Genomic DNA, 72,089 nt, shown 5'->3' on the forward strand with positions numbered 1-72,089 from the left:
AAATAATTTTTATCATCTGTTTTAATAACTGCTGAATTCAAACCACAGCAAAAATTACACCTAGACTATGAGACAAATATCACCACAATCATCAGAAAGTTGAGCTGTATGGAAATCAGACAACTAAGGAATTAAGGCAGCCACATTCATCCAGATGGGTAGGAGGGGTAAAGAAGCAGAGATGTGTGGAGAGACATGGAGACAGGGAATGGGCAGTCCCACACCCATGTGTGGTGCATAAAAATCACAAGGGATACCTTGGGAGCGAGGCATCCCAGCCCGACACCAGACCACCTAGCCCAGGGTTCTAGTGCCAGGAAGGTAAGTCCCCATAACTTCTGTCTATAGAAACCAGTGGGGTTGGGGCAGTGGAAGAAACTGCAGGATTCTCAGGAGTCTCCCCTTAAAGGCTTTCAGTGGACTTAGGGCTTTTGTAGACTCACTGTCTCTGGGCTCCAGCACCAGGGAAACAACTGGAAGGTCACCAGTGGAATATGGGGAGAAACTGAAGGATATGGCATCAGGGTTAGTTCCAGGAGACAGCTTCCTCCCAGACAAAGCTGCAGAGGCCAGGCAGCAACATTGGGCCTTCTCTGAGCCCTCCCCCATGCAAAGCCTTGGCAGTTACCCAATGCTCCACCCCATCCAAAATGCCAGTGCACTTTTCTAAAATAGGCCACGCTTCTAAGACAGAGAGTCAAAGCAGTCTACCTAATACACAGAAACAGACTCAGGGAGGCTGTCAAAATGAGGAGACAAAGAAATATGGTCCAAATGAAAGAACAGAACAAAACTCCAAAGAAAGAACTAAATGAAATGAAGATAAGGAACCTATCAGATACAGAGTTCAAAGCATTGGTTATCAGGATGCTCAAGGAACTCACTGGATCCTTCAACAGCATAAAAAAGACCCAGGCAGAAATGAAGGTTACACTAAGTAAAATAAAGAAAAATTTACAGGAGACCAGCAGTGGAGTGGATGAAGCCTAGAATCAAATCAATCATTTGTAAAGTAAGGAAGGAAAAAAAAAAACAAGCAATCAGAACAAGAAGAAAAAAAGAATTAAAAAAAAACCAAACAAAAATAGTGTAAGCAGCCTCTGGGACAACTTCAAGTATTCTGACATTCTAATCATAAGGGTGCAGGAAAAAGTTAATCTTTGGTCTCAAGGAATCATATTGTAAACTGAGCATTTTTTCATCTTATTATTATTTTTCTTTGAAGGATGAAATTCTCATTGAAAAGAAGTGTTTTTCCCAAATGTAAAATAAGTATCTTCTTGATCCCCTGCCCTCTCCACCTGGATTCTATTATTGTTCTTTAGCATCCTTGGCCACAGGCCCGCTGTCTTCAACCTTTCTTTTCCTCATGAAAGGTTGAAAATCGCTGCCATAGGCTGATTGTCAGATAACAACAGATTCGGTCGCTTAGACAGTGCTTAAAAAGAACTTGAACTGGAATAATTTAATAGTTAAGCCAGGAAACAAGCTTTTACTTTTTACAATGATTCTATTTTCACTCTTAATTCTGACCATATTGAACGGTTTGCCATTTTCATGAAGAATAAGGTCTTTAGAAATTCTGTATCTTTGCACTTACTTTTTCTGTCTCTAAAAGTGTTCTTTCCATCTTACAGCAATCTGTTAACTCCCACTCATCATTTAAAGGTAATTTTAAGCATTACTTTTTGCTGGAATTGTTCTGTGATGTCTTCATCTGAACCAGGTGACTCTAATCTCAAATCCCATGGCAACCCTTGTGCATTTCTGTCACGCACTGTATGTAAAGGCATTTATTGTGTATATCTTCCAATAGACCTAAATCATTTGGTTTACTAAATTATTTGAGCTTCTTAATAAGAGATTTTTTTTTGCTTTAAAAATACTAAAAAGAAATTGCATGGCCACTTTTACATTGAACTTCAGCAGTTTCATGAATTCTCCAAAACACATTTGTATACTGCCTTACATTCCATGCACCTTGCTGAGCATTCCAAGTGGGCTGCTTATTGTTACAGGGCACCCTGCAGGCATGCCCTCTAACAAAATGATATATTTAGCTGTGAAAACAGAGAGAGAGAAAGAGAGAGAGAGAGAGGGAGAGAGAGAGAGAGAGGGAGAGAGAGAGAGAGAGAGATGCCTTACAGACATGTAGCTCTGGGTGACATTCAGAGAAATATCCTTTGGATCACAGATACAGTCAACTTCTTTGTGACTTTTCTTTTGCTTTTTATAGACATCTAGCTTTTTTGATACCTAAATAGAACTTGGCATCAGTGAATTATTGCCTCCTAGAGAGAGGAAGTAGAGCCTGCCTGTGGGTCAACTCAGATAATTTTCTAAGTCTCTTGCTAATGTTCTGAAACAAGGACCCCCATGATGGTACAGGGATACCTGCAATAGGCTGTCTTACTACCTGTTTTCATCTTGCCTATAGTCTGGTTCATGGTCGTCTAGTCAAAGCATGTTCTTAGAGAATGTCCAGTGTCTTTGTAGTTCACTCTGCTTATTTCCCTTAAATTGCAAGTTGAAAAGTTTGATCCCTTATTCTTAAAAATTCCTCCATATGTTCTGAAGCTCTATGTCACTCAGTTTGATTTTACATAAAATTTAAATAATATCTAATTATCAAGGTTACTGTACAGTTTAGAAATAAAATATGTGAAGTATATTTACTGAACAGAAAATTGTTATGGTAGTTACTATTGTAATTAGAAGCATTTATTCATTAATCCATTTCATCAGCATTTATATGAGCATCACCTATGCATTGTGCACTGTGTTAGATGGAGATCTCATGTATGGTGACATTTACATGCATAACCATTTCTGGCATGATCATGTAAATCATGACCTTCTTCCCTATAGGTATACTTTGTTAGTGATACAAATGAGATTCTGAAACAACTTAATCATCCCAGGAGGTTCTATGGTTTTAATTTCAAGTCCTATAAAGAGAATGGTTTATATTTCAAATAGGGGAATTTCAGACAAATTATTATTGTACCAACACTGACCCCTTGAGTAGTAGGAGATCCTGTGGCGCTTGGGTATCATTAATAAATAATGGAGCGATGGTTTGTTTTCACTCTCTATTTAATCCCAGTATGTGTCACAGTCTATAGTGTATAAGTGGTGTTGATTAAATATTTTTGATTTAATAAGGAATAAATGAACACATGGCAATATTAATGTTCACATTTGTTACTTAAATTGTGAACATTACTTTAGTAATATGGAAATTTTATGGTCATACAGTCTCAGTATCTAGGTACTAGATCTATGAGAAACCAAAAAGAAAACACAGAAAAAATTAATCTAAAAATTATAATCTAAAATTGAATACTGCCACAGATTTGGCTATCTCTCTTACTACCACCAGAACAAAACATATATATCAATATAAAATATATAGATAATAGATACATAGATGTAGTGTGTGTGTATATATGTATATATATACATATACATATAAACACTAGTATATTTATTCAATTCATGTTGTGCCTGTACAGTTTTCATTCATTAAGTGTCACCCACACATCAAATATCTTTGTAAAAAATGTATTTTCAGTAAATATTTTTACTAGTTCTCTTAAAATGACAATATTTATCAAGGCTTTCCCATGATCCAGGTATTGTTGCACGTGCTCCAACTCAGTTCTTATCTCAGTTTTACAGGTAGACTGTTATTCTCCTCATTTGTCAGAAGATGAAAATGAGTTGGGGGAGGGCGATTCCTGTGCTTTAGTTCTACTGTTCAAGGTGTGGAACCTGGATTTAGACCAGACCCTTTGGGCCCATGTTCTGAAACACTACCCATTCAGCCTTTCTGCGTTCACGTGAGATGAGCTTTGTGTTTAACAATATGCTGGACATTCGTAAGGGTATCTCACATCATACTTACTACTTGCCTTTGAGTCAGTCTCTATGTTTAGTCTTGTTTTACAGAAAACTAAAACTAAAATGGGTTCACTAGTATTTGTAGTCACAGAAATAAAATGTATAGGACTAAATACTAAATATCATGCCTTGTGAACAGTGAATCCATACGCAGACTTTTTGCATTATAGCAGTCATCTGACTAACAAATGTTATGTGGGGGGCACTCACAGGAAGGACCTCATTCTCTACTGCCACAAATTTACAAATTAATATTAAAAAAATGCAGGTGTTGAGGTACTTTTTAGAGGGACACATTTTTTCTACTTATTTTTCATCTTCAGTATGATCCTAGTAATTTAAATCTAGACACTCACTCTTAGCAAATAATGTGATAAAATGAAAGCTACTTTAATTTTAAAGTTTACACTAAGATTTTCAAAAAAGGCACTTTGTTTAGTTGCATGCATTACTGAGAGTTCCCTTTCTATATGCATTATATGGAATTCAAGTCTCAGACTCCACCGGAACGTCTTAAGTGTGCGGCAGCACAGCAGCGTCCCTTATTGTGAAGCTGGAACATTGTTAAACACCTGCCCCAGAAGTTGCCTGGATACGACACTTGTCGCATGTTAAGCATCCATGTTAAGGCACTGTAAGTGGGACTGCTTTTTTTTCCCTCTTAGAATAAAGAACTTTGCACCATGCTTATGGAAGAAGTTTTTGATTGTTTACTCAGATTTTTGCTCTGAGTATTGTTTTGGAATTTTATTTTTGAATTTGTTTATCCAAATGCTGAACCTGATAGAGACTTATAAGCAAGTGTAATTTGCATTCTTGAGATCAGTATTTTATATTGATATTTATCTTTATAGAAGAAAATAATCTGGATATTAAAAACTGAGGAAAATTATTAGAGAAGCTACAAAGGAAGACTCCTGCAAAATGTGCAGAAAACGGTCTCAACTTGTTCTCATTTCACTCAGACATTTAACATTGATCTTCACATATCACTCTTGCTCCTGAATCTTATGCTTTTCACCTTCAAGATGGGGATAATAATTCTTCACTCTGTGCTTCACAAGATTTATTTGTTAGACTCAAAACACATGACATGTTAGAAAGTATTTATAAGTCTTACAAGTGGAAAATATTTTTGTTTATGTAGTGAGAGTCATATATTCATTCATAAAATTAGATGGTTAGGTTTCCTGTAACCATGATCAACTGCTTTGCAAAATGTTGCTCTTCAGTAATAAAATAAAACAAGATGATTGGACACAGATGAATCAGTGTTACCCAATCCTATAAATGGAGGAAATTAAAGTGCTTATTCAGCCACAGAGATTTAGCAGTGTAACTTTTTTGGCATGAGGGGCAACCATATATGGATTCTCCACGCACTGTCTAGCATTAGAAATTTCTCCAAAAATATCAGTTCTTATTGCTATGTGCCAAATGAATCAATAAGAATCAATAAGTGATAGTTTGACCTTTTACTTTGCACTAATTCAATTAATGCCCCAAACAAATGTACATGACTGTTGAGCCATTTTTATAGCTCAAGGAAGTGAGGAGCAGAGTGCAGCAAATTGCACATAAGCACCCACAACTTACTGGCATAAAACAACTGTCATTTTTTTCTCTCTCTTGGTTTTGAAGGTCATGAATATCAGATGGGACCAGATGGTATATCTGATGTTCCATGCTCCATAAACTGAGTGACTGGGTAGTATTTACCTGGTAGCTGGTCTGGCCTGGAGGCGTCGAGATGGTGTCACTTATAGGATTGGTGCCTGGCAGGAACAACTAAAAGACAGAGCTCAGATGGGCTCCCCATCTATCCATGTAGCTTTATATTTTTTCCACATGGTCTTTGCAGCAGAAAGTACAGATCCCAAAAATGGTGGCTTAGAGCTCCAAGAGGGTAGGACAAAGTCACCTAGAGCCTGGATCTGGGGCAGCATCATTGCCACTGTGCTCCGTTGGTCAAAGGGGTCACACAGTCCTTATTTTTTCAATTGTTCTTCAGTTACAATCATCCTGAATTTCCCCCGTTGATCTCCCGTTCAGTTCATCTACCCCGCCTCTCTCTCAGTCAAACCCCACCCTGTTGTCCCTGGGTCCTTTATGCATTTTCAAAGGGTAAAACACTTTCCAACTTTTAAAGAGATGGGGGGGAATCTTACACTTTAATGAAGAATTCACAGCCAAATTTAATCTACTGCAATGTTCAAGTCATTTTGGTAAGTATATTATTTTTCCCGAGCAGATGTTTTATGTATTTAGTGAAAAATCCTTTCATTACTTCATCTGGAGGATTCTATTCCTTGATCCATCAGACTAACAGCTTTTGTTTTTTGTGCCGTTTCAAGCATATGTTCGTGCACTGGCCAAAAAACATACTCTGGTTTTCTCACAAACAAGCCTTCAATAAAAACATGAAGTGATCATTCAGTTTCATCAGCCAAATTTTATTGCCTTAGATTTAATTGGTTGGTAAGACAAAGATTTCTAGGTCAAGTATTCCTTCCTAAGGTCACACATAGATAGGATGGTTTTTCCATGATGCTTAAAATAATATATTAAAAATCTAACCATTTTTTAAACATTAAAATCACTTTACAAGGTTCGTACAATTTTCAAACTGCTCTCAAAGTTTTTGTTTTTATTGTTTGACATTTTATTTTCTTTTTTAAGAATCCGAGAGCATTACCATAGAGGATTTCTAGATAAGTTTTTATTGATTCAATTTTAAAACATAACATTTTGCTTTTAACTAGTCTTTATCCCACAAATAGTTTTTAAAACAAAATTCAGAGCCTCACCACCAGTAGTTAGCTCTGTGTTATGTGCTTCTGTGAAAATGAGGATACTAAAATGTATTCCCTTTTTTACAATATTAAACCTTCAACCATAATGCAACCTGGAATTTCCAAAGTACGAACCTTAAAGACTTTCTAATTTCATTGTTCTTTCATATCTTTCATCACCAGAAAACAATGCAAACTCATATATGACAAATTGTATATAACCCTTTGCTCAGCTTGAGTTGAGCAGTGGAATATAACTTCCAAGTATGGGTTAGCAAGTGTGTAGCTCAATGGAACCTGAGGAACCTTTTCAGAGCGTCACTCTGGAGACACTTTTGTACAACTCCTCCAGGCGCGAGAGATGAATACTGCTTTGAGAATTGCTCCGTGGTCCTTTGGGACTCTGTTTCTGGAGACTGATATTTCTCCCAAACTTATATCTTCCTCAGTAGTTGTATCACCAAGGGGACATTATGCAAAACCATACCCACAGAGTATTTGGAGGTTCCCTTTCCTTCCTGAAATAAACAAGAGCATGTTTATGTACTCAGTAGCTCTGCTGTCCCAGGCGTGATGTCTTTATTTCTGTCTGTGATGATCAAGTACCATGAAAGTTCAGTTGCTCTGAGACTTGTGGCAGGTTACTCTGCTTAGCCAATGTACAATTTTATTTTAGTTTCATTAACCAAGGATGGTAATAATAGTATCCAACTCATAGAGCTGATATAAAATTCAACTAAGGCAGTTCATGTACAATTCTTAGCGCAATACCTGCTATCTTATAAATGTTTACTATATTTTGAATAACATAATTAATATCTTAAAGGTCTTCCTCTTTTTAGTATGTCACATTCCTTATATCAACAAATTCTACCACTATATTATCTCTCACAATTCTCTCTTCCTTTCCTTTCTCATTTATGGAGAATTTATACTAATTATTGCAAAGGCCATCTATTTTCCCTAACTCTTAACTTCCCTCTAATTAAGACTTCATGCTTCGTTCAAGTCTGCTTTCTAAAATGATGATCTGGCACATTTCTCACAAAAATTACAAATGTTTTAATAATGTCCCCTTTCCTTCTGGGTTATATGTATTACTTGCCTAGTGTTGCTGCAAATTTTCACAAGCTGAGCAGCTTGGAACAACACATTTAATTTTTTATAGTTCTGGAATTCAGAAATCTAAAAGCAATCTGGTAACAGATCCCTGTTCCTTTCAGAGACTTCAAGGACAAGTCCATTTCCTTGTCTTACAGATTCTAGAGGCTTCTCACACTTTGGGCTCTTGGTTCCCTCAAAGCATCACTCTGATCTCTTGCTCCTGTAGCCACATTTCCTACTACTGACTCGGATTCTCCTGTTTCCCTCTTAGAAGGACCCTTGTGATCACAGTTATTATAATTGACAATATAAGTTACTATATTAATACTATATATCTTGTTCATATAGGATGATCTTCCTTTCTCAAAGTACTTAATCATATCCACAAAGTTCTTTTTACCACTTGAGGTAGCATAGATTTTGGAAATTAGGGTGCAGGTATCTTTGTGTGGCCATTATACAACCTACCATGGCATACATTCAAATCCTTAGCATATTGCTAAGGTCCTTCATCATCTGGTCTCAAACTGCCTTTCACTGCTCTCCTGCCGTCCTGAATATTCTAACTGTATCCTGTGACTTTTACATACATGGCTACGCATTGGACTGTCAGTACAACATTCACTTTCAGTCTATGTGCATTTTCTCGTGTTCTTCTCTCCTCATAAAATGCCTTTTCTATGTATTTTGTACAAAACCCAGATAGAATTTTTGAGGTCTTCTGTGTTTCCACAATGAACTCATATTTGCATTATCATAGAACATATCATGCTGTACCTTAATGAATTATATATTTGTCTACTTTGTAGACTGTGAACAACTTGAAAACTGGATACTTTTTAAAATTTTTTACTCTTATTTTCACAGTAAACACACAAACTGGTAAAAAATGTTTATATTAACAAACCCACCTGCCATACCTTGTTTAAAAATTTAGATAAGTGATGACAGTTCCATAGGCCACAGTTAATTGATTCATTACTTTTTATATGAGATAGGGCTCTTTGTTACCCAAAAAGTAGAAAGCTCCTATAACTGGTTTGTCAAGACAATCAATATAATAAAGAATGTTAGGAAGCTCACAGAATCTCCCAAAAGATAGAGAAATAGGCCTGAGGGCCATCCAGGCAGGAATAATGGCCAAATCATACCATTAGATGGCTCCTGTGGGGCCCAGTGAGACACCGTCGCTGCAAGACACCAGAAATCATGCACTGAAATGTTACCACCAGGACCGTGGCCTTTAAAACACAGACTCTTCCTGTCCCCTTTGTTAGGAAGGTGCTGGAGGGGCTGGTTCCTCCAATGTGCACGTCTGACAAGCATGGCGAACCTTGGACACAACACGCCTGTATGCCAGCCCCACAGAGGTTGGAAGAGCTCTTTCTGACTATATTTCTAGATAAATAAATTCTTTAGGTGAGAAACACCTCCAACTTGAAAATATTCAAAGGTGTTAAGTAATTAAAGAGTTTGGTCATTTTAACTATGCCTTTTACAGAAATAATATAGAACTAGTTAAGTCTTTTTTATAAATTTGCTTTAGGGACAAAAATTGGAAAATAAAACTATAACTTATGAAATAATTACATTTTTCATTTGAAGGGGCAACAGATATCCAAAGAAACATTTATATTCTTTGTTTGGTGAAAATAAAATATTCACTTTTATGTAGTATCCAGTCAGCTGGGTAATGCTATGAGATACTCAGTAAAAATATTGAACAGTGACTCATTTGCACTAAAAGGTAAAAGTTGTTTAGTGTAATAATGTATAGTTCATTAGATTAGTAATAGAATTGTGACCCATTCTCCCTTAGATTGCCAATCAAAATCCATCACTATGCTTTAGAGATGAAAGCAACTCTCTTTTTGACCAGGTTCACTATTTAGTCCTGTCTGAACAGAAATAACTTCCTTTTTAAATGGTTAAAAGTCAGTGGTGGCATAGGATTAAAACATTGGCATTGGAGTCTAATTTTGTATGCTGTGAGCTACTGACTAGTTAAAAAAAAATCAAAATTATCTTGCCTCTATATATGTTGCCATAGATAGAATTCAAGGCTTAGGTTAAATCTCTCATGCCTCTGGTAGATTTAATACTCTGTAAGTAATTAGAAAGATAAATTTCCAAGCATATATATATAATATATATATAATATATATATATATATTATAGTATATATACTATAATATATATATAGTATATATACTATAATATATATATAGTATATATCACATCTGATTTACTGTGAATGAAATGTAAATTTTACATGAGATATTTCCTATTTCTGGCATCGGTAAACTGTTCCCTTTGTGTTTCTAGAATATGCAGTTATAGGGTACAAACAAAGGTTTGGTTCTTTATCACAATTTTTTTGACTTTATGTAAGAAACTGATTTCTCCACTGCTGAGTGCCCTCTTTTGTGAAGTGGACATAATTGTGTTGCTTTCTTTATAGCACAAGTTTCTGGTGAAAATCAAATAAATAATACAAAAAGGAGTTATTTAGAACTTAAAATTCTCTATTCTTACAAGGATCTTTTCTGTGCATATTACCCACATAGCTCAGCTAATGCAGAACCTCAAAGTCAAACATGCCCTTGATAATTTAAGAACCTGTCCTGCAAAAGCCAAAAGATGAGGGTACCTGTTACAGATATTCCCCAAACACTTTTGGCTGACAGAGGTGTGAGAAAAAGGAATGTGGGAAAAACTGTTAGTGGAATTTGTGGGTTTTTTTTTTTTTTTTCAATTTGACCTTTTACAATATATACATGTAGTGATATAGCAAGACACAAAATTTTAAAAAAACTTATAATTAACACATACAGATATGTATGAGTATGTATATACATATACAGAGTGGGGAAAAAGTAGGTTTACAATGGTGAGTATGCAAAAACTCTGTTTTTAAATATTTTATTGCTTATGCTATTACAGTTGTCCCAATTTTTCTCCCCCCCCCATCAAGCCTGCCCCCACTCCCATAGTCCTCACACCACTATCCATGTCCATGGGTCCTTCATATATGTTCTTTGACAAATCCCTTCCTTCAATTAGTCCCCGCTTCCCTCCTCCACTCTTACAGCTGTCAGTCTGTTCCATGATTCCACGCCTCTGGTTCTATTTTGCTCGTTAGTTTATTTTGTTCATTAGGATCCTCTTATAAGTGAGATCATATGGTATTTGTCTTTCAAATACACTAGATCAAGTTGATTTAATTGACATCTACAGAACATTTCACCCCAAAGAAGCAAAATATGCATTCTTCTCAAGTGCACATGGATCATTCTCAAAGGCAGACCACATAGTAGGACACAAAATAAGCCTTAAAATTCAAGATCATAGCAAGCATTTTTTCAAATCACAGTGGATTGAAACTAGAAATCAACCTAAAGAAAAAAAAAAAAACATTCCAATACATGGAGACTAAATAATGTGTTGTTACATAATGAATGGGTGAAAAATGAAATCAAGGAGGACATCAAAAAGTACCTGTAAACAAATGACAGTGAACACACAACAACCTAAAACTTATGGGACACAGCCAATGCAGTCCTGAGAGGGAAGTTTGTGGCAGTACAGTCCTATTTAAAGAAGACAGAAATATCGCAAATAAACAACCTAACCTTAAACCTAAAAGAACTATAAAAACAAAATGAATGAAGCCCAGAGCAAGTAGAAGGAAGGAAATAATCAAGATAAGAGCAGAAATAAATGACACAGAGACTGAAAAAAAAATTCAAAGAATAAATGAATCCAGGAGCTGGTTCTTTGTAGATATAAACAAAATTGATGAATCTTTAACTAGATTTATCAAGAAAAAGGGAGAGAGGGCCCAAATAAATGAAATCAGAACAAAAGAGAAGATGTAACAATCGATACCACAGAAATACAAAGGATTGTAAGAAATTGCTATGAACAAAGATATGCCAAAAAAACTGGACAACCTGGATGAAATGGGTAAATTTCTAGAAACATATGATCTTCCAAAACTGAATCAGGAAGAAGCAGAAAACCTGAATAGGCTGATACAAATAGTGGAATTGCAGCAGTAATCAGAAAACCCCAGGCTCACAAAAGTGCTGGACCATAGATATCACAGATGAGTTTACCAGTCACTGAAAGAACTAACCCCTGTCCTTCTCAAACTATTCCAAAAAATTCAAGAAGAGGAAAGACTTCCAAACTCTTTTTATGAGGCTGGTATTATCCTAATTCCAAAACCAGGTAAAGACACAACAAAGAAAGAAAATGACAGGCCAATATCTCTGATGAGCATAGATGTTAAAACCTCAGAAAACCGGATCCAGCAGTAGATCAAAAAGAACATACACCATGACAAACTGGGATTTATTCTAGGGATGCAAGAGTGGTATGATATTTGAAAATCAATAAATGTGATGCACCACATAAACAAAATGAAAGACAAAAACCACATGATCACATCAATACATGCAGAAAAAACATTTGATAAAATCCAGTGCCCTTTTTGATAAAAACACTCAGCAAGCATACATCGACATAATAACCATATATGAAAAAATTACTGCCAACATCATAGTCAATGGGCAAAAGCTGAAAGCATTTCCTTTAAGGTCAGGAACAAGGCAGGGGTGTCTGCTTTTACCACTCTTATACAAAATAGTACTGGAAGTCCTAACCACAGTGATCAGACAAGAAGAAATAAAAAGCACCTGAATACAATCCATCATCTGTATATTGTATTGTGTGTTCACCACCCCAAGTCCCTTTTCATCACCATTATAGAATTGTACACCTGAAACCTATATAATTTTATTAACCCATATCACCCCATACATTCAATAAAAAAGATACCTAAAAATATTTTGAACTGAATCAGTCGATTGTATTTGTGTGGGGATGTGGCAAAAGGAAGTTATTCTAATATGACTTCTAAACCTTGTGGGTTTGCTTCTTGGGTGTTTTTATTTATTTTTTGTTAGTGAGAAAGAAAGATGTGGAAAGAAACTGTCAAAGAAACAGTGTTTTTATTATTTTCATTTTTTAAATATGTATAGATTTTTAAGTGTGGTCAAGGTGTTCTATCCAAGACTATGAGTCTCCATTCCAGGTTGGAGACATAAATGTGGTCAATGATTGATAGATGAGTGGTACAGATAATTTTTGTGATAGTGCTACAAAAAATAAGAAGACAGGTTACTGGACTCAGGGTTCAGCTCCTAAGACTCTCTGGAAGCTCTGAGTGAGTTAGGTTCCTCATTCTGTGCATGGAGTGTAGGGCTGACTTCCACATGCCGGCATCAAAATGTTGCCTTCCAACATTAGCTCAAGTTTTTGCATTCCTTCTAAAAAAAAAAACCCTATCTTAGATTTCGCTTAATATTCTTTCCAGATTAGCAGTTAAGTGAATACAAGCAAATCTACCTTTTTCCAGAATGTAGAGTTCAGCTTCAAGTAGTAAATTCATTTATATTTAAAATTAGGTTAGCTCTCTAGCTGACTGCCATATTTTGTAAATGTTTTAAATTTTTTACTAAGTAAAAAACTCTTCTGATTTTTTTAATTCTCCTACAGAGAAAAAGGATGAATAATTATTAAATGTGAGATAGATGATCACACTTCATGTGCAAATAGTTTCTGATATGAAATACTATTTTATTCAGGATATTTATAATTTTTATGACATTGAAATGAAATTATAATTTATAATATTTATGAAATTAAATAAAATATGACCAGTTTATTACAGTGGGATTTAAAGATCTTACTTTGGAAATGTGAAAACCCATGCTAAAATTCCAATTTTGCTATTTGCTTCTTATGTGATCCTTTGGGTAATATTCCTAATTACTTCAAAACTCATTTTTTCTCACTAAAAATGGTGACATTGAGGGGATACTGTATATATTAAATGAGGTAATGTGATTGACACACTTAAAACTGCTTACCAAAGTCTTAATAAATAGTAAACTTTATTATTGTTGTGTTTTCCTAAGAGGCTTATTTCATATATTATGGGCATCTAAAATTAATTTAATTTTAGGCATATGAGTAAGGACTATTAGACTGATACCACTGTGGCAATACAAGAATCTTCATCTATTTCATTCATTGTTGTAACTTAGTACCTAGTAACATTCAATACAATTATTTCTTAATTAATGTTGAATGGATAAAGTTAATTTCTACTTGGCCATTCATTTAATTATGCTATAAATGCTACTTTCTATGATAAAGATGTCTTGAAAAAGGTATATAATTTCAATAGCCAAAATATTTGGAGGAGTCCATTTCCCAACAGGAAGTATCCATATTAAATTTTAATTTTAAGTTAAGCTCAAACATAAAAAAAATCAGAATAATAATGCATACTTTTTGGTTTCCAGAAACACTTTTGTTCCCAGTCCTCAAATTGATGTTTAGGTATAACACAGAAATGACTGAGTATTCCCAACAAAATGAAAGCTTTAATAATATCATGGAATAATTTTTAGTTTTTTAGATTTTGTCCTACAATAAAAGACTCAACAGAAAATCTTGATAGTTTTAAGTGTGACTCCAATAAAATTAATGTCTTTCTTCTCTGAACTGTTATTTTTCTTTAATTAGATTATTTCCCTAAGCATTTTATGTGCCATAAACTCTAGCTTTATGTTTATTTAGGCACATAACATGTTTCCTGAGAAACTTAAAATTTCCCTACCATGGGGATTCCAGTAAAGGAGTCTTGTTTATGAAAGAATACAGACACTCGCCCTGGCTGGTGTGGTGCAGTGGGTTGGGGTGCCAGCCTCCGCTGGAACCAAAGGGTCATGGGTTCTATTCCCCTTCGACACATGCCTGACTGTAAGGGGTGAGTGAGAGGCAACTACACATTGATGTTTCCTTCTCTCTTTCTCCTTCCCTTCCCCTCTCTCTAAAAATAAATACATAAAGTATGTTTTGAAAAGAATACTAACAATAAAATGATCATTGTGTTATGTCTTTTATTTGTATATTCTTAATCCCCAGAAAAAAGTAAGTTAGCATAAAAGACATAGTGATTCCATCACTTTGGAGCCTAGGGGGGAGGTGATCATGGAGAGGTCATTTAACATTTCTAAACTTCAGATTGCAATCTGTAACATAGGGATAAAAGTAGTATATACACCATAAAATGTAGGGAGATTACATAAATTAAGGAAGAAAAAGTGTTTAAAAGAGGGCCTAGAACAGATTGATCATCAATATTTTTGTTAGTACTATTCTTTCTACCAATACACTTTAGAAATTACAAAGAAGATTGTATCTCACTAAAGAAATGCATTTCTGATCAGTAGGGTTATCACTGAGGGAAATGGAAAAAGTAAAACCCAGAAGGAAGGGAAAAACATGAAGAAATCATTGCGTTCCAATCACACTGAGGTCACATTTGTCAACAGAATATACGGAGGATGGTGTGAGAGGGATTCTGTTACTTTTTACTTGATTCCTAGACATATAATTTAAAAAGGCCATGAGCAAATGAGACATATGTCCTTGGGTTAAGAATCACAACCAAAACAGACCTGGTTATTTGTAAGATTTCTAATTGTTCCCAGACTTCCTGTACTCATCTGAAAAAAAAAATAACATTTGGGTTATTAAGCAAATTAAATGACTAAATGTAAAAATTGGTTCTTAATAAGTTACTTCATTTTATTCTTTTCTTATCCCTTTTCCTTTCTATAAGCAGGATTATTCATCCACACTCACCCATTTGTTTCCCTATCCCTGTCTGTAGGATCAGATCAGACTTTGATAGTTAAGGAGAGATGACCAGTGTATTTTAACTAGTTATTTTAATCTTTGCAGTGTACTGGTCTGGAACCTACCCTAGAATAGTTACAAAACAAGGAACCTGTAACCTATCATATTTTTTAATCTTTACATTTATTTATAATTTAAGTGTATTATTATTGAACTATATTTGATAAAATTATAAGAATCTTAAAAGTGTACAACATGATTTGATATACGTATTGACTGTAAAAGGGTTCCCCACAGTGAGTGGTTAATACATCCATCACCTCACATAATTCCTTTTTGGGGGGGGGATGCGGACCATTAGGTTTTAATCGCTTAGAAAATTTCAATTATACAATACAGTGCTATCAACTATAGTCAGCATATTGCGCATCAGATCTTCAAACCTGATTCATCTTAAAACTAAAGGTTTAGACCCTTTTCCTAACTTCTCTGTGTTTTCCCCACCCATAACCCATAGCAACTCCTCTACTCTCTATTTTCTGTTTGACTTCAACTTTTCTTTTTTTTTTACATTCTACATAGGAGTGATATCATGTAGATTTTGTCTTTCTCTCTCTGGCTTATTTCACTCAGATTAATGTTGTTTGGGTCTATTCACGTTGTTGCAAAAGCAGGATTTACTTCTTTCTTAATGCTAAATGATATTTTATTGTATATGTATATGTGTATATATAAAATCACATTTTTTAATTCATTCATCCATTGGCAGACACTTAGGTGGTTTGCACACTTTAGCTCTTGAGAATACAGCTACAGTGAATATAAGAGTGTAGACATGTCTTCAAGGTAAAGGTTTCATTTTATTGAATATATACCTACAGAAGAGGGATTGCTGGATCGTGTGATAGATCTATTTTTTTGTGTGCTAGAAATGTGAACTAAAATTCAAATTTTAACAATCAGAAAATGTATAAAATATCATTTATATCCACTAGATGAGCAAAAGTTTATAATATAATATTGATAAGATCAAGGATAAGCAAGTGTTTAAATATCTCTTAAACACTGTTGACAGCAGTATAAATTGGTACAACTTGTTATTGGAAAATAACTTGGTACTACCTTTTAAAGATGAAATTTTTAATATATTCAATGTTCCAGCAATTGTACCACCAGTCATATATTTTCAGAAACTTTGTACATGCATCAGAAGGCGTGCACAAAGTTGTTCCCAGCAGCACCATTTCTAACCACAAAAATCTACAAGCAAGTCCAATGACCAATGCCAGGAAAATGAATAAATTATTTGCCATATACATGGTGAGGCAAAAGTAGGGTTAGATTATATTTTGAATTTCTTGAGGAACCTCCCTTCTGTTTTCCATAATAGCTTGCCCCAATATGCACTCTCACCTACATTGTAAAATGGTTCCATTATCTCCAAACTCTTGCTAGCGTTTGTTATCTCTTGTTTTGTTTTTTGTGGGTTTTTTTGATAATGGACATCCTAACAGGTAGGAGGTGACATCTCTTTATATTTTAAACTACTAAACATATACTGGATCCAATCTAATACTAAAGCTTACACAACCTTAGCAAAACTTGCTTTAGATCCTTACTTCTACCTACACATAGTTTAAAAAATGGCAGACAGCAATGTGAAAAATCACTTTCAAACCTCTTAACTTGTTCAAAATAACGACATGGAAACAGCCTTCAGTTCAGCTACTTCTGACCAATAGACTGGCCTCTTTAAGGCTCAGATTCCTCATCTGTTAATGAGAATGCAAATATCCATCTTGTCTATCGTAATAATAAATTCCTCATTTGTATTGGGTTGGCCAAAATATTCTTTGCTTTTTCTGTAAGATGGTTCTAGCAACACTTAGCTGACTTTAACTTCATTTGAAACAATTTTGTTAGATTGTATTGTGACAGCTGTCATATCAATGCACACTTAAAAAAACTTAGCAGAATTTGTGAATTTTTGTGTAGCCATTTTAATACTGAAAACGGAAGAAATAAGCAACAGTTTTGACATATTTTATTTTAAGAAAGGTCAAAACACAATTGAAACCCCCCAAAAAAGATTTGTGCAGTGCATGGAGAAGGTGCTATGACTGATCAAATGTGTCAAAAGTGGTTTGTGAAGTTTTGTGCTAGCAATTTTTCACTGGGCAACACTCCATGGCTGGGTAGACCAGTTGAAGTTGATAGTGAGCAAATCGAGACATTAATTGAGAACAATCAATGATATACCATGCAGAAGATAGTCAACATACTCAAAATACCCAAATCAATAAAATTATTGGTGAAAATGAAAAATGTATCTTTTATTTTATGGAAAAAACTAAATAGACTTTTTGGCCAATCCAATGCTTATAATAACAATTAAATAATAATAATAATAATAATAATAATAAGTGGTTTGTAGTAATTTTTGATAACTTTTACTAAATAAATGATTGAATAAATGGATAAATGAATAAATCCCATGTGCCGTTGTTCCTGACATCCAGTATTAATGTTATACCCCATTTCTTTTAAATGGATTAATTTTGCTGTATTTTTCATATAAGATTGGTGCAATAAGTTGTTTTTGCCAGGTTAAGTCTAGAGAATTCTAGTCCTACATATGGAATCTTGCTTTTGGCTTGTATCTTTTTATAAGTTAATTAATTCCTCTGGTCTGAACTTCACTACATTATCACCACTGAACTGGACACGTTTTAAAATTATTTTTTCCTCCCAACGACAACTACTTACTAGCATTAATTCCTAAACACTATTTCTTGACACCCACATAAACTTTGTCCCAGCAGCAATAGTTCATTTGTACCTCAATTTCTGCCTTGCTAAATTTCCACTCATACCTACTTGTGCAATTGGAGGTAGCCAATATTAAAGGCTGAATTGTATCCCCTGTCCTCAAATTCATATTTGAATTCCTAATCCCCAGTGAATGTTATTGTATTTGGACACAGGGTTGTTAAGGAAGTGATTAAGTTAACATGATGTCATTTGGGTGGGCCGTCATCCAATATAGCTGGGTTCCTTATAAGAAAATGAGATTGGGATACAGGTACATATAGAAGGAACCCCATCTGAAAACCCTGGGGGAAGATGACCATCCAGAAGTCAAACAGAGAGGGCTCTGGGTAAACCAACACTGCTAACACCTTGAACTAGAAAATATTGTCAACAGTAAACTACTAAGAGGTAAATATTAATTTAATTGCTGAAAATTCTAGACTGCATTGCCAAAATGACAGTTTGTAATAATCTATTGAGGGTAGTTATCCATTAAACAATCATGGTTTGTCTTAATCACTAAGTATATGTTATACTATTTTTACTGTATTTTCTTTTCATAGGGAAATGTCAAAGTCACATCTTAAGTTCACCAATACTTCTTGCGGTTAAGTTGGTGAAATATGGGATGTGCAATAAATAAAATGCTGGAGGCTGGTACAGAAACAAATGCATTATTCTGTATTTTTCTCTTCATTCTGTCATTAAATATAACTCCTACATTTGTCTTTACCTGTTTTCTATGCAAAGAATTTCATAGAGTTAGTGGTCTCTATGAGACTAGTTATTTCTAGAATTCTATGACTTATGTTACATGTGACATTTAAGCAGGAGTAAAACACAAATGTGTACCTGAAACTAATATAAAATAGTATTGAAAATCAACTGTAATTTAAAAATAAAAAATATTAAAAGGAAGTAATTAATTGTGAATTTGCTATTCAGCTTTCTCTACGTATTTGAATGTTCCAGTAATGATGGCTACATGTGGACCAACTGCAAGAAAGTCATATTTAAAATATTCTAATATTGACCAAAGTGCAATTAGAAGCCATTAAAATGACAAACATTGGACATGGCATTACTAACCTGAGCATAAACTGGAAAAATCCATATGCTAGCAATTTTAAAATAATTTAAATTAAAAAAAAAACAAACTCAGACATTTAAAGCCATTCTGCTTTGAAGCCAATAAAATCCACTTGCATGATAAAAAACACAAAGAATTGGTTATTTATTCTGCAGCTGAATAAATCCCCCTAGATTCCTAGGCAAATAATCAACTCTGAGTTCTAACTTATTTAGAAGGAAATAAAAAAACAAAGATTTGTTCCGTAAATGTCTGCTTATAAGAGTGAGGGAACTGAAGCTTAGGGAGATTAAAAATTTGATTAAGGACACATCTAATTAGGAGAAAAAAACAAGATCTGGACTCATATTTATTATGACCTCTGTTTCTGTTCCCCTTGTCCTTGTAGCACTTACTATACTGCAAGCTATTAATGTTTATGTTGTAAAATTTGAATGCTGGTTCAAATATTTAATGTAATGAACTATGTAAGTCCTCAGTTTCTTCACCTTTAAAATGAGGATAATACATTTAACATTTTGAGCATTTTGTTGATTAAATATTATATTATCATTATTAAGAATTGAAAATAATACAAAGCAAAGCATAGCTAAAATAATTTTAAAACTGACAGTGTTCACAATGATGATTATATCTAACACCTTCATTTTGCAAATAAAATACTTAGGGAAATGTCTTGTGATAATTGTATTAATTCTCATTCACAGTGAAAGAAAATGTGTGTGCTTGAAAATCTGGAAAAAAAAAGGAGGTTGAATACCTTGAATGGCATTTCAAGACAACTCAGAACTGTCATTTTAATAAACACTTTTTAGGTAATAAAAGAAGATCTTTTTCTAGAAGACATTTTGGGTTATTGACTATAACAATATAAAATACAAGATGCAACATATAAAATATGAGTACAATAATTACCAATAATATATAATATAAAATATATAAACAATATATGAGGCCTGTGCAGAACAAGTCCAGTCATTGTTAATATAATGAGAATGGTTTGTGGGACATCAATGTAACCTGGTAGCCAAGGAGAGAGGACTGAAATTTGCAGGCATGAACAATGACAACTTCACTGTATGGTCAGTTGGGGGCTATAGACACTGTTGAGCGAGCATGAGTGGCGAGGAATGGAAGGAGAAAGCAGCTTTGCAGTTGAAGATCAGCGCTCAGTGTAAAGGTCAGCTTCTGGAAGGCTGGCCCCTGGTGGAGTCAGTGTCGTGGGGTAGAGCAGTGCCAGGGCCGGACTGGGGTGCTCTACATCTCATTCAGGTCAGGCAGAGTCTGGTCCAGCATCCCTGTGCACAGAGGAGTTCCTCTTTGGTGCATTTCAGGTTATCTTCCAAATCATCAGCTGTCTTTTCCAGCGTGGCTACCTGATCTCTCAGCCAACTCATCACAGGTCTCTGCCTCCTTGAGTTTATCAGTAAGAATCTTTATCTCTTACTCATATTTGCTTACTTTTATTCTTTTTTTGAGAGTACTTTTTGTTGTTTTCTTTTTTAAGATTTTTAATTAATTATTAATTAATTAATTTATATTCTTTATTATATATATTTTTCCTTCAGCAGCACTTGGCCACTTCAGGGTCTGGTCCATCAGTCTGATCTGATCATCTATCTCTGACAATGGGATTCTGTCAGCTGCCAGCTCAGCTGGGTCCTCTGTGTATTCCAAGTGTTCCTCAATAATCACCAACTTACAAGGCACCTCTTCGCACTTCCTATCTGCCTCTTCTGCAATGTGCTTAGCTTCTTTGAGTTGGATTTCTTGGAGTTCCATCTTTTCTTCATCTTTTCAAGCTCAGTTTTCAATGACCTTCATACCTCTCTGGCTTTCATCAGCAGCTTCCTCAGCTTTCTCCAGCTTTTGAAGGGCAGAGGCCAGGCCCTCCTGAGCGCCCTCCAACTCCTTTTCAACAAGCTGGATCTTGCGGGTCAAGGAGGCTACCTTAGCCTCAGCGTGTTCCAGGACCCACTTTCTCCCTCCAGTTCCCGCTAGAGGTGCTTGGACCTTTCCTCTGCATCATGGGCCCATTGCTGTAGAACTTGGAACTTGAGTTCCACCGCCTTGATGGTGGTGATCCCTACCACAGTGCCAACACTGCCCCCCACCCCCCAGCTTCCCTCACCTCCCCCACCACCACCCAGTCCTGCTCCCCTTGTGTTTCCCGCCTCCTCCACTTGGCGCTGCAGCCAGCCACTCCTCCTAATTACAAACATTCTTAATTCCTACCCCCCTTCCCTAGTATCATTACTGCTATTCATTTTACTTATTAGCTATATTTATCAAATAAGTTGCCGCTGTTATTATTTTGAACAAACTTTTATTTGTTAATTAAAATAAGAAAAAGTTAAAGTATTTTATAATTAGTTATTCCTCTTCTAATGCACTTTCTTTCTTTATTTCAATCTGAATTTCTCTACCTTAATCTAATCATTTAATCATCAGAGTTATATTCTTACTATGAGTTTACTAATTAGTTAATTGAGTGCTAAAAACAACAGAAATTTATTCCTTATGTTTCGGATGCTGCAAATCAGATACCAAGGTATTGGCAAGTACTTCTTTCTGAAATCTGTAGGGAAAGATTATATATGATATGATATGATATATACGATATAGATATGATATAATATATAATATAGAAATATATTGTTATATATGTATATATATATAATTTTGTTTGTTTGTTTGCTGCTTCTAGCTTCTGACAGCCCCAGGTGTCCCTTGGTTTATGGCAGCATAACTCTAATCTCTCTCCCCATCTTTACATGATGTTTTACCTTTGTCTCTTTATAGCACCTTCACACCATGTGTGTCTGTGAATCCATGTTTCTTGTGTTTAAAAGAAGTTCAGTCCCATTGTATTAGGCCCATTCTAATGATGTCATTTTAACTTGATTACCTCTGTAATGACCCTGTTTCCAAGTAAGTTCCCTTTCTGGGGCAATAGGGTCCTGTGGATTAGAACTTCAGCATGTCTTTTTTGGTGGGATAGATAAAATCCAGCTGATAATACTTAATATCTCTCATTTTATGTCTCAAACACTGTTAAACATAAATGAAAAGTATTTTATTCACTTTTTATTTCCCATAACTACATAAAACTATACATAATTAAATTATAAGAGATGGAAAGCTGGCTGAGAGCTATGGTTGTTGTCTATAGAAAAATGTGTTATAAAAAATCATCTTGGAAAGAAGTTTTTTCTTAATGCTGAATTACATAAAATTCCAGTTGAACTAAAAATCTTGGCTATTTTTCTAGCAGTGAAATCTCAATTTTTTCCTAAAGCGAGTGCATGATGCAAGAGAGTCAGTGCATGCTTGATAATGAGGAACTGCAGGAAAAATGTGGCTCCAAAATATATATTTGTTTTCTTTGCATTATCTGTGAAACTTCACTCATTTCACAGTTCAATTCAAAATCCTATCGCTGAGATTTCACATTCATGACCATCGATCTGTTTGTAGCCTGGGATGCCCACATCCCCTGCAGAATCATTAATTTCAGAATATCAATATCATAGGGGGAAAAAACCTTATTTATCTTTTATCTTTATGGCCTATGTTTTAATTGACTGGAATGTGATCATGAGAAATTGCAAGTAATTAAAAGTAGGAAAGTTCCAGTTAAATATAAAACCTATTATAGTCATTATAACAGTATTGAATGTATGTATAAGATATATGCGTATTACTATACATAAAGTGTCAAAGAAGGTATATTTTGTTTATATTTAAATACAGCACAGTATACTTTTAATCTATTCATTTTGTATTCTCCTATAATTCTATCATTAAACATGAAATTTATTTATCATCAAGTGTCATTGAAACTATGTTTTTTTTAGGTAAATTAAAAGGTGAAAAATTAAGTTTTGATATTTTGTTCAGTGGTTAACATCTTACATACTGCACATCATTAATAATTACTGCAACAGTTAATTCCAACTATAAAATACCTTTCTCCCTACAAGTAAGACTATTGACATATTATAAATGATTAGACTAAAATGAGAACAATGTATAAAAACTCACTTTCTATTAAAATAAACTATATGGCAGCTATATCTAACATTATTTAAAATTTGTCAGTTATGAGGAAGTACTTCTCAAAAATATGTTTGGTCAGCATAATATTAAACTTAATAAAGAAGTTATATGGTAATGAGCGTTACAAAATAAAATAATAGGGACACTTTGGAATATGTTTTCATATTTTTTCCTGTCTCCTGTGAAATAAAATCACATTAACAGAGTTCACATACATATGGAGACTCTGCACTAGGAGAAACGCCTGTCTTTCTGTCACAGGATAATGCCCAAAACTTCTCGCCATGTTCTGAATGACACAGCATAGGCACCTCCCCAGGGTAACTTGTATTTTAGATATAACTGCCACATTGTAATAAGTGTGATTTGCCTTCCAACTAACAGTGTGCAAAGAAAGTTTTTAAAAAATATTTTATTTCTCATTAAATATTGTTTTTGATCTCATCAAACTAAATGAGAAATCTGTCACATTTTTGTTTTTACAATCATTTTTTTTTTCATTTGCCACCTTGCCTTTTATCTTCATATCAAAACATTAACAATTTCGGAAGGAGTATGTCACCCCTCCTACTCCCCAACTCTCCTTTGAAAATTCTTTTTAATATTCTTCGTCAGGCTAAGGAGTCACTGACAAAGGCTTATTGACTCTCTTCAATATATCAACTATAAAAGAGTAATACAAGATTGTTCCTTTCCCTTTCTTAAATTCATTTAAAACCTTCTCCTCACCTTTAAGATAAATTCAGACTCTTTTGTCTTAGCCTTAAATAGCTTATCTGAATAACCCCTACCTACCTTTTCTACTTCATTTCGGATCATTCTCCCCTAGCCCATTGGGCTGTAGCATAATGTGCCTTTTATTCTTGGAACTGGTAAAATGCATGTCTTTCCAATAACTAACTGGAGTGTTTGTCTCAGTTACATTTGTCTAATGATGTAGTACATATTCTTGATGTTTCACACAGATTCCCCTTTACTAGGCTGGTTTACCTGTCCACCAGCCACTTTGGAGTTTAGCTATTAATTCTGGAAAGGTGTCCTCAGCAACTGAAGTCACTTTGCCCAGATACAGCCAGGTGGTAATTGTGCTTTCCCAGAGAGACAGCCTCAGCCAATGAGTAACTGATATGGGAGCATGAAGTCCGGCCCTTGAGTCTCAAGATGCTAACAATCCTGGAGAGCCATTCATGCTCCAAAGCTATGGGATCAGGCTGTACCTAGCTTCTTATCCTGACCAATTCTAATTTCTTCCCTCCCGATTTCTGTTTCACCTAAAGCACATTCTTGAAAAGAACTCTTACATAAGAAATCCCATCTGGGACACTGCTTAGAGAATACGACCCAAGAGAGTTGGTCCTAGACATACCCCCAAAAAGTGAACTTTAAGGAGGGAATTCTAGATTTGTATAACTTGTTTCCTGAATGGCCGTGACCACCCTATGACGGGCACTGGGTAAAGCACTGACAGTCGTTGGCATGCTCTAGAAGTGTGACTGTGGAAACATTCCATTTTTGTAAACCAGGATGAGATCAGAGTAGAAGACATTCTACCTTGCGTGATGTTCCTGACAGTGGAGGTGCCTGAGGGAAATGATTCCCACAAGCACTGTGGAGTTGGGCGGATACTGTTAAGGCCATGGGTTTTTTGCCATCTGTTTTTCACACTTTTTAAAAATGTGAGCATCAAAGGCATTTTTGAAAACTTTCCAATCTACCTTAAGTTTGTATATCTGGAGGGCAGATATTACAGCCTCTGTACATAAGTAGAAAGTATCACTACTCAAAATGTGGTTTGCATATGGAGATTGATGATGTCATACACATACCAAGAGATTATGAAAAGATTTATTATTTCCATATATTTATTATTTACAAGAAAGCAGTACAGCTTCCCAGCAGATCCAAAATGTCTTGAGAGACCAGGGGAAGATGCTGGTTTCGAAGCTGTCTTGTAGTTAGGTGATGGAGCCATGTATGTGACTTGAGCCCTACCAATACTAGTTAAGGCAGCACCCAAGCTTTAGTATAAGACTGTGAGCAGAAAGGAAGGAATGGAGAGGTTAGGCTTGAAAAATGTCACCAGACTTAAAACATCTGATTCAGAGCCTCTATCACAAAACACTAAACTGAAAAATTGTGCTTTATTGGAAGATTGACAGGAAAAAAATGATCAAATATCAGTCTAGGCTAGCAATTTTCAGCCTTTTTCATCTCATGGCACATGAAAACTAATTACTCAAATTCATCTACACACCAAAAATGTGTTTTTAGCTGATCTGACCAAAAAAAAAGATATAATTTTGATTCATTTATACCAGTGACTATATTTGTGTTGGCTGCTGTTATTTTTTAACTAGACAATGTAAGTGAAAAGAAGTCAGTGCCCCTGACTAGTCAGGCATTGCATGCCCTAAAAATTCTTGTGGCACTTCAGTTGAAAATCACTGGTCGAGGTCACTGTTTCCTGCCAAAGTCATGGTTCTGATAGGGAAGAAGAAGGGTGCGTTGAGGGTGGAGATTTCTGTGTAGATGCATGTGAGTCTCTTAAAACAAATTATTTTTCTGAACCTCCTGGGTTAACAAAAGTGGCTTCCTTTGCTCTGTTAAAAATTGGTTTGAAAAACAAGCCTTCTTCAACCCTATAATTGAAGGGAAGCTTCAAATAAGGTGAATGTCTTTCAATACTGGCCTTCCTAAACACATCTCACTTTCTCTCATGGCATAAAAGCAATAACCAAGGTCAGATTTCAGCATGATCTGTCTGGGAAAGTGCTGGATCTGCTAAAAGAGGAATTTTGTACTAAAGAAGCTGTAGCACATAGCTAGCATGTACTTGGAGGATGTGGCTGAATAAGACTGGCTGAGAATCCTTTAGTACTAGATCAGAGGTGAGCAGAATATAAAGCTGGATAAAGGAGATCTGGTTGATATAGATACACTGTTTCATGCCTTAGGATGCAACGTTTTGGCAGAGGCACCTGGATCTTGTTTAACATGCTGATGAGATGACACCTGAAAGATTGGGGAGAGTGATGGTCCACTTTAAATGTAGTATAGATACCTGACCTTCCATGACATGCTTGGAGGAAAATACCAAAAAGCTTAGAAAAATAGGAATCCCTAAAAAAAAAAAAACAAAAAACTACCATATAGCTCTGGAAAATTGAGTGGCTGACTATATTTATTCAAAAGTTGTAGACAAGGATTTCTTAGCCTCAGTGCTGTTGATGGTTTGGCATTGATCCACGGTTTTCACCGTGGATGTTGCAATCTACCCTGTGCGTTGTAGAATACTTAGCAACATCCCTGGCCACCTTCATAGGAGCTAAAGATCGAAGGAGAGATAAAGACTTTCACAGATGAACAAAAGCTGTGGGAGTTCACAGCTACTAGACCCACCTTGAAAGAAATTTTAAAGGGAATTTTAAAGTTGAAATAAAAGTACCGAAACATGGAAATATTTAAAATATAAAACTGTGAGGTAAGACTATAATCAAACTCAGAATAATACTGTAATGGTGGTGCATACATTAAACTCACAGAAGCAGAGAGTAAAACTGTCATTACTAGGAGTGGGGAGGTAGGGGAAATGGGGGTTTTTGGTCAAAGAGTATGAACTTATGTAGTTCTGTAGGGTGAGTAATTTTAGAGAGCTAATGTACAAGCACAATGACTACAGATGATACTGCTGTATTAAATACTGGAAGTACGCTAAAATAGTAGGAATTCAGGTTTACTCATTGCACATAACAGTGGTAACTGTGAGCAGGTGATGTGCTTGATTCTAGTAATCATTTCACTGTGTATATGTATATCAACCCATCTCATTGTATAATTTTTATTCAACATATACATAGAAACTATGACCAGTTAGAATCCCGAAGTTCTACTGTCATGGAATAAACTTACCTTTAACTGTAAGTGTACCTGAGCAATGCTACTTGTAGACTATTGTAGGTGCTTTAGTGCCCCACCTAGATTATGCCCCTTCAGTACACAGTCTGTCCTCTCAATTGCTGAGTAGTAACTGTTAATAGCTCATAGCTTCACTCCTCTTTGGAGGATTTCTCTGGCCTAGAACCACCTTTCTCAGAGATGTTTGTGAGATTTTTCACACTCACCTCAGTCCCAAAGCCGTGTGGGTCAGTGACGTACCGATAAAGGAGTTCAGCAGCCTGGCCCCTTTCCTCCAAAGAAGACTCATCTCTGCTGATACTTGTGCATTAGAGATTCCTGCTGCATGAAGATGGGGTTTTGTTGCTAACAGAAAGGCGGTGAGAGACGAGTCGAGTGAAGATCGACCAGTTACCACAGCCTACCACTCCTCCCATTCCTGGCTGGCTGGCCAAATGTTGTCAGTGTAAATCAGGTTCTTCCAGCAGATCCCAAGGAAAGTATTGCAGGGACCTATATAGGAGGTGTGGTTTTGTAGTAGGATTTATTTGGGTTGAAAAATGTCCCTGTGTTTCTAATGTCCTATCACCCTCTGTCTTACCATGGAAAAAGTCCAATTGTATCCTCAGCAAAGCCAAAGCAAAGGCCACTGCATATAAATTCTGCTTCATATTAACGTTTAGTCCTTTGGATCCCATGCAGACTGCCGTGGGCCCTGGTAGCTGCTATACCCACACGCTGGCATATGTTCCTGAGCAAGAAAGAGCACAGGAATGAATGGGGCAAGTGGGAGTCACCAAGTGAGAGAGAGAGGTTTTTGTTTCCCTTGGGTTATAACCAGGAGCTTTTCCAAAATAACCAATCAACTTCCCAAGATTTTGTGGACTTATGATGGGCCCACCCCCTAGTGAGACTGACAGGCATCTACGGTCAAGCACTTTCTCCTGCTTCCCACAACAATTCAGTACCAAGGGACAGACAGTCCCCTGGTATTTCCTGTGATCCCAGGAAAGTCTCCTCAGTGGCAGCCACTGGAGTGCGTGAGTGAGTGACTCTGTAAAGGCTGCAGCTTCCTGGCTACAAGGCCGCCAAGTTTATTAAGCTCAATGTCTAATTCTTTCCTAGTTAACTACCTACAGTAACAGCTACACTTAATCTAAACCCACCTTTTTGCCTCTTTTACGTCCTATTTTTTCACTCCCTTTTAGGCTCCTCCAGAAACTATTTCCAAGGTTTCTAAAAACCACCTTTAAGACAATGGATTCTTTTTGGTCACTGCATGAGAGCTAAAATTTATTCTCTTCAAACTCTAACAATCCCTTCTTTTAGGCAAAACCCCTTGCATTTTATGGCAAATCAGCATAGGGTCAGAATAGACTCATTTGGCTAAAGGTTGCGCTCCTTATGGATCTAGAAAACAAATAGGAAAAAAAGGTATTGAGCAACAGCAGTGAGTCAAGGTTACAAGTAAAGCTCTTTTAGTCATATTTTCATATGCCATGGCTCAAAACACTGAAGAAAGTTGATTTTCTGGCACACACATTGAGATGAGGGGCTTTGTCATATTCAGCCAACTATCTTCGGTTCATTACTTTCATGTAGTTATCATCTAAACAGTAGAAATTAGATGGGCCTTGAACATCAAAAGCTTTGTGGAAACATATAATAAATATTCTAATAAGTTTGGATTAATAACAGAATTGAAAGGATCAATGATATAAATAACTATACTTGAGAGATATAAATCGTCATAGTGTTTAAGTGTGCGTCTGCCTAGATGCACATTAGAATCTCCTGGGGGGGCTTTTGCAAAATACCTTGACAAATTAAATAAAACATTTTAGAGGTAAAGTTTAGAAATTGCTTTTTTTTAAATCCCTGGGTGATTCTAATGTGCTGATTTCTGCTAATCTAATCTATGTGCTTTATTTTGTAAATACAGACACCAAGCTGCACTATCGATAACGACCTACCCAAGAAAAGATAGCTGTGTGGGTGCAGCAACAGGGCTGCAACCAATCTGTAAGGGGCAGTCACTACAGGGGCAGTGACTACAGGGATTGGCAGTCAACCAATCAGTGACTACAGGGATGCATGATGGAATGATGCATGATGCATAATAAATCAATGTGCTTTATATGTACGTTTATATGTATGGCTGTACTAAGTGTATATTTAGTAGTATATCTGGTCTGTCACAATACATAAGCTTCCTTAAGCAATGACTTCATGCAAATAGACAAATAAAGGCTTTCATGATTTAAAGCAACATTTCCAAAAATATTTCCAATACAACACAAATTTCACAAATTAATGGATATTAGCAGTGATGCCACTTCACCCAACCCTCCTTCCAAGAGGTGGGGATGTTAACAATGAATGATTTAAAGAAATAACAAATTTTACATTCTTGTCTTAGATATTCACAATGCCTATTAGTATATTGAAATCTGTCAAATGTTACAATAATAAACTGTTTAAACTTTGTTTTTAACTTTTTAATCTAATTTAAAATGTTCATTCTTTTTAAATTTTTTGTATTTTTAATATATTTTATTAATTATGCTATTACAGTTGTCCCATTTTTCTCCCCTTTACTCCCTTCCACCCTGCATACCCCCTCCCACCAGTATTTCCTCACCTAAGTTCATGTCCATGGTCATACGTATAGTTCTTTCTTCTCCATTTCCCATACTATTCTTAACCTTCCCTTGTCTATTCTGTACCTAGCATTTATGCATCTTATTCCCTGTATGTTTTCCCTCATTCTCCCCCTCCTCCTCCCTGCTGACAACCCTCCATGTGATGTCTATTTCTGTGATTCTGTTCTAGTTGTTTGCTTTTCTTTTTGTTTTTAGATTCAGTTGTTGATAGTTGTGAGTCTGTTGTCATTTTACTCTTCATATATTTTTGGTCATCTTTTTCTTAGATAAGTACCTTTAACATTTCATATAATAAGGGCTTGGTAATGAACTCTGGCCAAAATGGAGGCATAGATAGATACACTTTGACTCTTTGCACAACCAAAGAAAGGTCAACAACAAAATTAAAAACAGAAAATAACCAGAACTACCAGAAAATCAAACTGCATGGAAGTCTGATAACCAAGGAGTTAAAGAAGAAACATTCATCCAGACTGGTAGGAGGGGTGGAGATAGGCAGCCAGAACAGAAAGAATGCACAGCAAGGCAGTGGCTGGCGGACCAGGCAGTCCCACATTTGCATGCAGATAAACCAGGAGGAACAAATGAGGAGTGAGACACACCTTGCAACCCAGGTTTCTAGCACAGGGAAATAAAGCCTCTGTGGCCTCTGTGGTCAAAGCCTCTGACTGAAAAAACAGGTGGGTGTGTTGGAGAGACTTTCAGCTTCATACGAGAGTCTGTTGGAGAGACCCACAAGGTTCTAGAACATACACAAGCCCACTCACCTGGGAGTCAGCACCAGAGGGCCCAATTTGCTTGTGGGAGTGAGGTAAGTGACTAAAAGATAGCAGAGAGCCAAGCAAGTGGTATTGTTCCCTCTCAGACCTCTCCCCCACATACAGCAACATGACGCAGAGATGTGGGTTGCCCCACCCTGGTGAATACCTATGGCTCCGCCCCTTATACATAACAGGTGTGCTGAAACAAACAAAAAAATGTGGCCTAAATAAAAGAACAGATCAAAGTTCCAAAAATAGAACTATGCAATGGAGAAATAGTCAACCTATCAGATGCACAGCTCAAATCATTAGTAGTTAGGATGCTCACAGAAATGGTTGAGTATGGTTGCAAAATAGATGAAGTGAAGGCTATGCCAAGTGAAATAACAGAAAATGTTTTTGAGTTTAATTCAGAGTTTATAAATTTATAATATAATAGAACCAACCCTCCTTTAGACAAAGCATCTGTTAGCTTTTACTGAATTAGTGCTGTGTTTGAGCTGTTTGGGGGGGAAATAATGATTTATACCTTTGTTCTCTTTTCAAGATGTATGCAATTAAGTTAATTTATTTTCTCTGCTGTAAGTGGCATGCTTAAATATCTTTTTATTACCAATTTATATATAGTGTTAGAATTACTGAAGCTAATAGGAAAAAATCTGTAGAGTAAGAGCATTACACAGATGTTCGACATGTAGCAAAAAACAATTATTAACTACCACACTTGAAGAAGAGGGTGAATCACCTGCTGAAATTGTATTAACTCAAATTAAGAGTCCCATTAGGTTATTTAAAATAATACTTCACATATTTGTTGAATACAATGAATGCAGTCAGATTGATTTATAATTGAATTAGCTCTCTCATTGACAAATACTTTGAAACCCATACTTTTATAACCGTAAAATTAAATTTATCAATTTTATCTATTAGAAGCCACCCTAAGTATGTCATGAAGAGAGAACTTGAAAATACTTTTGAATATAAACTAGAGTAATATTACTGTTTTATTAGATATTTTTTAAGAACTCTACAATCTTTTAAGCAATCTGGAGAGTTTTTATTTCTTTTTTTTTTAAGTCACAGTGGACCTGGAAATACAGAAAAATAAAAATAAGAAAAAAATACAACGAATTCTGTAAGGTCTTATAAAAATATTTATCTGGCCCCTCCACTGGTCTTGTAAAGACCCCAGAACAAGAACACTCGCCTGGTTGAGCTGCTCCTTCTGATGGGTTTGTTTACGCTTGTTAGAGAACAGCTGCCACCTGTGGTGCTAAATTCAGTCTTTAGATCCAGCCTGGCAGCTCCCCTGGTCTGTCCTGTACTTGTAAGAGCAGAATTTGGCCTGCAGTGATTCGCATGGATGGACGGCAGAAAAACAATCTTCAAAGAACTAAAGTGGCCATGAAGCCAAGGCTCAGGAGAAGAAAGGGTGAAGGGGATTAAGTGGAATGAAAAAGGGATTTGGTACAGCAGCCTTGTGGGATCCCTTGCTTACACTTGTTAAACAGTAAGAACATCACAACCCCCTGGATTTCCTAAATAACATCCTTAACTATGAAGTCCGATATCTCAGTCATTCCTTGGGCGAAGTAGTGTTGGCTTAAAAGTTGTCAGTCAAGAAAAGATACTGTTTAAGTACTGTCAAAGTCTGACACTGAGGTTTTTTTCATTGTGAGAGAAAAATACCATCCTTGTCCACAGCTCTGAATATTATCTCAACAGTGTAAAGTGCCATTAGAAAGCAAGAGAAATAAGGAGCCTATTGATGTTGCCATTCTCTCCCGTCTTTTATGCATAGTCAGGAGCAGGGCTCAAATGTGTTCACACCTATCAAACGTCTTGCAGAGGGAACAGCTCTTAGAGAAACCCACCCTGCTGGGTATAATTCTATGTTCATAGCATCATTTAGGAAAGTGGTTCTTTTGGATATGAAGTGCCTTTTTAAAAGCAAAATAAATCATTCTGTTTGACTTTTTTAAAAAACTAAACTAGGCATTTAATGAAATTTTCCCAAGTAACTTTTTTATGTGGCATAGCAGAAAATATATTTTGTACCTTCTAGTTTCAAAGTGCTTTTTAAACACATCATCTCTTATTACCTGACAATTCTGTGACTATATCTTGCTATATAAGCTTACACATGAGGAAATAAATCTATGAGAGTCTAAGTGACTTTTCTAAGATCCATAGCTATTGACAGCAAACCTCAGACTCAATTTGAAGTCCCTAATATCAAATTCCACATGATTTTGTTGATATGTATTGTTATATAGAAAACCAGTTTTAAAATATAATGATGGAAATATATGGTCACATTCTTTATATAAAAATAAAAATAATAGACTAATTTGCAAGGATTTTGGAATCAGCTGTGGAATTACATCAAAGCTCCAACCCATCAGAAAGAACACATGAGAAGTTACTTAATCACGCTAAACCTCCATTGTTTCATGTGCCATTATATACAGCGTGCAACGGCACCTCCTTTCCCAATGAAGCCTGACAATGTTTTATATTTTTTAAAGTTTCTGAGAACTCTGAATATTAGTCTTAAGATATTGCCCCTCTCTTGATCTCCCTCAAAATGAGTTTGTTTTTCTTTTTTTATGTCCCAGCAGCCATCTCTTCACAGAGTGTCAGAAATGTTAAATTATTCCTGGGTGATACAAGCAAAGTGTGTGTGTGTACACGTGTGTATATGTGTATGGTGAGAAGATTGAATACAAGCCAGGTACATAAAGACCAATGTTGCATGAATTCCCTTACATGTAAAATATAAAACAATCAAAGTCATAGAACCAAAGACTAGAAAAGTGGTTGCCGGAGTTAGGGAGCTGGAAGAGGAAAATGAGATGTTGGCCTAAGATACAAAGTTTCAGTTATGCAAGATGTATGCATTCTGGAGATCTAATGTACAGCATGGTGATGAGGGTTACGGTACTATATTGTATACCTGGAATTTGCTAAGAGTGGATAGCTGTCTAGTTGTCCCTTTTACATATTTAGGCCCTGCCAAGGGCTAACTGATCCCTTTCAATTTCTTCTCACCTTATGTTTTCTATCATATAGAATCACATTCCCTTATCATTATTCTCTGCCAAAATCAAAGATACTTCCTGTGATTTTTTTTCATGTATGACTTTTTTAAATTTCAGTTCCCATTGGAGAAGTACATGACATACAACAAATTTATTAAGGCAACTTGCACAGTGTTTCCCTTTAAATGAATCTTAACTTTTTGCTGTTGCAGGACATGATGACTGTTTTCTTCATTGACATCATTTACCTTCAATGTGTGAGTATTTTGTTTGTCATTGAAGTTTTCTCAATGAATCAGTAATTCAGTTATGAATAGTTTCAGACCAAGTCACCTTAACATGTAGAAAGCTTAGATTCTTTCCTATGATCTATAATACACGAGTGCCAAAAAGCACATGGATTTTTCTTTAAAAATCCCCTTTTCTAACTCAGTAACATTGTTTGATGTCTATAAGTATTTCATTTGAGATTTTAAGAAATTTGTAAGTGTTTTCTTGCAAAGATAGTATGCGGTTACGGGCAATTGATACTTATTAGTGAGTCGGTGCAGAAAGACCCTGAGGGAAAGATTCTTTCTGATTACTATTCCTAGGGAAAGGAAAAAAAAAATCAGGTGAAATGTGGTCTCCTTGAAAATGAATGAAGGTGAAACTTCTGCTAAAGAGTCTGGGCAAAGATGCTGCAGTAACAATTCACTTTTTTTTTTATTCAAAGGACATTTATTGGGCTCCTACTGTGCTAAAAGCAATTCAGTACTAGTAAGTACAAGGACAACAAAAACACATTGTTTAATTACTCTCAATAAACCAGTAATTAATGAGTGTGGTAAAAAGTGATCAATCAGTTTTTAAAAATATAATTATAAGAAATATTTGACAAGCCTTGGCTGGCGTAGCTCAGTGGATTGAGCGCGGGCTGCGAACCAATGTGTCGCAGGTTCGATTCCCAGTCAGGGCACATGCCTGGGTTGCAGGCCATGGCCCCCAGCAACCGCACATTCATGTTTCTCTCTCTCTTTCTCCCTCCCTTCCCTCTCTAAAAATAAAAATAAATAAAATCTTAAAAAAAAGAAATATTTGACAAAAGTGGGAAAGGACTGGCTATATATCTAGATAGAGGGAGGGAGAAAGAGAGATGCATTTCTCTCTTTAAATGTACTGAATACATTTTATCTATGTCTGTCTATCTGTCTATCAAATAAATGACTCCAACATACCCAGTTAATTTGGCACCATAAGAATAACTTGAATTCATTTTAAAAGAACTGATTAAAGAAGTCGGTTGATTAAAAAAAATACCATAGGATCTCACTTATAAGAGGAATCTAATGAACAAAATAAACTAAGAAGCACAGTGGAACCAGAGGCATGAACACATGGAACAGATTGACAGTGACCAGAGTTGAGGGGGGAGGGGGATAAAGGGGACGGGACTGGACAAAGAACACATATGAATGACCCGTGGACATGGACAACGGCGTGGGGATTGACTGTGGAAGAGGGAGGTAGGCTGGCTGGAGGAGGGCAAAGGGGGAAATATTAGGACAACTGTAACAGAATAACAATGAAAAATTTAAAAAATAAAGAAGGATGCAATATAGCGAACTTTTTAAAACATTTTTTAAAATTTTAATTGTTGTTCAAGTACAGTTTTCTGACTTTTACTCCCATCCCAGCCCACCCTCCAGTGCTCCCCACCTCTCTCCCATTTCCACCCTGCCCCCAGCAAACTTTGAAATTATTTCTTGGAGTGACACATGTTCTCCTGGAAAAAATTAGACACAGTTTTAGAATAATTGAGTCAGGCTTTAAAGAATAAGTTGAATTTCTTAAAGAGCAGACATAAGTCTAACTGCCATTTGACATGGCACAAATTTGTCTGATGAAGACACATAGCATTAGTAGATTGATTTTTTTCTTCTTTTTTCTTTCTTGCTCAGTAAACATTTTTTAGTTGGGGAATCTAATGCGTATATCTTTTATAGTAACTTTCATTTTTCCAATTAATTAATATACCAATGATCTATGTCTTCTTCTTTTTTTCATCTTGGGTATAAAAACAGACAAGCATACACACGAAGTGTTTGTATTTAATATGAGACTTCGTCATTCCATTATATGATGATTGAGAAAACCTTAAAATACCAAAATTCTACTTTTGACCACATCCTTCCAGCCCCACAAATAAGCAAGATGTTGGATAAACCAGAGAAGGTGACAACACTGAGCTAATAATATCCTCTCCAGACCTGTGCTTGGAGTTCCCATGCATGATCCTCCTGGTCAGATGCATGGTCCACATAGCACCCTGGGCCACATTCAAACTTGAGATTAAGTAAACATAAGATTGAAGTCCATTTGATGACTCTGAATCTCCTAAATCAACTGGGTTTTAATATACATTTATCATGGAAAAGTTGGAAGGTGAGAGACACAAAGGACATTGTTATTGTGATGTAGTTAGAGATATATATTTTATTTATATGCTGTCATATAGTAACACATGTAAGATAACCTTTTTAGAAAAAGGAAGAACTTCTTTTTTATTTTAGAAGATTTCTATGTAATTGGGGAGATCTCAGGAAAAGCCTTTCTGATGACAAAACATTTGAACTCGCATCTGTATGAAAGAGGAAGCAGTCATGAGCTAACTAGAAAAAAAGAGATTGGGAGAAGTCCATGCAATGACCCCAAAGCAGGAGAGTTTTTGAAATAGTAGAAGTGTGACAAGAACTTAATGAGGAAAGAAGTGATGGGATATGAGAAGGGGAGGCCATCACAGACCAGCTCATGTCAGAACCTATAGGCCAAGGGGAAAATGTATGTATGTTTCTAAGTATGATGAAAAGCCATTGGAGAACTTTATTTACAAGAGTATCAGGAACAGATTCACATATGAAAATAATAGTTTCAAAAACAAGGACTTAGAGGTATATATGTGTAAGGGATGGTAATATTGGGAAATGAAAGGCCATTTAAGAAGAAATTTCAATGATATTTCAATATGTTGTTGACTTAGGTACTATTGGTGGAAAATAGACTTCAGAATTTGATGATTGAACTGTAGAATTTGCTGATGGATTCAATAAAGAATGGGAGAGAAACAAGATTCAAAGGTATCTCTGAAATTTTTGACTGAGTCACTGGAATAAAAACGATTCCATTATTAAGATGAGCAATATTTGTAAGATACTCAGTTTGGGTGGAATCTGATAGTGTTAACAATTACATATTCCAAAGGAAATACTGAAAAAGTAGTTGGATATACATGTCTGGAATTCAGTTTCTAAATACTAGCTCAATGTGAACTGGAACCTCTAAACTTGGGTACTCTGTAAATAAGAAAACTAGGAAGTTAGTACAGAAAGAAAAAGTAAATTAATCTTAGGACCAAACCCTTGGAGTCTAGGAATGGCCAATGAGGCTAAATTGATTACCTTTTAAAATGCTTCTTTCTAATTCTTTTACTTTTTTTTTTCTGAGGGCCTGGGAGAAGGCACCAGGTGTGGTATCTTCTTCCAGAAGTGGCAGTTCCAGCTGCTTAGTTGTTATGGGGGACACAGAACCTCCTAAGGATATAAGATACATAAGGGATATGTCTTGGCCCCTGAATGGCCAGAGCAGTTGTTCCTGGGTCATGTGAATTCTCAGAGGTGCCGGGGCTGAAACCTTGCTCCCCACCCAGCACTGATGTAAGATCCTGGGCTATAGGTTTCTGCTAGATGGGGCCCCACAACTGCTGCTGGGGGACTGAGTTTTCAGCAGCAGACCAACAGTTGCTTGTGTGTTTCTCTCCCTCTTGCTAAGTATGAAGGTGGGCAGTACCTAGAGCCTGCACCTTGCTGATGTCAACCGAGGAAAGCAATGATCCCAAGACAGGAGGCTGGATGATGGGCTCGTCACACAGTTCTGCATTATCAGATGCCACCCCAGGCTATGGCCACTTTAAATTCCAAATGCTGTGAGACTGCATTTCTCAACACACACATGTTTAGTCTTGAGCTCAGGACCCTTTTCTTTACTCAATCAGAAGGTCCTCGGCTCTGGTCCCTCAACTCGTGCCTGCACCCAAGATTGATTATGCATCCCAGACTCCATTCACTCCTATTTTCTGAGCCCTGAAGCCCTGCTCTAACTCCCCAAGGCTTATTTCCAGCACTGCCCAAGGATGTAATATCCAGCAGAAATAAGCTTGCTTGGAGAGTTGGGCCACATCCAGATTACGGTAACTACAGATGTTGACTACATCCATTATGTACATTCATTCTGTTATGAGAAAGTCACCATTATAGGCAATCGTTGGAAGATATATGAAACAGAGATCAGTCCCCAAAGATTTAAAATTCAGAATGGAAAATATTTTATAAAGATAAAATTGTCATATCAGGCTGTCTCAACTAACAGACTGACCATGTTTGTAGGTTCAATGAAGGTTCAATATCACATAGGGATTTAGTTAGTCAATGAACACTGTGTATAATACTAATACCAGTTGCCATACCTTGCAATGTTGCTGTGACAAAGGAAGTTCAGGTGCCAGCAAAGAGGAAAGAGCATGTGTAAGTGATGCCAATTTCCTCAACTAGTCTCTAATCTTACACTTTTATCTGATGAACTAGAAGAATAGCCCCTTTCATGCCTACAGCTCATGGTTTTCAATTAGCTTCACCTCTCCTATCTTTGGCATTAAGTGACCCAATCTTATCTGTAAATGCATTAAAATGGATATGAACTTTGAAGAAGCGTAAGTCTGAAGTCAAATCGTAATTCTCCTATTAAGAGGGGGAATGTTACTTTGAAAAATGTTATTTAACTTCTCTGACATGAGGTTTCTATTTGTTTTCACTCATACATTGAAGCTAATGAACAAAATAAACTAACAAACATGATAGAAAGAGACTCATCGAGAACAGACTAACAGCTATCAGAGGGTGGGGGGTTGTGTTAAAAATGTGAGGGATTAAGAAAAAAACCTCACGGACACATCTGCAGAGGGGAAGGGGGTGAAGAAGGTAGAAGAGGGAGCATGAATGGTGATGGAAGGAGACTGGACTTGGGGTGGTGAACACACAATACAGTATGTAGATGATGTATTATAGAATTGTACACCTGAAACCTATATAATTTTATTAACCAATGTCACCCAGTGCATTCAAGGAAAAATTAGTTAAACCGTATTTCCTTCGTGGGATGACAATAATTATAAATGTGATATAACATGCATGTACATCACTCAGAAAAATGCACATAGTATATTTTAAGTAGTCAATACATTTTGATGAATTGTTTTTATGTAAGTATATTATCATTTTGAGTTTTAAAATAGAATTTAACACTAGAAAGAATGTGATGGTGGCAGGAAATACATGGCTTAGTTTCCTGCCCTATCTTACTTTCTCTATTACAAATGTTTAGGAATAAAAAAGTTTTATACATTAAGAAAATCTTTTTAGCGCCTCCTAAGTCTATGCCAAGCAGTATAGGACATACAGCAAAGAATATGATACAAAACCAGATAACTGCTTTGGTGGTAATTACATTGAATGGGAACTTTGAGTTCTAGTATTTGGCCTTTGAGAAACTCAGGGACTGAAGAAATATTATATATTTCAGGGAGCAAGAAGATTTAGGAAATTATGGAAATTTAACTGTGAGATTCTAGGGCATCTTGCTAAGAAGGAGCTTCCAGGGGCTTGATCGTTCCCTCTACTTCTCTCTTACTTTCCAGGTTGATACATTTAATTCTGCCATTACAGATCCTCTCTGGACTAGCCCTGAGAAGAGCTAAGGAGTCTGGATAGATTGATTGCTCTTGGGAATGAGTACTCTTGCCAGAAATGATCTAAGAACAGTGGTGGGGGGAGGGGAATGGAATACTGGTCATCCTACCTAGTGATATCAGGAAGTGAAGATAATGTCAATATTTACCACAGAATGATTTATATTAATTTGTTTTTCCCCCAGATTTTGTTACTGGTCTATTAAAATATCTTGAGATTTTAATGGAGGAACTCGGAGTACAAGACAAGCCTGCCGGACAAGGTACAGGACCCTACCTTATTCCTCTTTCTCTATTTTATTCTTATATTTTTTATTTATGTTTAGCACACAATTTTGAATGACAGAAATTTTTCCTCAAGGGCAAAAAAAGAGAAGGAAGATGCTAGCTAGATAGAAAAGAAGGAAGAAAGAAAAGAGTGAAGACCGCTCTTGCACAGGTAGATAGCACATGTTCAAAACCCGTTGCTTGGTCTCCAGTTTTAGGAAGAGACCTCATTATAATGGGGTAGATGGTAACGATAAGGAAAGTTTCATGGGGGCTTGAGTTCAACTTTGAAATCAGTTTAATATTTAAATAAATAATGAGAAAGGAAAGCAATTTGAAGATTGGGAAGTGAGTTCAGACAGCTGGGGATAAGAATAATCCCTGAATATGTTTATTCTTTAAATTTTCTAATGCCCCTTGGATGGTGACTAATATTTGTCCCTGTGCTTGCTTACCCTACAAAACCAAAGAGCTTTTAGTAAAGTTTCTCCATTTTCCGCCAATCTTTACCCTCTCTGATAAATGTGTTAACTTTCTACACTTCTGCGGAAGCCCACTTTGAGAAACTGAAAACAACTCTGGGTTAATCAACATTGAACTACAGATATAAAATATTGTATGGGGATTATAATTTGATAAATAGGAACATTCTGGGTCCCACACTGAGTCCAGATGGTTACACCATCTTTAATACATGTATCCATTTGGCATTAGCACATTTGCTTATCACAGTCTCTTTCTCATTTCAGTTTAATGATGGATGGGGTCCAGATATAATACAAGATGTTCCTCAACATGTTAAACTTCTGGTGAGTAAGTGAGCAGACAATGAGCTCTCTTTTACCCAGTATACTCCATACTCTCAACATAACCATTCCAGGAAAATCTGAACTTCAGGCTGATTAACTGATCGTTTTATTTACTCCCTGACCAAAATAAATAAGTAAATAAATAAATAAATAAAAGATACACAAATAAAGCGAACAATAGCTTTCCTCCAAAAGAAGGAAATAAACGGACTTTACCTGAACTATAAAGTTTGCAGTGCATCTAAAATTCCAGATTAGTTTCTGCACACGACAGCCAATCCAGAACTTTGGGCAGCTGTCAGTGAGGCCTGGGGATTTTGGGTACTAACTGGTTTCAGAGCTGCCTTCAGTTAAATTAGGGAAGTAAACCAATGTTGACTTCAACGTAGTTCAGATGTACTTACTACTTTATCTGTTGGCTCTACAATACATGCATCACTCACCACATTTTTTATCTTTAATTTTTTTCCTTTTTAAAGCCAGTAACAGTGTTTTTAATTTGGTTTCCTTCAAGGCTTCTTAGTTTTTCCAAGCTGCTCTTAAATTGGATGGTTTTCTATTTCCCATAAAATAAAAAAAATCAGAGTACTTGGCCTAGGATGAAAGGTTACCTGCATTCTTTATACATTCCAACTCTGGAACATGTCTTTTTTTTATACTTTTCATTTTATCTTTTCTTTTTTTTTTACTGATTCACTTGGTATTCCATCCAAGTTAAACTCTTCTCCTCTCTCATACTTCAACAGACACAAAGACAAACCCTACCATGGATGATTATATCCAGTTGACAAAGGCTGCTAGAAGATGACACAGTATGAAGTAAGATATCCCTTACCTTTTCCTATTAAATGCGTGGTAACACTGTGAGATCCTAAATAATCAGAAACTTTTAATATCTGTGAGGTTCTTTTGAAAATCCCCATGCACTGCAAGTGGATGCTTACTTAAATTTAATTGTGTGCAATCAGACATCTTGGAAATGACGTATGATTAGAGTGGCCCCCACCTGTTTAAAGGAAAGCATCTGTCAATTAAATACGTTGCTGAATAAACTATTAAAAGGTTTCTAGACTGACAGGTCACCGATTTTGAGAATGTGCTATGCTATCATGCTCGTCTTCTCCAGCTCATCTCATGCCCATACAAAAGCACTTATGAAAGCTTAACCCTGAAAACTCAACTTGGGATTCCTCCTGCTTTTGAGTCCTTTACAGCCTATGACACTCAAAAAGTACAGGGTACTGAGAACAGCAAGATGTGTCTCTGTGAGTATTTAATAAGGAATGAGCATATCTCAGATCTCTCAATTATCTTAAGATTTAAGGAATAGAACTTGCACACACTATTATAGTTTTTCTCTTTTCCTAGGGTCTCTTCCCCCTGTTCTTTTGGTGTATCTTTTCTTGCTCAAGAGAATTAAACCTGAATTTGATGTTTTCTTTTTTTCCTCTTTTCTCTATCATTCAGCTTCACTTGATTATGTTCCACTTTGGTCAATTATCTTCCTGATAGGTTACTTTTGTTTGTTTTTCTTTTTATTTGCCTTATTAAGCTTTGTTTTTTCTCTGTGTTGCCGCCTTTATTTCATGTTCAGAACTTTTGTCAGCCCTTTGGTTTTTCCTACCTTTTATTTTCCCTTTGTTGATTCTCTGGCGCTCTTATTGTGCTGCCAGAGTCAAAATGAATGTGAAACCAGTGTCTCATGTGGATTTACTCTGTTCTGCACAACATTTTTCTTTTATGTTTTTGTTTGTTACAAATTATCATGGTTTATAAACCCTTCCAGGCTTTTCAAAGGGCTCTGTATTACTAAATATGAAAACTAAAAGTATGTAACAGTTTCAAAGGGACAAATTCCCTTTTAGTAGTCACAGAGGATGCTGAAGTTAAGCAAGCGAATGCTGGTTGGATATACTTTCCAGCCACATGAGGTAATGTGGTTGCTTTTATAATGTCACAGAAATTAATGAGGCAATTTCCTGTGGAAAGACAAAACGGCATGGAGCAAACCTCATGGCACATTCTGGAAAGAAAACAAAGGCCTTTTTTTTCTCACTGATATGGTTTCAAAGTAATTCATGTAACAGTGTCTCTCATGAAAACTTGAATCCATCCCTGACCCAGATTTGCCCAGGACCTCACATACCTGGTAGTAAGGTTAGGTGAATGTATTCTTTTTCTAAATGCCTTGTTGACCCAGATTTAAAAGAAAGACCCTAAATGGTCTATGTCTCTTTTAAGATCTTGGGAGATTGTACCTCATAGATTTCCTAGCAGGGAGACCTAGGGATCACCTCTGGCTCATTAAGGAGAAGCCTTTGTTGGACCTGTAGGTTTGCACAGAAAAGTTGCAGGAGCTTGGTGGACTAGGATGAAAAAAAATACATCAAGATCCAAAGGAGGCTAGACTGCTGCTGGAATGTCAGACAAAACCTTGCCTAAGAGAGACACTCAAAAACACTGAGAACGTTGTGTTTTATAGCAGCTTAACTTTTTCACTGCCCTGCCTTCACTTTCTACTAGAAGTTTGACTGTCTGAGCCAGGACTGCAGACTCATGACTTAGGTGTCAAGGATGGCGGCGGAAGTATTCAGCTGCTCATCTAGGGGTTGGATTCATTGGGATTCTCATGGTGGAAATGCCCTTGAATAGAAGGAAACCAAAAGGCAAGTCAGTCAAGATGATAACATGTCTCTTATATACACATATTATAATGCATTCCTGAGCAATGTAGTTTTACCTGTATTGGAATGTTATAAAACAGAGTCCAAATATATTGTTTTGGAACAACATTCTTTTGTTTAACATTATGTTCACAGAATGCATATTGATATGTGTAGCCAAATAGGTTGATTTCCAGGGTAACATTATATTCTGTTTTATGAATATATTATAATGTATATATTTATTTATTCTATTTACTATTTTTTTTTTCAGTTTTGACTACTACAGAAGTTTTGTACATTCTTTTAAATGTACCCTGACTTTCTCTAAAGAATTTTCCTAGGAAGAGAATTTCTGGGTTTTAGGGAACTAAATACTTATTCATATTTGACAAATGATGAAAAATTACTGTCCACAATGCTGTGCCAATTTGTGCTGTCACCACCAGTTTGTGAGAGGTCCCGTTGCATCTGCATTGGTTAGCTGCCACTACAATAATGCTGTTCATTGAACTACCCCAAACTCAGTTGCTAAACACAGCACTCATTGATTCTCTATATAATCCATGGGTTGTCTCTGATGGACACTGAAGTTGTAGAGACCTAGGTCTGTTCCACTTTCCTCTCATCCCATCTAGATCAGGAGCCTGTTCTTTCTGTGGTGATAGCAGAAGCAGGATCCTCTGGTGATATTACCTTCACTAACATTCCATTGGCCAAAGCAGACCACCTGGTTAATCACAAAATCAAAACAGGGTAAAGGTGCTCTACCTTTAGTGGGAGATACTACTTGGTTACACGACAAAGGTGTAGATATGGCAAGGGGTAAAAAATTGAGGCCAGTAATTTAATTTACTTTTGATGCATTCTCATCAAAATTTGATACTTTCAAACTTCTTAAAACTATATAAAATGGTATTTGTGGGAGGTTGTAATATGTATATAACTAATTATTAATGAGGCTGGAAAGTATTGGTCATTTATATTATCCTTTTGTGAAGTGCCTGGTTAAGTTTTCTGCCAACCATTATTCTAATGGATTCTTTGTCTAGAATAGCCACTCTCCCCCTCCCCCGCCCACGTTATCTGCATGAGATATGTTCCAAGACACCTTCTGGATGCCTAAAACTGAGGATAGTACCAAACCCTATATATACTGTGTTTTCCTAAACATCCATACCTGTAATACAGTTTACTAATTAGGCACAGTAAGAGATTAACAGTAATAATAATAAAATAGAACAATTATGATAATGTATTAAAAGTGACATGAGTATAGTATCTCTGAAAATATCTTATTCTACTGCACTCAAGTTTTCACTTAAAGCTTCTCTTTGGCATGTCTGAATGGCCATCATCACTTCTTCTGTGCTGAGGGATTATTATTAAAAAAAAAAAAAAAAGTGTTACCTAAACACAAGCACTGCGGCAGTGTGGCAGTCGACCTGGTGAATGGAGTGATTGACGCATGCGCAGTGTATGGAGCGTGGATGCGCTGGACAAAGAGAGGATCCAGGTCTTGAGGGTAACAGAGAAGCTATTATTAGATTCCAGAACGCCGCTAAGAATGGCACAGGATTTAAAACTTACTGATGGTTTAATTCTGGATTTGTCCATTTAATATTTTCAGACCGAGATTGATGGTGGGTAACTTGAAACTACAAATGAGGGGGTGACCACTGTATTTCCCTTGAGAGTCATTCTGCATTTTATTTATTCCCTCCATATATGTTGTTACCAAGTCTTTTTAGTTCCTTTGTAATGATTTTTATCAAGGGTTCTTACTTGTAACATAATCAAATACATCCTTTGAAATATGATTAGTAATTTTTTTTGTCTTCCATAAGAAATCTTTTTCAAAGTGAGATTATAAAAAAATACTTCACTATGTTTCCATGGCCCATGTAAATCAGTTGGTTGGAGCATCTTCCTGTAACAGAAAGGTTACGGGTTCAATTCCTGGTTACGGCACACACCTAGGTTGTGAGTTCGATCCTGGTCTGGGTACAGGTCTCAGTCTGCATAGATACGGGGGCAACCAATCGATATTTCTCTCTCCTATTGGTGTGTCTCTGTCCCTTCCTCTCTGTCTCTCTAAAAAACAGCAAGTGAAAAAAAGTCTTTGAGTGAAGATTAAAATAATTAAAATAATCGCCCTCTGTTTTATATTATATACAAAACTTTATAGCTCTGTCTCACAAATTTAGGTATTCACTATTGCTTGACATGTCAGTCTTTCTACTTCATTGTCTTTTAGTGTGGCTGGGGCTATTCTTGTCCCTTTATAATCAATAGAAAATCTAAATGAGCATTCCAAGTATGATAAAATACTGATATGTTTATTTTAATTTAGCGTGTATTGGAATTAAAAATGAATTATGACAAAATTTTTTCAATAATAAATTTAATGAGTTTTTCAATTCATAAAAATTATTTCGATCTTTCATAAAAATTAGTTTGCATATCATAGTTTTAAAACTTTCTCATTAATATCTTATATATTTAAATTAAGTTTATTGCTGATACTTCATGCTTTTGCAGCAGTTGTAATGATATCATTATAAAAATTATATTTTCTAACCACTTTTCATTTAGTGATGAAATATAGCATTCATTTGCAGGGTTCTATATTTATTATTTAGTCCAGCAATACTGCTGAGTTCATTTATTAATTCTAATAATATCAGTGGATTGTATTTTTCTTAAAGTTTCACACCTAGAGTTTTCACTGCAATTTTTGGAAATGAAATTAACTTCTTTCTGACTGAAGTTAATAAAGATTCACTTTCATTTATATGTATATCAAAGCAACAATATCTCCTAAAACAACAAAACTGACGTGCTTGATACTCACAATTTGCCTCTTTAGCTAACACTCTTAGATCATATTAACTTACTCTCTCCTCTTTTCTACCCTTCTCGGTGGTGATGGACCATATCAGTTACACTCCTTTTACCTCTGTTTATGTATGGCTCCAGTTTTTGGAGAGTAAAAATGGGAAAAGGGTAAGGTATAGCTATTTCTTGCCCTGGTTTGCTTTACTGTTTCTCAAGAAGTCAACAGCCAGATTCCTACACCCAAGGGCACAACTCTCTTCTAAAGCAGTAGGTCTCTGTTCATCTTCCTCCCACATGCCTCACCAGCTCTAGGGGTAGGGAAAGCTTCCTCACTCCTGTTCAGCCAGGAGTACTTTATCACTCTTGGCTTTTAACTCTGTCCACAACTCTGTACATTTCTTTTATTAAACAATCTTTACTAACTTGTTAATAGCCTACCACAACCTTGGCTATTTTATATTATATATATTTTTTCAAATGAATGTTAAATCAATTTATGATTATCATTTGTAATTCTAAGGTCCACATATCTGTGACACCTAAGTAAATCTTGGGTGTCACTAATTACATGCTAGTTATACTATAGGGAATGCTCTTCTGTATACTACTTAAACTTACTCAGCCTTCCTAAATATAACTAAGATTGGTTTCTAAAGAAGATGTGGACAGGATGTGCCCAACAGCAGTATTTATTCCAGGAAAGTAACTTTCCTAATGCAAAGAATAGATGTAATCTAATCAGAGCTTTTGTTAAGAACAATACTATATTACTTTGCTGTAATAATGTCCAGTGGAACTGAGGTATATTAATGAATTTACAAAAAATGCTCACTTGTGACTACATATCAAATTTTACCCACAGAAAATATTTGGTATATTAAATTTTGAACAAATACCATCACTGGCTTTCAGATTTATTACTTTTATCATGTTTTTCTGTTACCTTGAAAAAATGTCATTTCCCATGCCTCTTGGATATTATTATTATCTTTTAAATTGTAGTATAAAGTTAATAGTTTTCATTTTTCTTTTTTATTTATTTATTTTTAGAGAACGGGGAAAGGAAGGAGAGAGGGAGAGAAACATCAATGTGTGGTTGCCTCTCATGCACCCCCTAATGGGAACCTGGCCCACAACCCAGGCATATGCCCTGACTGGGAATCAAACTGGTGACTGTTTGGTTCATAGGCCCATGCTCAATCCACTGAGCTACACCAGCTAGGGATAATAGTTTTCTAATATACAATGCTATAAATACAGTTTGTTGTAGGTGGACAGTTATATGAGAAAAACTGTGAACTACATATCATGTCCCTCCACCATTAATCAAAAGTAACACTTCAGTGGTTCCAAGTGAGACTAAGTTAATCATAGAAAAATGAGAAAAGATAAAGGAAGAAAATGAGTCTACATCCTTGAAGTGTCACCCTTAGCATTCTTGGATAAGATAAAGGTTACATTTGGAGAATCTTCGAATTTGAGCATTTGAATGTTCAGTTGAAGGATTTCAGCTGTCTTATCAGTTCTGTACATCCCAGGAGCCAGGAGTTTGGAATGATTCTGAATTTAAGAAGAAAAAAAAATGATGAGAGAGTGATGGAGTGGGGAGTTAAATGTTTTTCAGAACATGCCCTTGTGTTGGCTCTTTTCAATAGCTCTCTTACAAAAAGACTGTACTGCCAATTTTTTAGCAGGTTGAAATACTAAGAATATAATCATTGATGAATCACTTCTTAGTGAAGAGCCAATTTAGAACAGAAATGGACAGGTGAACTGCTAACAGCAGGGCAGAGTCTGAGGTGTATAAGGATAGAAGGAGAGAAGAACAGCATGTTTTCATGTTAATTTGGTCCGAAACCTTGACAATAAAGTGATAATGGAAATCTCATAAGGTGTGAATGAAGGTCTCCAACCAAGTTAGTGAAGACGTTACATAATACATCAGTGATAAAACCTCTTTTGACTATAAATATATTGAGTGTTTCATACCCAATAACACTTAACCTACTGGTATTGTGGAGTAGTAGAAAAAAGCATGAGTTTTGAAGTTGGATAAGTTGAAGTTAGCTGAGTCCATTGGCTGAGACACTTAACCTTCCTTGCTTTTGGTGCTCTCATCTATCAAATGAGGACATTCAATCATATTATCTGAACATTCTCATTGATCTTCATAAAATATGTTGCTTTACATGTGTTTAACGAACAAACTCTAAGTAAGGTACAAATGGTATAATGGGAACAGGAGTAAATTTATTTCAAAATAAAACAGGCCTCATTCTGATGTTTAGACCTGCTAGATCTTATCCCTTCTGACCTTGTGATCCTGAACTTGACATGTGTTATGAGACTGCTATTTCTCCTCTTTAAAGAGGATATAATAATTCTTGGTAAAGATGTTTTTATAAAAAGAGTAAATGGGAAAAAGCATAGAAATACACTTTTTAAACACTACATAAATGTAACAAGTGGACATTTATATATCAAATATAACTGGGTCTCAAATAAAGCTGGAGTTGCCTACATTTAGATTTGTTTAAATAAAATACATATCCTTGATTTCAGGCAATTGAACACAGGCATGATTCTGGCTCCCTTTTCCTTGGCTTGGTGTGGTTCTGTATGTTAAGATGTTGGAATAACAAGATGGTGGGTTCTTTGTCTTCCTGGGTCCCTGACTGACTGGCAAAGCAAGCTCCCAACAACCTGGATTACACAAGTAGAGATGTGAGAAATAAAGTGTTGTTTTATGCCACCGAGATTTAGGAGTTAATTTGGCTTTAAAACATAAATACACAGTTATAAGGAATGGAAGCTTGTCTAGAAATGATCTTTGCTGAATATTCAGATGAAAGAGAAATCATTGTTTTGAAGTCACCTAACGAAGTATGGATATGAAGCATGCTTGGACTTCAAGGAGCAAAAGGACTGAGTAGTTAAGTAACAAGAGAATGTAGTGGAAGTGGCTAAGATGACACATTATAATTTAGGTTGGTCCTAGGGGTCATATTTAGTATTAGAGATCACTGGAAATTGAACTAAGTTCCTATCAAAAACCAAGAAAGTTTAAACTGGGAAAAATTTCCATTCAACACCAGTCTATTTTCTTGGGAACAGAAAGTGGCAAGAATAGAGAAAGTATTCTGGTGTAATTCATATAGAGTAGGATTTAAGTCAGTCTTCTACCTGAAGTGAGATAGTAGAATTTATATATTTATATATTTATAATGATATCAAATATTCATATACACATAATTTTGGGGCCTCTTATGTTATTTCTATATTATGGTATTTCTATAATTAAAATATTCCATAGAGGCAGGAATTTTCTCTATCTTGAGTGACTCAATAGAAACTCAATGAACATTTGTTTTATATACTCATACAATGAGTGAATAATTTAATAAAAGCAATATATGGTGTATGAATGAATGCATGAATGAAAGTGTGAAAGAATGAATGAGCAAATGAATGAACAAATGAGTGAATGAATGGCAAAAAGATTGGACACAAGTATTTGGAGCAGGAAGCTGTAGCTTAGTGGCATGTGAATGCTAATCACTTAGATTAGGAACATCGGAAACTAGCATTAGCAAAGTGAAGGCAAGGCCATATCCCCACTGGTAGATACTGGGCTTTTCATGTCTTTCCCACGTTACTCTCAGGAGCTAGTCAGATAGACCAATTGGTTTTACATTCTAGGATTTTGTAAAGTTCTAATCCTGATCCTAATATTCTCTTTCTCAGCTGTCTGAATTTTGTTCACTCTGGTAAGCAGATTCTTGCATATTCCACTTGGTTTTAACTTTTCATCCTATCTCTTCATATGCCTCTGGCTAATTCTTATTAATGTATTAGCTCTCAGGAAACATTATTTTATTCTCCCAAATAAAGTATTTGATTTTTCTATGTATTTAACAATAATCATACTTCCAATTATTAAAGGTCAGCTTCCCTTTAACCTCTAAGAATCTGGAAATTCCTATGGTTAGCTTGCTGGGTACATCATAACCATTCAATAAAGATCATGTAATGAATGGATAAATGAATTAATAAAACAAAAATCCCCTAGTACCTGACTCCTGAAAATTCAGGGACTGCCAACTTAGTTTTATTTAGCAGTGCCATTTTTCTTATTACCCAATTGCATTTCCAGTGCAGAACCTGGAAGTTCTGTAATACACAGAAGTGAAGAAACGTATCTCTACTTCTGCCATAGAAGTGAATATATACATAAATATCTATGGCTTTTATATAATGTCTTTTGAAGCTTTTTAAAGTGTGAGATTCTTATGATCACTAACAGCCTTGGGAAAATTACGTGGACTAAAGATAATTTTTAGGTATTCAGTTTACTTGGCACTTTATGAGCCTAACCAGTAGGAAACCACAAAAAAAAGTTACAGGGGAGAGATGAAAGATGTTACCAAGTCAATCTCACACTCTCAGTCTGGTAAAAATGCTGGAAGCATATCTGTGTGTGAAACCTGCAGGCAGAGGTCAAAGTTCCCTGGACAATGAAATGACAGATTGCAATCATATCCCTGATTTTAGATAACACATACAATGATTCTAAGTACATATGCATATCTTTACAATATGAAATAGTCACCAGAGTACATTGAATGTCTCAACAGTACTCGATATTTAAAAATACAGATAAAGGGAAAAAGGAAGGAAAATTAGGAGTAGAAGTTATCCAAATAAAATTTTGTAAGAACTATCCTTCTGTCTTTCTGTAGAACTTTAACAATGACTTAAAAATTCTACTAAAAGCATTATAGACAACAGGTAAGGGCAGAATAAATGAAGAGTCAGCCTCTGAAAGAGTAGGCGTATCACACACGGACAGACACAATCAATCCTGAATCACTGATCTGTGAGCAGATTTTACTTTTCTTACCTGCACTGTCCCCAACAAAGAATCTTAAGTATAATTGAAGATGTAGTAGATACAAAGTAATGGTTAAGTATACTACCTGAGTTTGAATCTTGCCTTCGATGAGCTAAATTACTACTTTATGTCTCAATTTCCTGATTTGTGAAAAAGGGGAAAACAATAGTAATTACTTCTTAAATGTCTTACAGAGATTAAATAAGTTAGTACCTGCACATCTGATAGAATTTGTGTTTGCCAGTTATCAATATTACTGCAATTGCTAGTACAGAACTGTCATAATCGAGACTGATGCTCAACGATACCTGAGGGGTTGGGTTTCATTCATTGCTAGTGCTCAAACCCACTTAGGATACTGACCATCAAGAGTTTTGTTCTTTTCTTTGTTAGATTCTGCAAGATGTTACAGCGAAGATATTAATATCTAACATTTGTTGTAAAGTAACCATATGTCACACACTTGTGTATTACTTGTTTTAATTATGAAAAATAAATAATAAACACACACCTAATACAGGGTGGAGGTACTCGTATCATCCCCATTTTAAGTTTATGGAAACTGGACCATAGAAAGGTCAATGGCATGCTCAAAGTCAAACGATTAGTAAGATTAGAGGGAGAATTTAAAGTCTTTCATGTTAAATTTATGCTTTAACCTTCACGTATCTTTTTCTGTCTCCTTGTGAAGATCTTTCCTCTCTCAGTGCTTTCTTTTTCTTAAAAAGTGCTAAATTAACTAAAAACTTTTATCAGGGAAAAACATTTCTTGAATGGTAAAAGCTAAAAAAAACCTGATTCCTTATTGTACAGAAATATATAGCCATATGCATTCATTTATTTATAAAATATTAATTTTGTTCCTACTACAAGCCAGGCTGTTTTCTTCACATGATGATGAAACAATGCCAGGCATGTGGGAGCTTTTATTCTTGTACTTTAAGCAAAAATACTAATTGAAACATCTCACCAAGATGAGGACATTTGAGCAAAGAGCTGACAGGTAGGCATTCAAAATCCAGGGGAAGGGAATCCTAGGACGGGGAGCGGTAATTACAAAGCCCCTGAGCACATGCGCATTTCTGACTGTGGGAAGCAGTGCAAGGTGGCCGTGTGGCTGGGGTACAGTGGGAAGAGAGCAGGGTGTGAGGATCGTGCAGTACACAGGCAGGGTATTGCAGGCCGTTTCAGGCACTTTGCATCTCACTTGAAATCAGATGGTCTCTGAATGGTTACTGATCAAGAGTGACACAAACTGATTCAGTTTGCAACTGTGTCATTTCCTACTGGTGAGCTGAGAAGAGACCATAGATGATCAAGGACCAGGGCGACATTTCTGAGAAGACATAATGGTGCATTATTCAGAGTAATCATGTTGAACATTATGAAAAATGAGACAGAATTTTTGTTCAAGGTAAAGCTGGAATATTATCAGACACCCCCTAATTATTGTGGCTACTGCAATTGCAGCAATTAGCTATGTGGGCAGTAAAAGCCTGTAGGAGAGCATGTGTCATATGATGAGTAGTTTCTCAGGGATAGCTGAATATGAAGTTGGTTTCTGAGTGTCTGCATAGCCCTGAATGTCAATGACCTGGTTTTCTTCATTGTGTAGGCATCATTTGTGAGCATAGTATTTGACTAACCAAAAATTAGCATGTAAGACATGAGGCAGAAGCAGGGTTGTAGGTAGGGGTGGCAAGGGGGTTTTATGTGGTAGTAGTAGAAATAATAATGTCTGTGGTTGCTAGCCTTTACATATATACATATATATATATCCATCCACCCACCCATCCAGTTAATAGTGGCTAGGGAATCCATGCATGAGTGTTAGCCTACTGCTAAGACTACTAATTCCACTAGGGTTAGAAAAGGAGGAGAACATTATTCATAACTGGTAATTCTTTATAATCAAGAGCATATCAAGTTTTTGTGGACTGGAGAATGATACAATTCTGAGTATTCTCCTTTAGAACATAAATGAAAATACTATAAATACAAATTGCAAAATGAGTTTCAGAGGCTTGTAAAGGTCTATGCAAGTAAAAGGTCCAGAGAATTAAGTTTTATTAACTCTAATATTTATCCATCATTTTCTACATTATTGCTTCTTTTATCTAGCAGTCTTCAACAAAACACTTTAAACACTAGGCTTATAAGCTATTGGATATAGCTTATTGAAATATATAGATTGTATGCATGCATGCATTTTGACCTTTGGCCTGTCCGCCTGTGCAATTCATTCTTCAAAAGTACATGGAAAACTGAGAACTTTCAAGGAGAGGAATAGAAAGTCCGAGAACTTTATTGAGACATTTGTACTAACAATAGCCAGGAAGAAAAAAAGTATCATTTTTCTAAAGACATAGTCTCTTGAGCTGTGATCTTGTCAGTTCTTAGAAGCTGACTAGGGTCAGTTCCTCTATCGCTTGAATATGAAATCTCAGGAGATAACATGAAAGATGGAAAGAAATGGTGTTTGCTATTTTTTAATGTTATCGCTTTATTCTTTTTTCATGTTTCTTTCAGGATTCATAATAGAGCTAAAGCAACTATCAGTCATGTTAAATTTCTTTTAAAAAAAGTTAACAAAAAGTAAGATTTTATTAGAAATTCCTGGGGATTTCAGGAGGATCCTTTTGTCAGTGTCAGTTATAAAATGACCTGTTATTACTGCCTCTGGCATATTAGAAACATTTCTAGTCACAAAGCTTTATACTGTGCATGCAAAGTAGATTTAGGATAATCATAATCATACCCCCCCATCCTTCTTATTTCTTCTATCCTCTTCCTGATGACAATGGGAAGGAAGTAAAGCTGTACCTCATGTTTGAGAGTAAATGGGCAAGGGTGGGCCTGAATCCAAACATGATGGTGATGTTGAAGCTACATAATGATCTTATTTGGACAGGAACTCACCAACAGGAGTGTTTTCCAACTCTGAACAACAGAGCTGCATGCACAGGTGCACGTGTGGTGCACATGAGCCCCCGCATCAAGCCAGTCAGTGGTTCACAGTCACCACCTCCCTTCGGGAAACCTTACATTCTTAAAGCAAGAACGACTTGTGACAGACTTAGTGTGATGCCCATGTTGCAGTATTTACATATATTACATCCTTATGTTGTACTCTTGAAACGAATATAGTAGTATATTTCAATTACTTCTCAATATATTTTTAAATGGTTTGCCTTGTTCTCCCCTATAGCTACACTTTAGTTAAAAAAAAAGAAATAAGGATAGTATTTTTGTTTTATTGCTTCCTGGTTATAGATATGTAATGAGCTACCTTTTGTGATTGAAAACAAAAGAGAAAAATTATGTCTTCTCCCTAAATTGTATTTATCCTACTAAATGGTCAGTTGAGATGAAAGGGTAAATTATTTGGATAAATGTGTCAACTATACCATGAATAATAGTATCTTAAAATCACAAATCAAGTGTTGACTTACGTAATTGGATAGAATAGAAAACATTGTTCATATTACTCTTGGGAATCTATCTGTATCTATATATCTATATCTATATCCCTACCCATATCTACAGCTTATCTATAATTGCAGTTACTTTGACATAATGGAATACCTCCTGCTGTGAAAATTATAGACCAAATTTTGAAACTGTTCAGAAAAGCAGTCTATCAATCAAGCTTTTATTTGACTGGCCTGTCCACCATGATTATTAATGTCCACACACTCCTCTTATTTCATATATATTTTTTATTAATGTTTGAGTACATTTGTCTCCATTTTCCCACCACCACTTTCCCCCTCCCTACCCACCTCCACCCTCAATCCTAACACCCCTTTGGCTTTGTTCATGAGTCCTTTATATATGTTCATTTACGACCCTTCCCTTCTTTCCCACATGATTTCCCTCCCCCGCACCCTGGGTACTGTCAGTTTGATCTTTATTTCAATGTCTCTGGTTCTATTTTTCTCGCTTGTTTTGTTCATTAGGTTCCACTTATAGGTGAGATCGTATGGTATTTGTCTTTCACCTCCTGGCTTACTTCACTTAGCATGATGCTCTCACACTCCTAAAACACCTTTGTAGTCACATTACTTCCATTGGATCATCCTTCTTTTTATCATTCCCCTGTTCTTAAGTAGCTTTTTTTTTTTCTGGTTTTCTGGTTCCATTCTTCCAATGTTCCACATGACCATCAGAAGGAATGTTCAGAGATGCAGAGCTAAGCTTGCCTTTTATCTTGAAGAACCTTTCTCACTCTCTATAAGCCTCCCACATCTCACTACTTAGTTTTTGATCCAAACTCCATTTCCTCCAGCACTTTGTATAGTTTCTCAAATTTGTATGCTTTTGTGACTTCTGACTTTTCATGCTTGCTATTTCTTCTATTGGAAATTCCCTTCCTGTCCTGGTATCTGGGTTCAGGGCCCTTCATCTATGCCCTTATAAAATGATTTGCCTCTGAACTTTATTCTAGTTCTATTTCACACATAAAGAGAGTTAATTGTATCTTTAGCAGAAATACAATCTCTGTATGGTTAATGCCTATTCCTAACTTCCCAGTACCTAATTGAAAGCTTGGCCTTGAGTAGGTGCTTTATAAATAGTTGTTGAGTATATGAATCGATAAATGAATAATGTCAAGATAAATAATGCTGGAAGAAAGTGAGAGATGTAGAGGTATAATTTGGGAATTTTCTAACCTATGGGCATTTGTTCTTCAAAACCCATGACAAAATTATAAGATTGTTTGCCACTTTTAAATAAATTTAGGTTTTTATTAAATACTGTCTTGGAAGTTATTTTGTGCCTTGTATTGAAAAACGCCCTCATACAAGAAACTTGTCAGACATAACCTTACAAGTATATAGAGAAAATAGCAGTCTGATAGCATGATTTTAGAAATGCTCAAAACTTTGTCTGAAAAACAAAACAAAACATTTCTTCAGGAAAATGCAATTATTCCTGAAATTATGGAGTTGGGTTTATGAGTTATAGTTTTAAGATTTAGAACTTTAGCACACATTATAAAACGTGGTTTTCCTGACCTCATGTGCCCCTTCCATTGATGCCAGTGAAGTAAAATGTGGTTACTGGAGTAAATTGGAGTTGGAATTCAGTTCCTGATCCACTCACGTGTTGTCTTGTGGTTCTGAATTGTAACTTAATTCTTGAAAACAATTACTTCATTTGTCAAAAATAGTAGTAATGCTATGATATGAGAAGCAACATAGCACAGTCAATAAATACATTGCTTCTAAAACAAAATTGCCTACATACAAATTTTGAGTACAGAGCCACTTAGCTTTTCTGAGTCTCAGATTTCCCTTCAGTCTATAAAAGTATGATAATAATACTGTGAATAATAATAGTAAAAGTGTGTATCTTAAGAGTTTGTTCTGAGGATTCACAAAGGTGAGCCAGGAAGAATGGATGTCTAACACTCAATAAGAGTTTGCCAGTATTTCCATTATCTTAATCTTGCTGTGAAGACTGGTATACAATTAATTCCTTTTAGGTCTGTTTAAAATTTTAGCACAGTTCTTCTCATAGAATAAGAGCACAAAAAATTATTGTACTTAATCATTCTTTACACAGATAGCTATTTAATTCCTTTTTACATATATAAAGCATTTCCCCTTAGCTTAATAAAACTTTGAATCCCACTTCCCGCTCTTTCAAAGGAGAGATCAAATACTAGTTAAAGAAGGAAAAAGTTTCTTGGGATTGTTTATAAATTCAGTAATCCAGAGCATTAATCAAAAGCAGATCATTTAGAGCATGTCCCCCCCCCATTATTTCATAAAATAATGAAGCCAAGCCTTTCTTTAAAGAATTTGAAAACAACACTCCTTCTCTCGCTTTCCCCTCAAAGGAAATAAAAAACCCATGAAGCTTAGAATACAAGGAAAATAACAGCCTATGATCTTTTTCCATTCATACAATTGATTGTGAGCATGAGGTGAAGGAATTAACATCATCAAAATGTCTATACTACCCAAAGCAATCTATAGATTCAATGCAATCCCTATTAAAATACCAATGACGTATTTCACAGATATAGAACAAACATTTAAAAAAACATATAGAACCATAAATGACCCCAAATAGCTGTAGCAATTCTGAGAAAGAAGAACAAAGTAGGAGGGATCACAATGCCTGATATGAAACTATATTATAAGGCCACTACAATCAAAACAGCTTGGTATTGGCATAAGAACAGACACAGATTAATGGGACATAATGGAGAGTCCAGAAATAAACCCAAGTGTCTATGGTCAATTAGCATTAGACAAAAAGGGCTGGGGTATAACATGGAATAAAAATAGTGTGTTATACAAATGGTGTAAGGAGATCTGGACAGCTTCATGCAAAAAAAAGAAACCCAACCACCAACACAAAATTTTTTGTGTCTACCATACACAAAAATTGACTCAAGATGAATAAAAGACTTACATATAAGTTACAACACCATAAAAGTCCTAGAGGGGAAGGTGGGTAGGAAAATTTCAGGTATTTCACACAGCAGTATTTTCAGCAACATGCCCCTTAGGGCAAAGGACATAAGAAAGAATAAACATGTGGAGAGGAACTCCTAATGGGGATCATTCTGAAAGCTGTTGGAAGTGCCTCCCATCTTGACAAGGCTCTCACCTTGGCTTTAGACTTTGCCCCCAAACAAGTAGTATCAAACCCATGTATACTCTCACAATTTTGAGTTTTAGTCATTAGATTTCAGAAAACATATGCAAAATATTCTCCAAAAATCAATTATACAACAGAATAATACTGATATTGAAATATTAATAAAGGTCCTGGGAGACTGTTCAGTTATTTTTCCTCCAAATATAGTAAATTTCTCCTCATGTATTATACATTGTTTAAATTTGTGTTACATAAATAATACATAACAAAGTAATTTATTTATAAGAATTGCACTTTTTGTTCCCCGTTTCTACTTCCACAGCACATTGGTATTCAGACTTCTCTGGTATGCTGATCACCTGTGTCAGCTGAGTGTTGGTCAGTGTGTGTGAAATGTGAAAGCATTAGGATGACTGATATCAACTTTGGAAACATACTAAGAGGCATTAACATTTTAATTTAAAAGGAAAAGTAAGTATGTGTGGACAGATTTTTATCATTCCATCCAATATATTTTCTTGTGTAAATTCATGTTGAGAAAAGAGACATCAAAGAGTAAGTTCTAAGCTTTTCACAGCATAAATAATGTCCTTCGCTTAATTTTAAGAAGCAAGCTCTTAGAAATAGGATGCAATGTCTTGAAGACACATCTCTTTCAATAGTAACTCTCATTCACCTCAAGGAATCATTCCAAGAAGGATTCCAGACTTCATCAGATTAGTCAATGTTAAGTATAATGTATTTAAGACTTTTTGGTGTATGAACAGATGTAAAAGAATCTTGGAAACGATCATTCTCGTTAAATTATTCCTATTCTTTCACTCTCTAGGATTTAAAAATAAAAACAATTTGTGTTCTCTTCAAACTGAATGCGATCAGATGAGTTTGTTTATTTCAGCATGTTTTTTTTTTTTTTCTCACATGGGGTGCTATGGAATAAAATCAGAAATAAATTGCCTCTGTATTTGTAATTCTATTTCCAGCTTTTAACAAGATGTTCATGGGGATTAGTATTTCATTAGATTTCAGAAAATAGAGGGAATGTAAGTTAGTATTTTTTATTTCTCTTACAATTAATTTCACAAAAAAAAGCATAAGCAAGTGTGTGGGCACAGAAGTGTTCCTTTTCTTTACGTCCGCTTCTCTGTTAGACCTCACCCTCTGGGAGCCTCTTCATTTTGCCTCTGTTGTAGAGACTTCCCTCGGCCCAGAGACTGACACAGTTGCAGTCGTTACACAAAAGCCTTACGGGATCATAATAGTGAAAATACTATCCATAAATTAGCAACGCTTCCCATGTAATGAGTAATTCTAAGATAAAACTCCATTCTTAACATAAATTTGCATGAAAGGAATTGAGTGTTTGGATAAGTTTTAATTTAAAACCACACACACACAAACCCCCCCTAGAATTAGGCTTGTCCGCCTTGTACAACAGAAGAAACTACAGCAGAGCACAGTCACCCGGCCCACCAAACTTCAAATGGCGACTCATGCAACACTAATGTTTTAAAAAAAACACTCAAAGAATCTCTGAATTATTACATTGTGTTCATTTGTTACCTCAGTTTTCTGATAATTCCTACAGGTCAAGGACCCAATGGTATTTATCTTTAATATCCCCAGTATCAAGTGCTGTGCAAAGCTCATCGTCAATAATACTCTATCAGTGGAAATCTGAGATACATCTTTTTTGTTTCTCAACAGCAGGCTTTGCAATGAGTTTGATTAAATAATTATCAGTGAACAGTTTTGAAGGAGTGTTTGGGTCTTTACTAGAAATCTGTTTTTGTTTTTGTTTTTTTTTCAAATTATTTAGTTTCATTACCAGTTTCTTGCCTATGTGACAACTAGTATGTCCCCCTGAAGGGCTGCATGGTTCCCGTTGGCTAGTCAGCATTGTCAGCCAGCACCCTGCCTCTTCCTTTTGTCTGATAAGAAAATTCTAATTCCCAGCCGAGGCAAGTCTCTAGTAATGGAGCAAGAGAAACTCAAATATCTTGAATCCCAATGAGCCTTTTCAGGCTAACTTTGCCATTTTTCCACATTTCCTGGATAATTCTTTAATCAGGTTATGCTACTGTCAGTGTTTAGCTAGATATTGATAAAGGAAAGAGAGAAAAGGGAACTAGGCATTGAATTTAATAAACTGCGAGCAAAGCCTGTTTGCTTGCTCAGCCAGGAAGCTGTAGCTTCACACCCCAGGGAATTATACCATTTCTTTGTAAAGCGGATTAACATCCCCCACCCCTGCCCCTTCTAATAACAGATTTCCAGGTAGGAGCAGGGCAAGACTGGTACATACAGTGTGTAAGTCAAAATGGTGCAGAAGGTGCTTGACCAAAAAGCCTGTCAGTCTAGTGTGGAGAAAAAGGGATTGGTTGGGAGGTGGCCCCATCTGAAGCTCATGGAAGCTTGGGAAGTTCATTGCTCCTTTTGAAAAAGGCACCTGGTGATCAGACCCAAACTCAAGCTCCTGGTTGTAACCCCAGGGGAATAAAGAAGCGCGCTCTCTCTCTCTCTCTATCTCTCTCTTTCTGTCTCTTTTGCTTCTGACCTGCACTCGCACAGTGCACTCACCTGCTCTCTCCACGTGGCCCTAGAAGCCATGTAGCCCATGGCCTCCAGGAAGGTGCCTGAAATAGACAGCAACAAGGTAAATTAGCCAGATTCTGGACTAGACTATACTTTAATACAAAGCGTAAGCCCTGGGAACTAGCTTTTGTCTTGGCCTCACTGAAAACACAGTTGGACTCTTTCTGTGGTGGGGCAAATGGAGGATGGGGGACACTAGAAACCAAGGGGGCAGCTTCTATCTCCACACAAATAAACCATGCCACTCCACAGTCTTCCATTACGTGGGCCTGTGGAATGCATCCCTTGTGATCATGTGGAAAGACTTACTTTTTGCCCACAACATCTATACCTGTGAAGAGCAGTTTTTCAGAATGTACTTTTTGCTTGAACATGCAATGTGACAAGTATTTTCCAATTTTCTTGAGAAAAGAATAAAACTGAGTAAGAGGGTATGAAGGGCATTCATTATAGGGGAACTGTCAGATCATCTCCATATGACTTTCTCTTCCTTCTGCTTCTCTTCCTTATTACCCTCCTCCCTTTCTCTACTGCCCTCCCCCTCTTCCTCCTCATTTTCCTTTTCCTCCTTGTTTTTCTGTCTCTACCTGCTTTTCTACACACTCACATATGTACATATTACCAAATAGTTATACAGATAGATTATAAATAGATATATAAACCAGGCTATTCTGTTGTTTCATTGTTCTTAGAGTCCTACAAAGATCAGTGTAATTCAGTAGATGCCAAGTATTCCCACACCCTAAGATTGTGTGTTTGAATTATATCTATGAAAAACAGGCTAAATAAAGATTACTGCTTTTGCTGGCAATGTTCTTTACCCAAATCTAGGCAACTTACATGGGTACTGATTGAATACAATACTGTATGGGGATGGATTGGTAATGGAAAAAACACAACAAAAATAATAGAACTAATGAAAATGTCACATTGACAGAGTAGCCTGTATTAAGATTTTACTGCAAGAAGGCATGATTAAGGTGAATGTGACATTGACAGCAATGGTGCCGGGGTTTACAAAGTTAATAAAATATTATAAGAATATTACAGAGTTTCAAAAAAAGTTCACTGGAAGTTTGAAGATACTGGTAGAGAGAATTTCTTTAGAAACATTGAAGTACGTGGGACCTCATTCTAGAGTTTGAGGAAACAAGGAGTGGCATTTGGTACCTGCCAGGAAAAAGTCTCAGCCAGGTGAACTGGCTAACTCAGCCTGCTTGAACAGAGAGAAGAAAGATAGGATTGCATTCAGGAAAAGACGCCAGGATAAGCAAAAAACATGCAACAGAATTTACTGTGAGTTACACTGAGAAGAAAAAACCCTATCTAAGACAGTTTTGAGGCAGGATAGAACGAAGTTAGGAAAAAATCCAGACAGGTGGAGTGAGGATATAGGAGCTGATGTCACAAGCCTAAACCCTCTCACCAGAGTCCCCACCTCTGAGCACAATCAGAGGGAAGACAGTTTATGGCGGGAACCCCCTGCAGCGGTTGCGGAATTCAACCACAAGGACTGGCTATCCGAGCAAATGAAAATAATGTGGAAGAAAATCAACTGCAACACCTTTAGCATAGTCTTTTTTATTTTTGCCAAATGATGGGCATGAAAATGGTGCAGGGGAGAGCTCGAGTTGGGAGGGGAAGCCATATGGGGATCCAGCAGGAGGATGTCCCTGGATGCTCAGCTAGTTTCAAAAATGGGCCTAGAAGAAATGTTCTTGAGGAATTTCATTGGTGGGGCAGTGCTTATCAACAGGGACAAAGAGAAACAGTTAGACAGTAACGTCACATGCAAGAGGGGTTGGGAGAAACTGCTGCAGGATGCGATTTCTGGTGGAAGACTGCAGAGGAAAATTACAACTCATTCAGTTTCTTACACATGGTTTTCTATTTTTTTAAGATTTATTTATTTATTTTTAGAGAGAGAAGGGAGGGAGAAAGAGAGAGAGAAACATGAATGTGCGGTTACTGGGGGTCGTGGCCTGCAACCCTGGCATGTACCCTGGCTGGGAATCGAACCTGCGATATTTTGGTTCGCAGACTGCGCTCAATCCACTGAGCTATGCCAGCCAGGGCCACACATGGTTTTCATATCAAGCAAAACTGTAGCATTTATTTCCCCCCTATGGAAATCAGTCATTTTGCTTTTAATGACTGATTTTAGATTTTAGGTATATGGGAAGTTGAAAAAAAAAGAGCATTTTGTTTGAAGACAAATATCTTTCTTGCTGTATTTTTCAAACCAAGTTAGTTTTATTTGGAAAATCCAAACTCCAAGGATTAAAAAAATTCTTCCAATCTTGGAGAACAACATGGTCTCAAAGGTTAAGAGTGCTGATTTTGTGTTGTTTACCCCAAAAGCAAACTCAGAAAATATTTTATCTGTGAGTTGTGGTTTGGAAAATATGGTAGAAGTATCAGAAATATATTGCTGTCATTATGATCTCTAGTTTTTCAACAACATTCCTTAAGCCACCTAAAACGAAAGAAAAAGCACTTGAGTACATTTCAAAAAATAGCCAAACACATGTCCACTTAAGCACAGACAAGAAGAAAGAATAAATATAAAGGAACAACAAGTACGTGCCACTGCTTCTCACCTTTTTGCAAACATTTAAAACATGTATTTCTCCCAGAGTGAAGATAAGAACACATTGAGAGTTTTCTGGTGATTTGCAAATGGAATAATGTGTGTATACACAGTAATGTCAAGTATTCCAAAAGTTTTAAATCTATGTTTATGCCTCACAGGATACAAACATATGTACATTTCAAAAATGTGTAGCTACTTTATTGTTCTCCAGCCACACATATTATCTGACCTTATCTTACTCTTAACCTGGATGGTAGTTCCAAGATGAGGGCCCAAAGAAGCCGCTTTCCTCAAAGAGAAGTAAAGATTGATTCTTGAGATTCACCATTTGTTTAGGTAATGATAAGAAAATACTGGCAATTAAAACATAAAACAATATTTTCTTGTCATTTAGATGAGAATTTAGAATTTATTATTTAGAATTTTTATCTCCTGTTTGTTGAATGAACTTTATTCATCTAGTTTTGAGATACAATTTTATCATATAGCCAACTTGAGCACAAGTCAATTGAACATATAAATAAAATAAAGTGGTTAAAGCTTCCAAAAATATCTGCTCATTCAGAGTTTTTGTATTTCTGAATCACATTTAATCTCAAAGTGGTTAATGTCAGTTTGTCCACGTAGCATCATTTTTCTGTGTCATCAAAGCATCTTCAACATAGCATTTTTAAATTGAATTTATTGGGGTGATATTGGTTGATAAGATTATATAGCTTTCAAGTCTACAATTCTATAAAAGTAGCATTTCTTAAATGAGTGTGCCACCATTTTCTTCAGAGGGTTTTTCCAGGCTGATAAAACCCGTTATGCAAGTTTGAATTTGCAAGTACCTGCTTCTCCAAGGAGAGCCACTTCCAGACCCACTGCCTGGAAGGTGCTGGTTGGGAAGTGCCCTAGATTTCATCAGTGTTAAATGTAAAAATGGACAGCTTGGATTTCACAAAATATTGTAGGGGAGCTTAACAGTGTCTTTCAAGTTCACTCTTAGAAAAAAGCATCCTACATTTCTTTAGGACTTGTTTAGGATGTAAAATGATGGGAACAAAGTAGTATTTGCATTCAAAAGATTTTCATTTAATTCCTTACTTTAGAGAGCAAGGTAAAGGCATTAGAACATTATTCATCCTGTGTTTCATTACACTGTGACTCTTGACTTTTTATGTTTTCCTTCTTCTCTTTTCTCCTTGGTTTAATTCCTTTTTGTTTCCTTTACTCTTCTTTTTGTTACCATTGACTCTCCCAAGAATCTGAGTGCCTTTAAGACCTCCAGTTACCTGTGAGAGTAATAAAAAGGTTCCTCATATGAACTAATTAGCATTATTATTAAACATGAAAAGCCACCTTCATCATTCATTTTTAAGATAACCCAGCCTTTATTCTTCTTCTGTTTGTAAAAAGAATTCAAAATTTCATTGTTCTGTCTCCTTCCCTGCCAGTCTCTTAGGAAGTTTAGCTTTTTTTATTCACTCCTTTGGCCTTATAGCTGACAAACTCTCAACAAAAGGTCAGTGGCCAATTACTTGGGAAAGGACACAGAAGAATAATGGCCACATAAACTAGGTAGATTTTGAAAAGACGGGGCTGAAAAAGCTCTGCCATGTGTGATGACCTCATGTCATCAGTAGGTATTTAAGAAGTACCACTGTGCTCTGTGCTTCCGCTCTTTTTATTTGGGAAATATCTGTAAGAAACTGGAGCCCTTTGAAAGTGACTTTGGTTACTTGTTTTGTGTTGTTTGACTGATACACCATGAAGAGAAATAGGCCTTGTGGGTCATGCCATTGTCAGTGGTACTCAGAGTCCCAAATTCAAATGCATCCCAAGAGCAACACATAAGATGAATAAACGGAGGGTGTTCCTTTAGAAAGACTGTGTGTGCGGCAAACTGGAAAGGACTGGTCCCAGCTAAAACTTCAGTTTGAAACATTTCATTAACACTTGAAACAAACACGACTGTGGCCCCCAATCAGCTGAAGGCTGACAACGTGAAACTTCGACATTATGCACGTGGTTTAAAAAGACAGCTTTTGATGGCACTAGCCGTGGGATACAAATTAACAAACAAACAAAAGGGAGAGGATTTGAAGTTGTGGTTTAAGGTGTACAGTCGGGGCCTGATTTTAGGTGGTGCTTTGACATCTGGTCAAACCTGGGCCCAGCCACACAGTTTCTTCTCTGCTCCTCTCCTAAGAATAAGGTCCCTCACGAAGCGACCCTCCTCGTGGGATCCTCAACAGGTGCAGTTCCCTGCCAGCCTGTGGATTGATTCAAAAAGCTAATCACACTCTGTGTGGGAGCCCCATTTTCTTCATATCTCAAAGACAGCTGCCTATGGCCCCCCGTCCTATGCCCTGTTGGTTACTGTTTCTTAGCCTCACACTCATGTTGCCCTTTGTGGCATGCTCATCCTCTGGGCTATGAGAGACAAAGTGCACTTGATGTCATCAGTGTTGCATGGCCTGGAAATGGGTCATTCCCATAATACTGTGAGGCAGGTTTCCTGCCTCATCATGGGTGAACAGGAGTCCGTTGAAACAGAGACAGGGGCCTCATGCAGGATAAATGTTCAAAAACTGTGTTGGAATAATTTAGTATTCATGATTAAGACCAAGAATAAAAGTTCACATACACTATTTCACATTTGGTCAATTTCTACTGTTTTCAAAGAATTCTGATGCTTTCAAATACTGAAAACTGAGTAACTGAAACTCACAAAAACAGCAAGTCTCTGGTCCATGAAGGAGAAAATGTTTTGTAACATTTAGTGTCCAGTAAGTTCTGAATTATTTCTGAAGGGCTGTTTTTGCAAAGAGTCATTCCTGGAGGCTTCCGGTGAGCGTGTTTTCAGCCCCAATGGCCGGAAGCTGCCTCAGGACAGAAATGCCTCTTTGCTGTTGCCTCGTTTTGTTATCCTGCCTCTAGGGAAAGACAGCCCCTTAGTTTGCTGTGCCTTGTGCAAGTTTGACTTTCTGGCCCTGTGAAGGAAAGTGCTGGGGATTTGTTTATGTGTTGCTCATGTTTCCCCTTCTTACACTTAAGGGAAAAAAGTCAAATAACTCATCCTGTGTATATCTGCAGGACACCATGCTTGTTGCTTAATCTTTGCATTTGTGAAGCTTGTATGTTTAATGAAGTGCCCACTCAATCGATGTTTGCAAACTGAATACAGGTGCTATAATATCTTAAGAAAACATCAATAGAGTTCTAGACACACATGCTAGTTAAGCAAATTATGACGTTATTATTTTGCTATTTTACTTATTATATTTCTTTTTTTTACTATTTCATTTGAAAAATCCCTCATAATGTTTGCCATGATAATGAATAGATTTCATACTTTCCACTCCAGTTGGGTCATTTTTTCCTTTCTCTTTAACTGATTTTGTTAGGTTATGCATCCTCTTAAATGCTGGAGCTGGTACATCCTGCTATTCTCTCCCTCAGGTCCTAGTTCATCCCCGCAGATAACAATAAGGAAAGTACTTTAAATAGCCTATTCACCAATAATGACCATTTGAGTGGTTCAACATATACTATCATTTTGTGTTTTTTGTCACCAATAGCCTTTTTTTAATGCTTCTGTCTTGCAATAAAGAACATAGAAAGATTAAATATGTAAATGTACAACAAATACCTAGTGCACATAAACTTTTATGGCATTGGATTATATAATAAAAATTATGCCAGTTAAATTAAAATGTAATAATAGCAACAATTTATTGAACATTTATGATGTGTCAGGCACTATGCTAACAGGACACATGAGCTGTTTAATTTTCTTAATAGTTTTACAAGTAGATTATATCAGTTTCCTTATATAGGAAGTGAAACTGAAGCTAAATAAAATAAATTTTCCTTCTAAGGTAGATAAACACTAAGTAACTATAAAAACTACTTTCGTGTATCAAGTTGGCTAGGCAACAGTACCCCAATTTTTGGCAAAACACTATTCTGGATGTATAGGTGAAGCTACATTTTGGATGCAATTACTATGCAAATCATTAGATTATGAGTAAAGCATATTGCTCCCATAATGTGGAGTACACTTGATCCAATGAGCTGAAGGCCTTTAGGAGAAGACCTACCTTCCCCAAAGAAGAAGGAACTCTGCCAGCAGACTCTCTCCAAACTCAGTCTGCAAGCTTTCCCTCGTTTTCCATCCCGCCAGCTTACTCTGCTGATTTGAACTTGCCAGGCTCCACAATGGCATGAACCTATTTCTAGATGATAGATAGATAGATGATAGATAGAAGAGACAGAGAGAGAGAGAGAGAGAGAGAGAGAGAGGGAGACTATATACACCCTATTAGAAACAAAGTGTAACAGATTAAATTTGAATACCTAATTGGCTTTATTCAGCAATTCATGAATCAAGCAGCACCCCATCCAGCAGATAGAAACAGACTCTAAAGGGCAGTAGAAAAGAAAAGGCTCTTATAGCAAAGAGTGGATAGTTTCAGATGTAGGTCACTTTCCTATGGGGTCTATTGGACGAGTATCTCACTAGTGCTGACCAGGATATTCTAGATTGACTGGTTAAGATCACATTCCTGAAAAAGGTTGAAACTGCAATTGGGTTGTTATATATTAAATCTTGGTTTGGTTTGCTGACATGGGGCTTAGCACCAGTGACTCCATTTTGGGACTATTGTTTCTTTTTTTAGCAATCTTTATTATTATTATTATTATTATTATTACTACCATCATCATCCTGAGAACCCTGGTTAATAAAGTGATGGACGTAAACTTCAAAGCAAGGATTTTCTGATCCCACCCTGAGATTCCTAGAATTCGGGGAATAAGAATGAACTCAGGTTATGCTGTCCTATTTTCTCCTTTATTAGGTGCCCATTTTCCTGTGAAGTGTGTATGCATTAGTCTGGCTGGCATCGCTTTGTTATTCCACCCATCCTCCTTGTCTGGGTTGTGTGGCTCTGATCATACCCACTTCCTCTCCAGGTGAGGGGAAGGCATACTTCCTTTCTGGCCAATTAGAATAGTGAATTGTTCTGGTCACAGTAATTGGTTTAATGATGGGCTCAGACAAAGTGAGGGGAGTTGAAGCCTTCCAGGATCTCTCAGGAAAGAGTAACTTCCTTCTAAAATTCTTCTCACGGAGGTCAATGTAGGGCATTCATTCATGTCTATGTTTGCTACAGGATAAAGCAAGCAGGAAATAAGACAGGGAAAGAGAGTGAATATTAATGAATCATTGGATCTCTTAAAGCCAACCTAATTTAAGCACACTTACTTCTCTAATATTATATATTCTGATAGTAGAAACTAATTAATCATTTAGTTTAAATTAGAGTTATGTTTCTGTCACTTGAAACTAAAAGATCTTAGTTAAATTAAAATTTGATTAAAGAACTTAATTAATTGACCGTACAGGCATGGATTTACTTCTGGGCTCTCTATTCTGTTCCATTGATCTACATGTTTGTTTTTATGCCAGTACCATGCTGTTTTCGATTGCTATGCCCTTGTAGTATAATTTGATACAGGTAACACTACTTCTACAACTTTTTTCTTCCTTCTTAGGACTACTGAGGCTATTTGGGGTCTTTTGTGGTCCTACATAAACTTTCTGATTATTTGTTCTCATTCTATGAAATACATCATTGGTATTTTCATAGGAATTACATTGAATCTATAGATTGTTTTGGGTAGTATGGACATTTTAACAATGTTAATTCTTCCTATCTATGAGCACAGTATATGATTTTATTTATTTATTTATTTATTTATGTTTCTTCAGTGTCTTATAATTTTCTGAATATAGGGCTTTTACCTTCTTGGTTAAATTTATTCCTAGGCATATTTTTATTGTAGTTGTAAATAGAATTTCTTACTTAGTTTCCTTTTCTTATAGTTCAGTTTTGGTTTATAAATATTCAACCCACATAATCTGGGGGATGTAAAGTATAGCATTGGAAATATATAGTCAATAATACTGTACTATGTGACTGTATAAGTTGCCAGTTGGGCACAGGAAATATCAGAGGGAACACTTTGCAAAGTATTTCATTGTCTAATTAATATACTGTACACTTGAAAATAATATAAAATAATATTGACTATAAACTGTAATTGAATTCTTTTAATTAAAAAAGCTAACTGAGGAAAAAGTAACAAATTAATAAGTGAATATTTTGTAGCACAATTGGCCATTTATTTTTTGTTTTCTTGTTTTTGACTCAGAAAATTTTGTCACATCACCTAGGAAGACTTTTAGTGTAGACAACAGTTATACCCAAATGTTCATTTAATTATTCACCAGAGTAGTATATTGAATTTATCTTCACAGAGGTGAGTCTTCCATGATAATTACGAATATATGTAACCTTCCATGTTTATAGAACACTTTGCTTTTCCAAAGGCTATTGCACTAGTTATCTCATTCATCAAGCTCTATGACACAGTTTAAAAACTTATGATAACCCCAGTGTATTGGTCATGAATTTATTGTTGGTTATTTTAAATGACTTATATTTCACAACTAGTTAGTAGAAAATCAATACTATGTAATCCAATGCACAACAAAAATATAGATATTGTTATATCTATAGATAGACAAAATATAGATATTGTCAACATTTATTCAACACAAGTGTTGAACAAGTGATTGCTTTATATATGAAATTTTGTATACATATATATGAATATATGGATATGTAAAAGCTATTATATCACATATGTGCGTAAGTTTAGTTCAGACTGAAAGTGTTTAAGTTTTCTAACTCAAATACTTGTTGTTGATTTAATAGTTTTGATCAAGAGGGGAAATGTGTAGAAGACCTCAAATGGCTTGGATCTATTATAAAAAAACTATCAGGAGATAATGTGAGAACAAAATTGAGTTACATAGGGTTGTTTACTTCTTAAACACATTTAATTCAATGGCATAAAGATAAAAAGAGAGGAAAGTAGCATTTCAACATTTTAACAAAAATTTTCCCATTCTTAATATGAAGCGAACTGGATTACATTAGTTGCTGAAAATTGAATGTTCATATCAGAACAATTGTTAAGTAAGTCTTAACACATGCATCAGATACAAAAATTGTAATAAACTTTGAATAAAAGAATATGAATTATTATATAGTAGAAGACATTTTCTCTCTAGTTAGGTATGTTAAAATTTTTAACAAAATCTAACTTGAAAGATATTTCTATAATTGGATGTATTTTAAACCTTAATGGTCACTGGATATGTATGGGGAGCAAAATTCCTTCGTTAGTCAAGAGAAAATAAGGCTTCAATGTCGGATATCAGATAAATAATTTCTTGGCAGATGTTTTGAATTTTATGAAAATTATATGAAAGATGATTCAAAGATTAATTCAAGATAGCCTCTTAAAAATTCCTCTATAAAATATACATAATAGAATAGAATAACCTGACATTATTAATGGCTACATATCCAAAGCTAATACAGAATATTTAGAAAAGTTATCTTCTGCAAACTGGTTTTGTCCTAATTAATCTCTCTAAAACTAAATCTGATCAAGTTCTTATATTATTAAGAAAAATAATTCTGGCTTTCCTTTGCTCACAGGATAATGTGTAAACTATCATTTATTTTCTTACCTAGTTGGAATCTCTTAGAATGCATAATCTGACCATTTAAATTATCATATGTAATTGTGTACACATTATTCTTTTCACTAAATGCCTTCCATCTCTTCTTGTTTTTCTAACTCATCTATCCAGATCCTACTAATCTATCCAGACTTTGCCAACTAATAGTTGAGTTCCATAAAAAGACAATCCACAAAATGGGAAAACATATTTGCCAATACATCTGACAAGAGGCTAATACCCAACATTTATAAAGAACTTACAAAACTCAAGACCCAAAAAGCAAACAGTTCAATTAAAAAAGGGGCAAAGGAACTGAATAGACACTTATTCAAAGAAGACATGCAGACAGCCAATAGACATCTGTTCAATGCAAATTAAAACCACAACGGGTATCATCTCACACCTGTCAGAATGTCTATCATCAACAAATCAACAAACAACAAGTGCTGATGAGGTTGTGGAGAAAGGGGAACGAACCTTAGTGAGCATGCAGAACGAACCTTAGGTGGGAATGCAGACTGGTGCAGCCACTGTGGAAAGCATTATGGATACCTCAAAAAACTGAAAACAGATCTGACTTTAAACCCAGTGATCCCAACTCTGAGAATATACCTGAAGGAACACAAAACACTACTTCAAAAGAACATAAGCACCCCTATGTTCATTGCAATATTATTTACAATTGCCAAGATATGGAAATAGCCCATGTCCATCAGTAGATAAGTGGATAAAACAATTATGGGACATTTACACAATGGAATGCTACTCAGCTATAAAAAAAGAAAATTTTACCCTTTGCAACACTGTGGATAGACCTGAAGAACATTGTGTTGAGTGAGATAAACCAGTCAGAGAAAGACAAATACCATATGATTTCACTCATATGTGGGATCTAATGAACACACTGAACTAACAAGGAAAATGGGGACAGATTCATACATGGAGAGCAGGATGACAGCTTGGGGGGTAGTTAGAGGGTGGAGGGATTGAGCAAAAAGGAAAAAGGACTCATGGACATGGACAACAGTGTGGTGATTACTGGGGGAAGGGTTTGTAAGGGGACTAAAAATAAGGGGATATAAAAATATTTTTAAAAATAAACATAAGTGTTGAATTCTAGCATTAAGCTTTCTTTGGCTCCTTTGGACAGAGAGAAAATAATCTTTATCATCCTTTCATCTTATATTTTTATACTATATTTATTTTCCTGGGCTGTAGTAATACTTGCTTATTTCTCTTTGTCTAACAAGACATGGCCTAAGAGAGTTCTACACATATTTTGCTTTTATATTCCTGCTATTAAGAAGTATGATTCAGACATAGCAAATGCTCATTAATTATTTGTTAAATTTTTTTTAAAGATTTTATTTATTTACTTTTAGAGAGGGAAGGGAGGGAGAAAGAGAGAGAGAGAGAGAGAAACATCAATGTGTGGTTGCTGGGGGTCATGGCCTACAACCTATGCATGTACCCTGACTGGGAATTGAACCTGCGACACTACGTTAAATGTTTTTTTAAAAGTACTATTTGTTAAAAGTTTGGATGAATATTTGAATGAATAAATGAACAAATTATTTGCATAGCTTCTAGCATCCTAATCTATACTTTTCACAC

At 35.9% G+C, this 72,089-nt stretch overlaps 1 pseudogene; it reads right to left on the minus strand.

The window, feature by feature from the left end:
• Positions 1-20,659: 20,659 nt before the first annotated feature.
• On the minus strand, positions 20,660-60,554 carry LOC114491589 (annotated as a pseudogene).
• Positions 60,555-72,089: the final 11,535 nt, after the last annotated feature.

This window comes from Phyllostomus discolor, chromosome 1 (assembly GCF_004126475.2).
Source record: "Phyllostomus discolor isolate MPI-MPIP mPhyDis1 chromosome 1, mPhyDis1.pri.v3, whole genome shotgun sequence".
Lineage (NCBI taxonomy): Eukaryota > Metazoa > Chordata > Mammalia > Chiroptera > Phyllostomidae > Phyllostomus > Phyllostomus discolor.